Genomic DNA, 72,089 nt, shown 5'->3' with positions numbered 1-72,089 from the left:
ACACTGTTTTCATTTCAATGATGTCATTTTTAATTTCCACGTTATTTTGCTGATTAGTTTGAATAAATAACTTCCCACATCTCTCTGGGCAGAGTAACTAGATTCATTCAGACATTCTGCACTTTTTGCTTTTTTAGCCCTATTTCTTGGTTCTATAAGTGCTTAACATCTTACTACAAACTACCCTGGGTGTGGCAAAAATAGCCCACAGAATTTCTGTGTGTTAACATCTTCCCCCAAATGTTTACATCTTATATAACCATAGTACAATTATATATTGAAACCAAAAAATTAACATTCATACAATACTAGACAGTTTTCTCCTAATAGGATATTTATGCCTAACATATTTTTGTGCTTATTAAACTTATTGCTCCCTTCATATCCAAGGATCTTTTTGTTTTGTTTTTTTTTCTTTCCTCCCTTTTGTTCTTATTTTTTCCCATCTAATGGAATAAATCCCTTTGTCCTATATTATGTTTTTCAATGCTTTCTGTCTGATATTAATATTTCTACACTTGAATTTTTTTCTGTTAACATTTTCCTACCATATATATATTTTTAAATCCCTGTATTTTCAAACTGTATGGGTCTGTTGTAGTTGTATCTTGTAAACAGCACGTAACTGAAAAAAAATTTTCCAATCCTAGTCTTTGTCTTTCCATCCAATAATTCAACACATTCTTCTTTTGAATCAATAATAATAGTAAAAAAAAAAGCTGACTTTTCGAATGATTTTTTTTTTCTGGTGGCTGGTTGGTAAGGGGATCCTAAACCTGATCTTGGTGTTGCCAGCACCACACTCTCCCAAGTGAGCTAACCGGCCAGCCCTTTTTGAACAATTATTATGTGCCAGTCATTATGTGCAGTATTTTACCTTGATTCTAACAATGAATTATATCATTTCATCTTACAAAAGATATAAGTACAATTATTCACATTTTTTAAATGTACAAACTAAGACCAGAATAGGCACTATAAGTTTTTCCTCAATGTAGCACAGCAAGCAGAGAGCAAGCATTATTCCTATGAAGGCTGGCTTCAGAGTCCACATGCTGAGTCACTATGATGTATAAAGACACTTCAAAAAGTTTGTGGATGCTGGCTGGTTAGCTTGGCTGGTTAGACTGTGGTGCTGATAACACCAAGGTCCAGGTTTCGATCTGGGTATTGGCCTGCCACCCAACCCCATGCCCCCCAAAAAGACAAAATGTTCATGGAAAGATTTGCGGGGTTTTTTGTTTTGTTTTTGTGGCTGGCTGGTATGGGTATCTGAGTCCTTGACCTTGGTGTTATCAGCACAATGGTCTCCCAGACCAGATAAGCTAACCTGCTATCCCTTGTATTATCTTTGAATTCCATTTTTCCATGAACTTTCTGAAGTACCTTTGTATTGCTACTTTTGGACTAACTTGTTTTTTAAATTGTACTTTCTTATCCCCTTTCCTTACAGGTATCAGTTTTCTTTGTTCCATCTATTTAATTGTATATGGTTGCCTTGAAGTTTTCAGCTTGAATTAAAATTACATATATATTTTTTCATGTCTTTATTAATATTTTTAAATACTAAAATAATACATGTTCACAGTAGTCAAAATGAAATATTACAAAGAAATATAAAGAAGTCAGTATTACCCTTCCAGTTCCACTCCCTGAAATAACCAGTGTTAACAAGGTGATAAATATCTTCCCATGATGTTCTCCAGGACCCATATAAGTACTTGCAAACATACAAAAGTATATATTAGGTTTCTGTTTTCCTATTTTATTGTAAAGAATTTTACTTTATTCATATAGCTATTTACCATGGATATCACTTCAGGTATAAAGATATCAGTAGATAAAGTAGATATAGTAAAGACCAAATTCATTCTTTGTAAGAGTTAAAGTATCTTCTACTATATGAGCATTTGAGATGTTAAAGTACTTTTGCCACCAAAACTAATGCTTCAATAAATATTATTTTGCTTCTATGTTTATGACTTTTTATTTCTGCTGGGACAGATTGTATTAGTAAAAAATATGTGTATATAATGTAATATATGTATATATATTTAATATGTGTACATACAATTCAATATAACAAATATGCTTATACACTGCACACTAAATTACTTTCCAAAGTGTTATTCATATAGCACTTTATGCTCCCATCTGCAATATATGGTACTACTCATTTCCTACATATTCAATATCACTTGTGTGCAGTCAGGATTAATTTAGCAGGCCTGGATAGTTTAAACTCTGCACGCTACAAAGAAAGGTTTAACTCTAGCCCAGTTCCTGGGAGATAACCTCTAAGCCCTTGAAACATCCTGCCTGATAAGAATGTCTGTGTTTACCTAATGAATCGGCCCAAACCACATAGTCTACACTAACAATTTGAAAGTCTGGAGACTGAGAAACTAAGGACAGACAAATGGGTGCACTTGTCTATTTATATACCCTACTCCTAATAAAAATCCTGGACACCAAGGCTCAGGTAAGCTTCTCAGTTGGCAATACTTTTTGTGTGTTGTCACACATCATGACTGGGAGAATTAAGCACTGTCCATATGATCACTGGGAGAAGACGACTAGAAGCTTTGTGACTGGTATCTCCTGGACTCTGTCCTTTGCACCTTTTTCTGTTGCAAATTTTAATCTTTATCCTTTTGTTGTTATAAACTGTAACCATGAGTATAACAGTTTGGCTCAGTTTTGTGAGTCCTTCTGTGAATCATGGAACCTTTGGGACCCCAGAACACAACTTGGTTTCCCCTTTAATTAAATTTTACATTTTATACCAGAAATCTTTGCACATGATTGAAAAATCACACACCAAGAAAGTACTTTTAATGAGAACTACTCCCTATCCCTATTCCTTCAATGCTCCCAGTCCTGCTCCCTAATAAATCCAGTGTTTAAATCTTCTAAGCTGCTTCTACTTTATATAGTTCTGTGTGATTATCTCCATATAGTATATAACAGGCAAATCCTGCTGTTTCTCAATATGTCAACTTGAGATATTATCTGATGACTTCCTGTCCTGAGAGGGGATAATGTAGCTCACACCACACCCCTTCCCCCAGTGCCTGTACCACTTTCCAAATATAGTGCTTTCGCTGTTTTCAATGGCTCTGTTGGCCCTTACAGCTTTCAACAATAGACTTTTACTTCACGTATTCTTACATGAACCATGGATGATTTCTTTATGACTTGCTGCCCTAGAAGATAAACTATAAATGTTACCACTGTTTTTCTTCCTTACCTTCTTCTTCTCAACCTTTATCATATCTGCATGTTCTTGTCTGCATTTTAGAGTTCAGTTGAATTGCATTTTTTAAAAAAAATATTAAGTCTTTTATTCTTTGTCTATAAGTTCATTATAAAAGAAGAAAGTCAATCATTGCTACAAAAAATCTCCATTTGTATATACACTGGTACTTTATAAGATAGATTCCCCCAGAGTAAGGCCGCTATGGCATTTATGTATCTTTTATTTTAACAGATACTGGCAGACTAATCTATAGAAAGAATAAATATGAAATAAAAGCAAAGGGTAGGGACTGCTGTCAGCAGAACGGCAGAGTAGGGAAATTCAAAAGTCTGTCCCTCCACAAAAAAGCAATCAATAAACTGCAAAAGCTGTCAGAACCAACTTCTTTTTTTGAACTCTGAAAACTAGTCAAAAGCTTACAGCAAGCAGGGGAATGCTTAAGAAAGAACGGGTGGATCTTGATAAGAGAGCTTTGCGGTGTGTTTAACTTTCTCTGGTCTCATTCCCTACTCCATAGCTTGGCAGTAGCCTTGAAGACAACAGTTGCATTCTTTTTTTTTTTTTTTTTTTTTTTTTTCGTGACCGGCGCTCAGCCAGGGAGTGCACCGGTCATTCCTATGTAGGATCCGAACCAGCGGCGGGAGCGTCACCGCGCTGCTAGCGCAGCACGCTACTGAGTGCGCCACGGGCTCAGCCCCAACAGTTGCATTCTTGGTAAAGATATTTAGCACCAGAGGAAGCAGAATGACCTTACTCTCAAAGAATTTTAGTTGTTTGTTTTTACCTGTATGGTGGCTCCCTGAAGTACCAGCTCAAAGGGCTTGTCTTTATTTGGCCTAACTTGGAACACTTGCAGGACTGAGGCACTTGCCTGGAGGGCATTTGTTGAAAACATTTACAGGCAAATGTATTAGTCACTGTGAACTGGGACAAGGGATAACAGTTAAGACAAACAATATGTTAACCCAAAAGTTTGGGAGAAAAGGGTGGGAAATGAGAGAATTTGGGGAGTAAGGGTATTGAACCCCACAACACACCCATATTCTTGGGAATCTAGAATGCCACAGGCTTTCCCAGGGATGGGCACACGCTCAGAAAAGACCAGAGAAGGCCCTAAATTTTCACCTGTGACTTCAGGCTTTGTGCAAGCAGGAAGTGAGGGCTAAGACATGTTTGTAAAATGCTTGGCTGAGTGTCGAAGGTGTGTCACACACACAGGCCACCTGCAAAGATTGGGGAATATTTTTTTGGTTCCAGGCAAAGGAAATCTCTGTTGAATCACTAGCTCACCACTAAGCCAAGAGACATCCACGGCCGCACATAACAAAGGATATAAACTTTCCAAAATTAGTTCAGAGAATTTACTAATCAAACAAATATTAATAACTATTGAAAGGATGAGTTGACACCAGCTGCCGATCCACCAGAGAGAGCTCTGTTTATTAGGCAGCACACACACATATATATAGGGCTTTAAGGGAAGGCTGATTGGCTTAAAATACAATCCCTATTTAGCATACCGCATGGGGCTTGGGGTGGGTGTGGCTGAGAAGGATCAGGGTGTGATCCCTTGGGGCATTTGGGTTCTTACAACTATAACAAGCAACAAAATAAACCTTGGGAAGAGGGACAAATATGGTTTCTGGAGTTGCTACATGATAATTCAAAATGCTCAGTTTCAATAAAAATTACAAGGCATGCAAAAAAACAAGAAAGTATGATCCATACACAGCGGGGAGAAAAGGAATTAATAGGAACTGTCCTGAGGAAGCTCAGAATTGGACTTACTAGCTAAATACTGGGTTTTGTTTGTTTTTTAGCAGCTGCCCATATAGCTAAATACTTTAAATCAACTATTTTATATATGCTCAAAGAGCTAAAGAAAACCATGAGAACAACGTCTCACCAATAGAAAATATCAACGAAGAGATAGAACCTACAAAAACAAACCAAAGAGAAATTTGGAGCAGAAAAGTACAGTAACGGAAGTGAAAAATTCACTAGAGAATTCAACAGCAGATGTGAACAGGCAGAAGAAACAACACAAACACACACAAAATGATAGTTCCAGATAGGGAGCAGAGAGAGGGAGGAAGAAGAACGAAAAATATTTCAAGAAATACCGGCCAAAAACTTTATGAATCTGATGAAAAACATGGATCTACACATATAGAAACCATGAGAAACTCCAAATGAGAAAGAAAAGGAAATGAAAGGCATCCAAATGGAAAGGAAGAAGTAAAACTATCTCTATTCAAAGACGACATGATCTTACTGGCCAGACACTCCCAAACAAACAAAAAAGTAAAATAAAGATAACACATAATCTTGTATATTGAAAACCCTAAAGAATCCGCTAAAAACTATTAGTACTAATAAATGAGTTCAGTAACACTATAGGATAAAAGATCAATGTACAAAAATTAGTCATAGTTCCATACACTAGCAATGGACAAATCAAAAATTAAATTAAGAAAACAATTCTGTTTACAATAGCATCAACAAGAATAAAAAACTTAAAAATACTTTTTTTTTTGGCAACTGGCCAGTATGGAACTTAAGAATAAGTTTTAACTAATGAGGAGCAAGACTTGTAAACTGAATACCACAATACATTGTTAAAATAAATTAAAGAAGACCCAAAGGCTGGCCCGTGGCTCACTTGGGAGAGTGTGATTCTGGTAACACCAAGTCAAGGGTTAAGATCCCCTTACCGGTCATCTTTTTAAAAAAATAAATAAGAAAGAAAGAAAGAGAGAGAGAGAGAAAGAAAGAAAAGAAAGAAGACCTAAATAAGTAGAAAGACATCCTGAGTACATGGATTGGAAGAGTTAATATTGTTAAGATGGCAATACTCTCCAAAGTTATCTACAGATTCAATGCAATCCCTATCAAAATTCCAATGGTCTTTTTTTTGGAGAAATGGACAAGCTGATCCTAAAATTCATATTATATTACAAAGACACCAAATGGACAAAACTATCTCGAAAAAAAAGGAGAAAAATGGGAGGACTCACTTTTTGTTTTCAAAACTTACTATAATGCTACAGTAATCAAAACAGTATGGTACTGGCATAAGGACAGACATGTAGGACAATGGAATTGAATCAAGAGTCCAGAAATAAACCCATACATGCCATAGTCAATTGATTTTCAACAGTGGTACAAAACCACTCAATGGAGAAAGAACAGTTTTTTCAATAGTTCTGGGACAACTTGATATCAACATGCAAAAAGATGAATTTAGACCCCTACCTCACACCATATAAAAAAATTAATTCAAAATGTATCAAAGACCTAAATGTAAAAGCGGTAACAACTGTAAAATAATTAGAATGAAATATAGTTATAAATTTTCATGACCACATTAGGTAATCATTTCTTAAATATGATATCAAAACCACAAGCATCTAGTCCCAGTTGGGAGGTACAATGAGTAGAGTCTGCCATGGTGCACAGGCAGAGGGCCTGGGAGTGAGGCCCTGTACTGGCTCTGGCCTTGCCGCTGCTGCTGCCCACGCTCACAGCTGCAAGACCTGCCACCATCCTCTGGCCAAGTCCAAGGTCAGGCGTGTGGGGATCCCAGGCTGCAGTGGACCTGGCAGACTTCTTCATGCTGATGGAGCATTACCAGCAGTACCTCCAGACCGTGCACAACCCCAGGCTGGAGTTCATGTCCAAAGTGTGTAACAAGGTGCACAAGTCCTGAGCCGGGGTCCTGGCAGAGCGCAGGGCCCTGGAGGACGCCACAGAGCACCAGGAGCTGATGGCGTGGAACCAGCTGGAGAACTGGCGGCTGCACAAACTGTGAAGGAGGCGAAAAACTTCATCACCCGACAGAACCTGGAGGTGAAGGTGGAAGAAGCGTTGGGCTCTCTAAAAAGCTAAAGCTGGGCCATCGCCAGAGAGGAGTTGGTAGTCAGGCCACAGCATGGGGGTTCCCTGGGGCCCAGTAAGGACAGTGTCTGCCCAGGGACCATGTGTGTAAGGGGATAGCAGGGTTAAGCCTGATCTGGAATAAAGCAGTTGGTGCTGCTTAAAAAATACAAACACCCACAAGTATCAAGAGAAAAAACAGGCAAATTGGACTTCATAAATATTAAAAACTTTTGTGCATCAAAGGACACCATCAAGAAAGTGAAAATACAACCCACAGAATGGGAGAGAAGTATTTGCAAATCATATATTCTGATAAAGGTCTATAATTATATAAGTAACTCATAACAACAAAAAGACTAACAACCCAATTTAACAATGGACAAAGGATTAAATAGATATTTTTTCTAAAGATGATATATAAATGACAATAAAGACATGAAGAGAAGCTCAACATCATTAATAATTAGGGAAATGCAAATCAAAGCCGCAATGAGATATCACTTGACAGCCACAAGCATGGCTATAATAAACAATAACAACAAATAGAAAATGACAAGAGTTAGTGAGAATGTGGAGAAATTAGAACCCTCATACATTGCTGATGGGAAGGCAAAATGGCGCAGCTGCTGGGGAAAACAATTTGGTGGCTCCTCAAAGATGTAAACATAAAAAAAAGTTAAACATAGAATTATCATATGACCCACCAATTCCACTCCTAGGTATATACCCAAGAGAAAAACATATGCTCAAAGAAAAGCTTGTACATGAATGTTCACGATAGCATTATTCATAATAACCAAAAAGTAGATACAACCCAAATGTCTATCAACTGAAGAATGGATTTAAAAAAAAGTGGTATGTCCATATGGTGAATTACTGTTCAGCCACAAAAAGAAATGATGTACTAGTACATGATACAACACAGATGAACCTAAAAACATTATGCTAACTGAAAGAAGTCTGACACAAAAGAATACTGTACGATTCCATTTATATAAAATGTCTAGAATAGGCAAATCTACAGACAGGAAGTAGATTTGTGGCTGCCAGAGGCTGGGGGAGGAAACGGGGTGGGGGGAGTGACTACTTAAAGTTAATGGGGTTTCTATTTGGTGTAAAGAAAATGCTCTGGAATTAGATAATTGTGATGGTTGTACAACATTGTGAATCTATTAAGAACTACTGAATTGTACACTTTAAAATGGTTAAAACAGTGAATTTCATGAATTTTATTTATCTAAATAAAAATTATTTTTTATTCTTTGAAAAAAAATTTTAAATAAATCTTTATCTTTTGAAGATATGTACTAAAGTATTTCAAGATAAAACACTATCCTAGTTTAGGATTTGTTTTAAATATCTTGGGTTGTGTGTGTAAGGGAGGAGAGTGGAACAGAAAAACCAAAAACACAGCACAACTTTATTATAGATGGCGCTAGTTGATGGGGATATGAGAGTTTGTTACACAATTTTATTTTCCATGAAAAAATGTACATGAAAAAATCCAGTGTACAAGATTATACTGTTAGATGGCATAATTATTTTTTGTGTGGTGATACATAGTGAAAATTAGTGATGTATTTTAGGACTTTAATAAGTCCAGTTTTTAAAATGTTTTATTATATTCATCAATTCTACTCCTAGGTAAATACCTAAGAGAAATGAAAGCATATATCCACACAAAAAATATGTATCTAAATGTTCATAGCAGCTTTATTCATAATGACCCAAAACTGGAAACAAGCCAAATGTAAAGGTTCATCAACAGGTGAGTGGACAAACTGTGGTTCATCAAAACAGCATCACAATGCTCAGTAATAAAATGAACAACCTTCTATTACATGCAACAAAATGGATGATCTTACAGACATTGAGTAAATAAACTCCTCCTACATGAAAGAATACATACAATATAATTCTACTTTTATGATATTCTAGAACATGCAAAACGCTAACCTGTGGTTTTAGATGTCAGCATGGTGATTCCCTGTGTGGGTAGTGAGTGGAAGGGAGCATGCGGAGGGTTTTCGGGTGGGCTGGAAATGTTCTGTTTCTCCATCCGAATGCTGGTTACATGGGTGTGTTCACTTTGTGAAAATCTACCGACCTGAACACTGATGATCTATGCTCTTTTCTGTATAAACACGAACAAATGCCATATACCATTAGGTCTGATCCATGCTGTGCACCTCAGAGCCCTCACCCTGACATTCCCCCTGGCTCTGGGAGGCACCTGCATGTGAGCAGCCCAACTCCAAGAGCCTCTCCCTACCATGCACCCTCTGGTGCATCTGTAGGTGGACTCTAACTGAAGCCCTTCCCGCACACACCACAAGGATAGGGCTTCTCCCCTGTGTGCACCCTCTGGTGCCTCTTGAAGGCTGAGCGATGCCTGAAGTCCCTCCCGCAAGCCCCACACCTGTAGGGCTTCTCCCCTGTGTGGACCCTCTGGTGGATGCCCAGGTCCTTGCTCCAGCTGAAGCACTTCCCACAGGCCTCACATCGGAAGGGGCTTTCCCCAGTGTGGACACGCTGGTGCAGGTAGAGGTTGGCTCTCTGGCTGGAGCCCCGGCCACATGTGTCACACGTATAGGCCTTGTCCCCTGCATGGTCTTGCTGGTGTTGTACCAGTGAAGAACGTGAGGTGAAGCCCCAGTCACATGCTTCACAGGCATGGGGCTTCCTTCCCGTATGGACACTCTGATGGATCTGCAGGGCTGCCCTGCGGCGGAAGTCCTTGCCACAGTCACAGCTCCTGAAGGGCTTCTCTCCATGTGGATGTGCTGGTGGATGGAGAGATTAGAGCTGTAGCTGCAGCTCTTCCCGCATATGCCACATCTGTAGGGCTTCTCACCTGCGTGCACTCGCTGGTGGATAGACAGGTTGGAGCTTCGGCTAAAGTCCTTCCCACATTCCTCCCATGTGTGAGGTTTCTTTCTCATGTGATCCTTGTGCTTTCTCAGAGCAGACCCTGAGTTGAAGATTCTGGAACACGCCGTACACTGGTTGGGCTTTTCTCCTGGGAGGAGCACTGGAAGGTTAAGGTCTGTTGTCCTTTCACGGAGAGCTTTTCCACATCCCTCATATACAGAGGGCTTCTCTCCCATGTGGATTTGCTGATGAATTGGAAAGTTTCTGAGCTGTCTGAGTCTTGGCTTTTTCTCTTGGAGATACTTGCCAAGAGAAAATCCTATCATTCTCATCCCTGATTCCCGGGGTAAAGAAAATTAGATGACAGAAGTGAGCAGGGATATTGTCAGAGGCTGCAAGGTACACCTGAACACACACTTGGGCAATATTTATAAGGCAAAGAAACAACTGAACGGAGAAGATTTGGACTTCTGATCTCTGTCTTCCTGTCTTCAAATTTTTCATTTGTGCTTCAAGGATAAGGGGAAGACACTAGGGACCTTTTCCTTAGTCAAGGAAACTAAATGTTACTAGAAACACTGAGCCAAACTCTGTGAGCTACAAATAGGTTAATGTCAAAGTATAATTATCAAAAAGTTAAAACATAACTTTCATCCTGGGGTTTCTGATGGCATTTACTTCTGGCTGACCGGTTCTCACCTGAATAGGAGTTTCTTGGCATTTCTTCCTCCATCCACATATCGTCTTGTTCATAATGGAAAATCGTTTCTGGTTTGGACAGCAGACATCCTTTTTGAGGGGAAACACAAATGAATTAGGGACAAGATGCAGACAAGAACCCTCCCACACATCAAAACTTGGTATTAGTGAAGACTAGGAAAGGTGAATAAATCTGTTCATATAACATTTTACAAAAAAAATGTGTATTTTCCAAAACAAAAAAGGTTCCAAGAAACTGCAGTGAAGAGGCCCATTTGTAATATAAAACTATAATGATTCTCAATGGGTGGAACAGGCAGTAACAATTCTCCGCCTGCCAGACAAGCACTGCCCAAAGTGTGGTCTGAAGAGACTTGTCAAAAATGTAGACTCCAGGGCCGAGCCCGTGGCGCACTTGGGAGAGTGCGGCACTGGGAGCACAGCGACGCTCCCGCTGCGGGTTCGGATCCTATATAGGACTGGCCGGTGCACTCACTGGCTGAGTGCCAGTCATGAAAAAGACAAAATAAATAAATAAATAAATAAAAGATACTTTATTAAAAAAAAAAAAAAATGTAGACTCCATCTCAAATCTACTGAATCAGTAAACCTGGTGATAGACCCCAGGAACTTGGGCTTTTGGAAAACCTTTTATTTTATGGGAAAGTAGCAAGAGTAATTCAAAAAAACCCATAGAGCCCTAACCTATACTCACCAATTGATAACATTTATTATTAAATGTTTATTATTCTCTCTCTGTACACATACATCATTTTTTTCTACACCATTTGAGAGAGGTGCAAGCCTCATGGCTCTCTGTGACTAAATTCTTCATATATTTCCTAATAACAAGGACATCCTCTTTCATAACTACAATACAGTCATCAAAATCAGGAAACTTAACATCGACCCAATATTATTATCTAATCCACAGTTAATTTTCAAATGATGTCAAGTGTCCCAATTATGCCCCCTTCAGCTGTTTCTTTCAGGATATTTTTTATCCAGAATAAAACGTTGCATATAGTAGTCATGTCTCTTTAGTATCCTTTAATGTGGACATGAACTGGCCTTTCTAACCAATATCTCAGGCAGTTTTATGTACTCTTAAATCTGATACCCACTGCCATGAGGGATCTGGAATATCTGGATCCCCAATCCCAAACTAAGTTAAGACCTCAGGATTTAATACATACAATTGAACTAATAAGAGAGCATATGCTGTCCTCACCTAAGGAGATGAGATTCCCATAGTTCTCCAACATCACTTCTCTGTATAGGTGCCTTTGAGAGGGGTCCAAATGCTCCCACTCCTCCTGGGTAAAGTCCACAGCCACATCCATGAATGTCACCATGAATGTCACCTGAAACACCAAAAACAATTACCCTCAGCTATACCCATTTCCACAGAGGAATGCTGCTGACAAGCACCAGTGAATTCTGACATGTATAAGTGGTCCTGGCAGTTTCCAGGGTCCTGGGTAAGGCTTATTTAGGTATACATGCATGCACCCATTTATGTATTTCATGTAGAAGATGGAAAAGATCTATGAGGCATATTTTTTACTCTCTGGCACTTAACGTTTCTTTGGATACACACTGAAACGTCAACCAGAGTACACCAAACGCTATGCAATTGCAGAGGTCCCTCCACACCACACTCTGTGAGTCAGGAGAATAAGCTTGAGATTCACTCAGGGAAGGGGCCAGAAAAAGAGGTGTCCAGGGTGGGCTGGGACCATAAGGGCAGGTGCCATGGAGAAAGCCAGGTACCAGTCAGTGGGATGGTTAAAACGTGAATGGCGGGGGGGAGATAAGTCATTCCAGTTGGCAAGAAAAGTATGTGGACAGTTTGCATGGGGAAGGAGCAAGACATTCATCAATAGTAAGGACACTTGGATTAATGAGAAATGCAATCTAGGAAACCTCTCTCTGATAATTATGTATTAACAGTGTTTATTATAAACCCCAAATCCCCACTCACACATCCACCATAGAAAGAACATATGAATTGTGGTAGAGGTACATAAGGGACTAGTATTCAGTAGCAGTTCTCAAAGTATGGTCTAGGGACCCCTGAGGTTTCCCCAAGACCCTGCCAGTCAGAGGGTCTGTGAAGTGAACAATTATTTTCATAATAATTCTAAAGTATCGTTAAGCTTTTTCATCTTCATTCTTTTGCAAGTGTACGGAGGAGATTTCCAGAAGCTACCAGAGGTATGATCTTGTAACACAGCAAATATACGAGATGTCTTCTATTAAGTCAGATAATATAGAGATCAGCAAAAATGTGAAACATCACCATTCTCTTTAATTTTTTTGTTTTAGAAAAGTATTCTCCATAAAATGCAATATTTGATATTAACATATAATGGATTTATTTTCTAATGAATTAATAAATATTTTAAATTTTTATTAGTTTTAATTTCTAATATGCTGCAACCATACAGAAATGAAAATAAACATACTTACAGCTGTATGCAACAACATGGGTCAATTTTATAAAAATAATATTGAAACACACCAGACACACAAGAGTGTCTACTGTATGATCCCACTAAAGCTCAAAATCAGACAAAAGTAACATACAGTACTAGGAGTCAGAAGAGTGGCTACTATTGTGGGGAAGGTGGGGTTCCCTCCTGGGAGAGGGTTGTTGGAGCATGAAGAAAGAGGGGAAGGCTTAGAATAGCTATGAGAAGGAATCTGGGATGGATGCAAGGGTCAGAGAACAGACGGATGGTCAGACTCCTGAATCTTGATTTCTCGTTGTTTTTGGCATAAATGTTAAGCCTGTCAAATATAGAATGTGGACAGGAAAATTTATATTGGGCTGGTAATTCACAATGTGGGGATAACAGCAGCCATGGAGGCAAGCAGAATGTTAAGCCAACCAACATGATGCTTTTGTGTAAAGTGGAATAGGCAGCCTCTCTGGGTTGACAAATTAGAAAAAGACTCCCCCTCTATGTAAAGGAATTAGGAAAAGGCAAGTCCCCCTGGCTTGACAGACAGACATCAGCATTGTGAGAAGAAAAACCAGCTTCTCTTCAGGGGAGACCGGTAATGTACAAGCACTAGGATGTCCAGTTTGGCAAATGGAGAGATGGTGAGGGCCTTGCCAAAATACCAACTGTGAGGGTTCTATACAACCTGGAAGCTAAGGTCAAGGGTTCAGATCCCCATACTGTCCAGCAGGAAGAAAACAAAACAAAACAAAACAAAACAAAAAAAACTGGAAGCTGTGAGTGCATCAGACACTTGCATCTTGATGTGAGTGATGAACAGCTTTGCTAAGAGTAAATAGGCACAAAAAAGGAACGATACCAGTTTTAAGTGAAAGAGGAATTTTCAAGCTCATAGTATAGGAGGTAGAATATTTTTCAGTGCTGTGAAGGCTTAAGGTAGTAGCTGAATTGGTGTCCTTTTAAAGATCATTAAAATGCACTGAAGTGGAATAACATTAAGTCAAATTAGACTAGAACAACCACTAAAAAAAATACACAGAGACATAATTCACCAAAATAGTCAATTCACTAAAAAGAAGGAAGGAAAGGAAAAATGAAGAAAACTGGAAAACAAATAGCAAAATGGTAGACTTAGACTAAGCCATTAAAATAATTCCATTAAATATAAACACTACAATTAACAGGCAGAGATTGTCAGAGAATAAAAAAATAGATCAAAGTATATGCTAAGAAATGCACTTTAAAGATGGTAGCACATGTTAAAATTAAAGGATAGAAAAGATAAATTAAAAGAAAGCTAGTATGACTATATTGCCATTAGACAAAGTAGATTTCAGGCCAAGGAAAATTATCAGGGATAAATAGGACCATTTCCTAATGATAAAGGGAAACTAAATGGGCATGCACCTAAAAACAGAGCTTCATAAATACGTGAAGCAAAAACTGACAGAACTAAAGAGAGAAATAAACGAATCCGCAATACAGTTGGGAATATTAAAGATCATTGCAATTGAAGAACTCTAAAAATGTGGAAATTAAGAATGATCCCTAATATATGTGTAGTTCGAACAGAATGATATTGGGTGAACGGGTGAGCAGTCCGTCACTCCTACCATTTTTACATATACCCATAAGGTGAAATAGAATAAGGCCTGCTCTCTCCACTGGGATCATATTATTATATTCTCTTCCTGTATCTCCACAAAGCCAAAAAGCATAATCAAGTTAGATTTCCCATACATCAACAGTGTTTTCTATGTGGTGAAATTACAGGTTACCTTTATTTTTCCCCTTAAAAAAGGGGTTTTGTTTTTTTGTTTGTCTTGCCATACTACTAGTGAACACATACTACTAATAAAATAATCAAATATATGACTTTAGGAAACTGCACTGCATTTCCAGGAACAAAATTAAGTAGGCTTAATAGACATTAAGCCTCTGCATCAGACACCACGATGAACTTGGTAATGACAAATGCTGTGGTTTATATAGCAACCTCTTTTGGTTACCAATATTCATTCCCTCCTCCTTCTTTCCTGATTGTGTTTGGAACTGCAATATGTCGAGCTCCAAGGGATTTCTCAGCCTCCCCTTTGGCCTGGAGTGATCATATGATCCAGTTCTAGCCAGTGAGACGAAGGGACAAGTCTGCTGAGAAAGGCTTCCTGAAAAATGGCAAGTCACAGGAAGAGAAAGGCTTTCGTTCATTCCCTCTTCTTCCCACCCAGATGTGCATGCAACATCTGGTGGGGCTGCAACCATCCTGCAACCGTGAGGAAGGAAGCACAATCTTGATGAGTCTGTGGACCCACTATACCCACGCTATCCTACCTATCTCCCAACATTTGATTTAAGAAGAGAATAATAATACCTCCGTGGAGGCAAGAATAGCTATGACTGTTTTCTGCAGAAAGCCTTCCTAACTGATAGAACACCTCCACCACTGAAGTGCCATAGACCAAGGGCAAATTATTCAGTCCAAGTTATATTTTTCTCATCTTTAGAAGTCTAACATCAGTACCTAGCTCACAAAACTGTTGTTTTGTGATTAAATAATGGATTAAATAAATAATGAATGTGAAATAGTAACTAGCAAGGTCATATTAAGGATTTAATTATGCTAGGTGGAACCATATAAAGCTGCTGACATTCAACCATTTTTTACCCATTAAAAACAGCAATTTCATATAATTCAACCTAATAGTTATTATGAATACTAAACTAAGTACACAAATACAATTAAAATCCAGCCAAGATGCACATACATGCATTAGTCCCTAAATGGAAATTCCTACATTGGAGGCATAGGAATGAAAGGCTGAGAATATTAACAGAGTTCTGTCAAGGTCATTGCTGGATGAAAACGAACAGGCCGGTTTTGACTGCATGGACCTTTCTAATGCCTTCGGTCCATACAGAACATCCTCTACAGGCTCCCTTTTCTCCTCTCTCCTCCCCATCTCTTTATACTCGCTTCCTTACCATGGATCTGCCATGATTGCTACATGTTGATGCAACATTGCAGTGCAGAGTGAACACGGACATGTAATGTACGGCGCTAAGAGAATGTGAACAGAGTAAAGAACAGCCAGTCACCTGGAGACCACGGCTAAGAGTTATGTGTGGAGAAGAGGGCAAAAGGATGAACGCTGATGAAGAATAAAACTGAAACCCTGGGGCACGTCTCCCTTTCATGTGTCAGAAAGGAAAGACCACCCAGGGTCTCTCCCCAGGACGTTGTCACGGGAAGCCACCAGCAACACTCCTTCTCCCCACTCCAGAGGAAATATCCAAGTGGTGTATGTGGGGTGACATTCAAAAGAATCCTTTAAGCAAATCCCCCTCTTTCTGATTGGCACTAATCAGCTTCATTCAGTAATGTGGGTGCAGTTCCCCCAAAGATAACTTTCACCTGCTCAGCTAGACAATAAAACAAAAATGAAGGGCCTACCATTATGAAGCTGCAATGACAGTTCTAGAGCACAGAGGAATAAGGAAATCAAGTCATTTCTTTTCATATGATGACAGATTACTAAAATTGATAAGGAACAGATGATAACTCTTCCCTCTCCCTCATCCTATTGACGCGCCTCTCATCTTCCCGGCTCGCACCACTTCCTAGAGCTTCTCTGGAATAAACTCCAGACCTCTTAGGCTGACTGGCATAAATGTTCTGCAGCACACATCACCCAATCATTGATTACTTCTCTGCACTGTTCTGTTGTCTTCTCCACATGAAAAGACCTTGCCTGTCTTCTCCCGGGACTCAAATTCAACCCATGGTGAATTTTGGAAAGGTGGAAATCTCAGTGGAAACATAGATGAGTTTTGACAAAAATATATCCCTGTGTAACTCACACACCCATCATGATATAAAGATCATTTACATCCCCCCAGAAAGTTTCTTTGTGCTGCTCCCAGTTGATCCCTGCCCTCTCCCCCTGCTCTCAACAACCACCGATCTGCTGTCACTGTAGATAATTTAACCTGTTCTAGAATTTCATATAAATGGAATCATATAGCATTTACTCTTGTGTCTGGCTTATTTTACTCAGCATAATGCTTTTGGATTTATCCACGTTGTCATTATGTATCAGCAGTGTATTCCTTTTTTTAGTTGCTGAGAAGTTCTTCATTATATGGATGTATCACATTTTGTTTACCCATTTACCAGCTGATGAATATTTGGGGCTATTAGTAATAAAGCTGCTCCGAACAGTCACATACAGATTTTTGTGTGGACCTATGTTTCATTTCTTCTGGGTTGGGTACCTCTATGAAGTGTGTACGTGCCTTAAGGTGCTTAACAGATGTTTATCACAGTAAGTGTGCTCAGTGGGTGGGATTCTTGCTTAGGGACAGAGAGGTCTAGGCCCAGCCTGAGGCCTGAGCTGCTGGTACCTCTCTTCTCCTGCCTACAGAACAAAGCAGCTACGAGAGCTGGGTAGATACCTAGCAGCACGGTTTCTGGGTAAATAAGAAGTATGTTTAACTTTATAAAGAACTGTAAAACTTTTCCAAAGCAATGACACCATTTTACACTCCTACCAGCAATGTTCAGACAGCTATTTTGAGGATTAAAAAGAGAAACTGCAGTAACACGTTTAGCCCGGAGCCAGTGTGCCGTATATGTTAAGTTGCTCTCCTTCCTCAACCCCCAAAATGAGGGACGTGGAGTGATATTTCTAGAGGAAGAAGGTAGACTCCAACTCACCTGTAATTTAGGCATTTCCTTCTGTTCCTGAGGAAGGGCAGAGCCCTCGGAAAGCAGTGCTGGGGAGGAAGAAAGCAGCAGTGAGAAGTGGCCTGTCTCACCAAGGGAGACCAGTGTCCTAGTTATCAAGACGGGGAAGACGGCACATTGTATTCGGCTGGTGACACTTGTTCTGGTTTCCCAGTACCTGACATGTCCTCCCCTGGGATATCTTTTCCTCTCTTTCTAAGTTGACAGGTGGCCCTCAAACCCAAGCTCTTTCTCCTTCCAAAATTTTCTCAGTACCTACTATGTGCCTGGTAATGATTGAACTCTTACCTTTCTCCTCAGATTTTGGGGTTACTCCAGCTTCTACATGTTCCCCCATCTTGCCCTCCCCATTAAGAGGGGAATCCTCTGAGCCCCCGTGGCTCTACTGAGAGGTGTCTCTTCAAATTCTCCAAACTCCACCTGGAACATCTGGAGGGAGTTCCCAGAGATGTCCTCTCTGCCCAAGATGGAGTTCTTGTGTGTGGGGTGCCTCCTGCAGCCTTCATGCTCTTGTAGCTGCTTTGTTCCTGTAGGCAGGAGAGGAGATTACCAGCAGCTCAGACTTCAGGCTGGGCTGGACCTCTTTATCCCTAAGCAAGAATCCCACCCACTAAGGCACGCTTAACTGTGGTAAACATTTGTTAAGTACCTTAAGGCATGTACCCACTTCAGAGAGGTACCCGGCCCTGACCTCCCAGGACTATAGCTTCACAGGTTGATCAAGTCACAGCCTCCAGAACTGTGAGAAAATTGATTTTTGTTGTTTAAGCCACCCATCTATGGTATTTTGCCATGACACCCCAAGCAGACCAATACTCTCCCCATCTCGACATACAGCCACACTGGAGGTTAGGGATTCGACATATGAACTGGGGAGAGGCGCAGGAGCACACAAACATTCAGGCCATAACATTCAGCTCCTGGCCCCCAAACTCTTGTCCTTCTCACATGCAAAAGACATCCATTCAATCCCAACAGCCCCCAAAATCTTAACTCATTCCAACATCACCTCTGAAGTCTAAAATCCAGTCTCATCTAAATATCACCTTAATTAGACTCAGAGTACAATTCATCCTGAGGCAAAATTCCTCTCTAGCTGTAAACCTGCGAAAGCAGACAAGTTATGTGCTTCCAAAATACAATGGTGGGACAGGCATAAGATAAACATTCCCATTCCAAAACAGAGAAATCAGATGGAAGAAAGGGGCAATGGGTCCCAAGTTCAAAACCTAGCAAGGCAAATTCCATTAGATCTTAAGGCTTGAGAATAATCCTCTGTGATGAGGTGCTCTGCCCTCCGGGCCCACAGGGTGGCAGCATCACCTTCACCGCTTGGCAGGGTGGTCCCGCCCCTTCAGCTCTGCTCAGAACAGGTCTATCATCCTGTCTGGTAGAATCTAAGTCCAGCAGCCTTCCTTCATTTTGTCCCTCTCAACCCCTTCCGGAAAAAGTCCTTATCAGTTAGGGACACTTAACTGTATTTTTTATAGGAGAAACAATAGGATATGAGATTTGCATTAAAATATGGCAGCAAAAAAACACACTGAATGGGGTGATGAATGAAATAAACTTTAGCAAATGTTGGTAACTTAAAACTGAGTGGTGGGTATGTGGGAGTTTATTACACTATTCTACTTTTGTGTATGTTTGAAAACTTCCATTGTATAAAAGGAAGTGTTACATTGGTTTTGAATTATTCCTAACAAATGTATACAAATTTTGGTTTTATACTTCTGCAAGAATTATAAGCATACTGAGTTTGTACCTATTTGTACATAATTATAGAAAAAAAATAATAATAATTGTAACTGACACTATGGATCCACTGCTTCAACTATGAAATTCCTTCTTCCCCTTGGAAGTGGAAAATTCAAGGATCATACATTAGCACTGGTCTGCTTCTTGGTAAATTCTTTTTGAAGGATCTCAGGGTATTGTTATATTATCAAAGTTTTAATAAGTACCTGAGGGTCTTAAGAGAGTTGGTAGATTTCACATTGCCAAGTGAGACAACGACAGCTTAAATCTATATATCTTTTTATTTTTTTCGTTTCAGTGACTTAACTGAGCACAACCTCAGTGAAGTCTGGGGTTGTATTTCCAGCTATAGGCTGAGTTTTGCATTTCTACAAATATTCAGAAACTTATACTAAACCCATGATCAGGCATGGTGCCAGGTGCTAAGGGGTATTGTTGGTACAGAGTGACTCACAGTGCAGCGTGACAGAAAGTCACAAAGCAGTATACGTAGCCAAACTCCAAGGGTCCAGAACAGAGCTTGTTGTTTCCACTGCTGGAATTGCTCTGCTTCTTCAGAGGCAATGGCGCTCCTGCAGTCTCCGGACCAAGCCCCCCAGGACTCCCTCCCTGTCTTTCCCATCTTACCAGTTACTGCGTCCTAATTCCCTTCCACCACCTGTTGCCATGCTTCCTGTCACTCCACTAGACAGGGCTGTGCTAGGTCTTTGCTGCCTGACACTGGGATTATTCCAGAACCTCCTCTGCCTAATAGTCTCCATTTGCTTCTATCCCTCCCTGGCAACCCACCCTCTACCCTTTTCCTCCCAGCTGATCCCCATGGACTATATCGCCTGAATTCCCATGCCATTGGCTTCCAGCTGGGTTTGTCCAAAAGGAGACACTGGCAAGAGACAGGAGAATGGGAAGAGAGAGTCTGGGGTATTTATTTCCCCCAGCAACTTCCGCCGAGTTGCCATGTGTTGGCTATGGCTGTGCTTCTTTACCCAAGACCACAGCTCTTGTCACATAACTGCTTTCCTATAGCTACTACTCCTGTGAGGGTCCGAGATTTGCTCTCTCTCCTGACTCTTTCAGGCCTGTGGAAGTAAGGGATCCTTCCTGTTGTTGATCCAGGGATGCTAAAACCATCCCACAATGATCTCTAAAACCCTAGTAAATAGTTCCTTAATGAAAGTCTCATCAATCCCTCTTGAGAATGTTATCTGCTCCCTGCTGGGACCTTAATGGGTGCTCCTCCTCCTAATTGACTTCCCATCTTCACACCCACCATCGTCACGTCTGGTGCCCCTCAGCATTTCTTATCTCAGATAGTCACACCACCATCCATCTAATAACAAAAACCAAAAACTAGTCAAGACACCTCCCTCAATTACTCACCTAGTCCCGTTGATTTTACTTCCTAAATTGCTCGTGAATATTTTTACTTCATTCTATCTCCATTGTCATCACCCTGAAAGGTCATCATCAGCTCTTGCCAGGACCACTGTGGCAGCCTCCTGTGTGAGATTCTGCTCCCTCTCTGGCCCCACTCTGACATGCCTTCCACACACAGCCAGCTTAGGGGATTTGCTCCCTTCCTCCCCACACCCAAATGGCAACTTGGCAGTGGAGAAACCTGCCAGGTCCTATGTAAATTAAATGATTAAAGTCAGCATGACCAGTAATGAAACAAATCAAAATTATGTGTCTCCTGATATGACACACTGAGGACACATCACTTCTGTGACATTCCTGCCAAAAGTATATAAACTGAACCTAATCATGAGGCGCCATCAGACAGATCCAAATTGAGGAACATTCTACAAAATAACTAGCCTCTATTCTTCAAAAGTATCAAGATCAACAAAGTCAATAAAACACTAAGGAAGTGTTCTGTATTAAGAAAGGAAAAAACTGCCATAAAGAAACTTATTAGGACAATTAGCAAATTTTGATTATGGGTTGGGGATTAGATGTTGTATCAATGTTAAATTTCTTGAATTGTACGGTGGTTATTTAAGAGGCTGCCTTTGTTTGTGGGAGATGCTTGCTGAAGTATTAAGGGGTAAAAGACATAATATTTGCAATTTGCTCTCAAATGATTCAGAAAATAATAAATATTCATATAGACGGAATGATAAAGTAACTGACAAAAAGCTGACAACTGTTGAATGTGAGTGAAGGGCATACAGGTGTTCTTTGTACCAGTCTTGCAATTCTTGTGTAAGTTTGATACTGTTTATAAATAAAAAGTTTAAAGCCCATTGCAACAAGGAAAAAAAAAAAATCTTGACTCCAATAAGCCCCTCAGGAAGAAACAGCTCTCCCCAATGTACACGGCTTAGATGGGGGATATTGAGGAAAGGCTGAACCATTTGTAGACTAAATTAATGAAAAGTAGGAGCAAAGGTTAAGGTGTGCATAGGGCTCTGACATTGGGGATGGTAGGGAATAAAGGTGAGGAAGGAGGGTGGGTTTTCTCTGGAGTTTCCCAAAATTATGCCATGCTTCATGTTTATCCCAGAGCCTTGCTGCATTCTGCTAGGTGGAGAGCAAACACAACATTTCATCTCACTGGGGACAGAGACTTAATGAAAGAGGTTAAATCCCACTCCCTAAGGGTCTTGCTGCCAGGAACCCAGGGGCCATTTTCTCTTTTTTCACAGATCTCTCAGGGACAGCAGATTCCAAAGAGGGCAGAACAGGAAGCTGGGAGCAAGGAGGACTGAGTCACATGCCAGAAATCTCCATACCCAGTCTCTGAAGATCCACCCCTACCTAAACGGAAAATAAAAAAGGAGTCAGGAGCCAAATTTGACCTGCAGCAACTGTGGAGAAGGTAGAGCCGACATACCCCACAACCTCTGCACTCAGGGGGGCTTTGAAGAGATTTAGCCAGGACTGTGACTCAGGAGTCACAGGTGATAACAAATTCACAACTGGGACATCTCCACTTTTAAAGGTAATTTCCACTGGGATATGCAAAGGAAAAACAACACCCCTAAGGCCTTTCTGGCCCACAAAGTAGGGGAACTCTCTTTTGTAGACCTTTATATTGGTCACTATAGGTGGTATGTTCCTGGCTTTGCTACCCCAAAGGCAAGTCCCTTGAGGAAAGCCATTCAACTCCACAGTGCTTGGGAGCTTTGGGGTTTCTCAGGTACAAAATGGGGATGATCCTTTGATAATCCATTTGAGGGGCTAGCTAGGGACCTTACCCACCCTGGTGTCCAGGACAATCTGCCCATCCCTCTGATAACACACCCCTTGGCTTATTTATGAAAAAGCTTTCCAGGTCAGAAGTAAAAAGTGGTTACACCAGGAGAATTGATCTCAACAAAAGTGGGGGTATAGGACTGTGACTCCCTCCTCGAAGTCCAAGCCACACCTTCAAACCAAAGAATACCAGAACCCATCATCATATCATAAAGACCAAGACGCATGACCCCCACTACATCCTAGACCCAGGAACACCCAGTTCCTAGCTCATCTCCCAAACTCGAGAATGCACAAATCTAGCCTACCCCACAAAAACTTAAGGATATACAGCCCCGGACTCTCCTCCCCCAACCCCCTGGGCCCCACCTCACTGTCCTTTTCCCACCAATCTGGGGTTGCTGATTGCCCCCCAAATCAAGATGCTCAGTGTGGGCTGACCCCTAAATCCAAGGACCCTAAGCCCTTGCCCCACAATGCAAGACTGCCTGGGGTCCCACCAACCTAGGCAGCTATCCGACCCCACCTCAATAAAGCCAAGACGTTCCCTGAGTCGCTCCCTACACCCTGCATCTCCCCTTCGCACGACCCGACCCGGGGATCCCTGGCTATTTTCGCCGCTCCCAGCCTGGAAGATTAGGGGACTCACATCTCTAGGCGTCTGCCTGAAGGTCTTGGACACGGAGACCGCCACGGGGCCTTCACTGACCGCCCTCCATCAGGACCGGTCGGGCACACCAGCAGCGACGGGGGCCTGGAAGGCCCAGCTGGTCGTGCGGGTCCCGGGGGCTGGACTACGTCTCCCAGAAGCCCCTGCGAGGGCCAAGGGAGCGATCGAAGCCCCGCCCCGAGGGGCCGTGGGAGAGGCGGGGCCCGCACAGGTGACCTCAGGGTCTTTCCTGGGAACCTCCTGCTTGCGAGAGCCTGACACACGAACACGCAGAAAGACACATGCCTCCTCCCGCCGTCTGCAGTCAGGAATAAGAATCACCCGGGATTCCTTCATTCAGACATATAAGCTGTAGTTAAGCTTATATCCTTTCATGTAAATATTTGCCTTCTTAACCTGCTTTTTAAATTAAATGCACAGTGAACATTAAGTATTCTTCCACGTATTTTGTAAATTCTGCATGCCGCTTAGGTAATTAGTCTTATCGTTAGGTTGTTCAAATTACTGGTACTGTGATAAAATTCAGCTGTGAGGATGCGATATAATAAGCATTTGCAGGCAGTCAGTGTTTTTTTGTTGGGCTAAGTTCGAAGTGGGGCTCAGCTCAGTTGGTTAGAGCCTGGTGCGGATAACACCTAGGCCCAGGGTTTGATCCCGGTATTGGCCAGCCGCCACAAAAAATAAAATAAATCCCAAGAAATGAAATTACTGATTCAAAGTGATTGTAATTTTTAAGTAAAGCATAATTTTGTTGTCTAATACTAAATCAGTACATGTTTATTGTAAATAATTTTAAATTGTTTCATTATAGAATTTTAAAAATACACAAAAATAGAATAATGAACACTCATGTACTCATCGCCTGGCTTTATCAGTTATCAGCTTTTGCCATTCTTGTTTCATCTTTTCCCCCTATACATTTTTTTCTTGAATTCTTTAGCAAATTCCAGTTGTCATATCATTTTACCTGTAAATAATTCAGAATGTTTTTCTACCAGATAGAACCTTGTAAAACACAACCACAATGCAATTATACATATAACAAAATTAATAGTAATTTCTTAATCATATTGGATACCTATTCCATATTTTCTTGATTGTCACAAAAATCTTTTTATAGTTCATTGTTTTTGAATTAGGATCCTCACGTTGCATTTGACTATGTCTCCGAAATAATTAAAAAACTTTTGTACTTGGAAATAATTTCAAACTTATAGAAAAGTTTCAAGAATAAAACAAAAAACTATCTGTGGATAATTTTTGACATACGGATAAGAAATAAAGAACATGAACATTCTGCCATGCAGAAATACGATGGTTAAAACCTTGGCGTGGAACATTCCACTTTTTCTGTTTATGTATTTACTTAAATATTGTTTTGTAAATTACATTATTAGCAGTTTATCATAAACATCCCTTTGTGACATTAAATATTTCTCTACTCTGCACTGTCATTTTCACTGAAGCATAAACATGTATGCAGAAATCTGTACAAGTCTTAAATGGACAGCTTGATGAATTTCACAAACAGAACATACCTGCGTTACCAGCACCCAATTAAAAAAATATATTTCTAGCACCCACAATACGCCTATGCCCACTTCCCAGTTATTCCTTTCCCAAGGTAAGCACTATGGTGACCTTTACCACCACCATATATTAGTTGCACCTCTTCTAGAACTTCATATAAATGGAAGCAGGTGGCATGTGTTTTCTGGTTTCTGGCTTCTCTCACTCAGCATTATGCTGATTAAATGGCTGGATTTCAGTATCCCTGGCACTTGCCTCATGTTTCTTATCTTTCTTCCATCCAGCCTACTGCTTCAGAAGTCCCAAGAGAGTCACCCTTGCCCTGGTGAAACCAGATTTCTGTACATCTTTAAAATGTTCCTGAAACATTTGCCTGAAAGGGATTCAGCCAAGACAGGAATCTCCTAGACAGTGAGTCTCAAATTTTTGGCTTCAGGACCCCTTTATATTCTTTAAAAGTATTGATGACCTTAAGCAGCTTTTATATGTGGATTATATCTATCAATATTTACCATATTAGAGAATAAAACTAAAAAGTCTTTTATTTTATTTTATTTTATTTTTGGTGGCTGGCCGGTATGGGGACCCAAAAGGCTGCACTCTAACTGAGCTAACCAACCAGACTGAGAAAAATTTTAAATATATATATTTTTGGCCTCTGGCTGGTATGGGGATCCAAACCCTTGACCTTGGTGTTATAAGGCTGTGTGCTCTAACTAACTGAACTAACTGGCCAGCTCCCAGTATTTGTATTAATTCATTTAAAATAACAATCAAAACCCCATTGCATGTTAACATAAATAATACATATATATGAAGACTATATTTTCCAAAACAAGAAAATTAGTGAGAAGAGTGGCACTGTTTTACATTTCAGAAATCTCTTTAATGTCTGATTTTAATAAAAGACAGCTAGATTGTATCTGCTTCTGCATTACACCTGTTACAATATAGCCCCCGGAACACTCTATTGTACACTTGTGAATGAGAGTGAAAAAACAAGATATAATATTTAGTAGTATTACAAAAATAATTTTCACCTCATAGACCCTCTGGAAGGGTCTCAAAGCTCCCCAGTGGTCCCTGGACCACACTTTGAGAATCACTGCCCTAGAGTAATCCAAGAGCTGCATTCTTAAATCAATAGCTCCTAAAATTGCTTATATATTTTTACTAGCCAAGGGACCAAGTTAGCACTTGGGGCTGAGAGGAGGGGTGACAACATTAGAGGCTGACCAGATGCAAAAGGAATTGTTCAACTGATGTCCAAAATTCAAATGCTAACAAACTGATTAAATGCAGTAAATGGAGCTTGTTCAATGGAATGCTACATAGCCATAAAAACTATGTTGTAGAAGCATAGTTCATGACAAGGAAAAATGATCAAGATGTACTGAAAATTAAAAAAAGCATGTGATAAAAATGTATGCACAGTATGATTCCATTTAATTTTTGGTAAAAATATGTGTGTATTAAAATATGTGTATTTAAATGTCACAGGAAGTTAAAGGGAAGCTTCAGCTAAGGCCCTGGAATAATTGATACTACATTCCAAAGAGAGATACAGTGCAGAATTCTTAAAGGATGTATCAAAAAATTATATGACTCAAACTCCTGACCACCATCAGTTGTGTAAAGAGTTGGGGGTTAGAGATGAGAGAGAGAGGTTTTGGGAGATAACTATTAGGAATAGGGTGGTGGAGCATATCCCATTGTACCTCACTTAAGACAAAAAATATCTGAGAAGCCCACCCAGAGGCTTTTATATTGATCCTTGGAGGGTGGGGACTAAATGAACCAGAGAATTTTAAAGGGCCAGGAAATGAGGCTGAAAAACTGCTCTGTCCTCAGGGCAAAGAAGAAACCACTGTCCTGGTGGCAAACCATGTTCACAGAACTTATCAGGACAAAAAATGAGGGAGCTTTGCCCAGATGTTCTGTGTGTGGGCCTTGTACATAGATTTCTTTCTGTGTTCTCTATTCTGTTTTATTGGTCCATATACCTGCTTTTATGCCAGTACCATGCTGTTTTGGTTACAATAGCTTTGTAGTATATTTTGAACTCAGGTAGTGTGATGCCTCCAGCTTTTTTCTTTTTGCTCAGGGTTGCTTTGGCTATTCAGGTCTTTTGTGGTTCTGTATGAATTTTGGGATTGTTTTTTCTATTTCTGTGAAGAATGTCATTGGTATTTTGATAGGGATTGCATTGAATCTGTAGATTTTTGGGGGTGGTATGATCATTCTGACAATATTAATTGCCAATCCATGAACATGGGATGTCTTTTCATTTTTTTGTGTCCTCTTTAATTTCTTTCACCAGTGTTTTGTAGTTTTCATCATAGAGATATTTGACCTTTATCATTTGGAATGGGCAAAAGCTGAACGCTTTTGCTCTAAGAAAAGGAACAAAGCAAGGATGCTCACTTTCACCACTATTATTTAACATAGCACTGAAAGTCCTAGCCAGAGCAATTAGTCAAGAGAAACAAAATAAAGGGCATCCTAATTGGAAAAGAGGGAGTCAATTTGTCTCTGTTTGCAGATGACATGATCTTATATGTAGAAAAACTGAAAGACTACACAAAAAAACTCTTAGAACTGATAAACAAATTCAATAAAGTTGCAGGATACAAAATCAACATACAGAGATCAGTAGCATTTCTATACACCAACAATAAACTAGCTGAAAAAGAAATCAAGAAATCAATTTAATTTACAGTAGCTACAAAATATAAAATAAATTTATTTTAGGAAAAAAGTGAGCTAAAGAGGCAAATGATCACTATAATGAAAATTATTTTTTAAACTTTAAATTTCAAAATTGTTATACACTCACAGAAAGTTTCAAAAATAGATATTCAGTCTCTTGACTCTTTCACTCAGCTTAGTGATATATATACTGTAGAACCATATCAAAGCAGCGTTATTTACATTTAAAGAGAAGGAAAGAGATCAAAGCAATCATTAGTGCTATATTGAATCATTATTGAGAGATCAAAACTTCTTTCGATAAACCTTGGCTTGTAGAATTTACTTTGGAACCACAAATATAATTCACACATTTGCAAGGTAAAAATAAATTTCAAGAATCAATCACTGAAATCAAAGCAAAATCAAACAGATGAATGTAATTGTATACTGAGTTGCTAGAATAACCACATGGGGAGGATCAATTTGAAGTGAAAATAATTTGACCAGTGGGATATATAAAGACAAGAACAGGTTAAAAATCTTAAATTGCTTTCAGAAGTCATGTTGTTAGTGATCATGTTAGTATATTTATTCTTCTGTGTGTGTATTATGGGCTGTGAATATGAATAATTGGTGTTTTTGAAAAGCAGAATTTTCAGAGTAGAGTAGGAGAAAAGAAATTCAAGTGGAATATCAGCGAGCTTAAGAAACAGCCCCATAGAACTGAATTTGACTTGATTGCATTTTATCTTTTTAAAAAATACATATTTCCTACCTCTTTCAACTGAAATGCTTAGAAACAATGATCAACCCAGTAGCACTGAACACTCCCCATTTTGTGGCCTGTAAATATCATTCCTCACTAAAATAAACTGGCTCTTTTATAATGTGGCTGATACTATATCTGGAGCAAGAAAGATGTAAGATGGGCTTAGCGCGTCTTGTAATATCAGAAATCAAATGATCTATGAAAACTTATTGGTATCAGTCAAAAGACTCAGGAACCAATGTAAAGATGCTGTTGCATGCCAAAGGTGAGGTAGCAATAAGAATAATAAGTGTAACAGATTCGAAAATAGAACATATATTTAAATTCATTAGTATGCAATGATACTTAAAAACAACCTCATTGGTTACTTTTGGAAGATGCTTAGGAAACAATGCATTATGTTGAAAACTGGTGAGTAAGGGAATAAATCAAACATTTATTCTGCTTCTTCTATATGAACTGTATCTCTGAATATCAAATGCTGAATGAGAAGAAGTTTCAGTTTACAGAAACATTTCAGCTGAATAATAAAGAAAAAGTAATTGAATGAGAATATCACCATTGTACAAACCTGATTAAATAATAAATGCATGCAATGATCACCAATGGCTGTTAACATCACTAAAAGAGATACAACTAGATAGTGTGCCTCCTGATAGAAAAATGTGCCTTGTGATGTAAACATGTGACTCACCTAGAAATAGCCTTATCAAAAACATTACACCTAAATCTTATTAAAGCTTTGGCTTTATCAATTTTCAAGAGATACCAGGGAGAAATGAGCATGAGATTGAAACCAAGGAAATTTAATCAGCAAAATCCATACTTTGGGAAACTCCAGGACAAACTACCTGGTTTTCATGAACAAAGAATTGTAAGAAAAAAATAGAGGAGGAGGAAATCTGTTTTTAAAAAGATTAGAAATAAATCAGTCCAATGCATGCATAGGGCTTCTCTGAATCTTGATTTGATAGTGTTAAAAAAAAAATTGTGAACTAATCAGAAAAATCTGGACCCTGACTAGATATGTTATTTTATAAAGAAATTACTGTTAATATTTAAGTATGATAATGGTATTGAGATTGTGTTGCTTGAAAAAAATAATTTTTAAAAAATAGTGTTATAATGAAAATGATATCTATCTGAAATTTGCTTCAAATAATTGAGGCACAAGTTAAGTTGGTAGGGGCATAGACAAAAACGATTGGCAGTGGGTTAATAATGGTTGAAAACAAACAGAAAAGGATGTAAAGATGGAAAAATAAGCATATAAAAAGATGTTTAACATCATTAGCTGTTAGGAAAATGCAAATTAAAACCATAATGAGAATTACATTCTATCAATATGGCTAAAATAAAAAATAGTAATGACAGCAAATGTGGTTGAGGATGCAGAGAACTGGATTACCCATACAGTGCTGATGGGAAAGTAATATAGTCCATTTATTATTGAAAATAGTTGGCAGTTTCTTGTAAAACTCAAAATGCACTTACCGTATGACTGAACAATTGCACTTTTGTGCATTTATATCAGAGAAATGAAAACTTATGGTCACACAAAATCTGTACATGGTTTATATTAGCTTTATTCATAATGGGCAAAAATTAGAAATAATTCAAATGTTCTTCAATACAAGAATGGCTTGAAAAATTGGAGTACAAAAAAAATTGGAGTACATTTATATCATGGGATATAACAATAAAAAGGAACAAACTTTTTAACAATAAAAAGGAACAAACTATTAGTGCATGCAGCAACTTGGATGGACCTCAAGGCAATTATGCTGAGCAAAAAAAAAAAAAAAAAAAAGCCAATCACAAAAGGTATGTACTGTGTAATTTCATTTATAAAACATTATTAAATTTTTAAAAATTAGTGAAATGGTAAACAGATTAATGATTTTCAGGGCTTAAGGATGTGGGAAGAAGTGAGTGGCTACAGCATGGTAGCACGGGGGGCTCTGTGGTGATTAAACAGTTTTGTATTTTGATTTTTGCCTATATAAATCTTACACATGTGATAAAATTACATAGACTTACATACACACAGACAAATGAGTGCATGTAGAACTAGTGAAATCCGAGTAAGCTCCATGGATTGTGCCAATGTCAATTCCATGATCTTGGTACTGTTCTACTTTTATGAAAATATTACCATTGAATGAAATTGAGTGAAGAGTACATGGGACCTCTTGTACATTTGCAGCTTATTGTGAATCTGTAATAATAGTAATTTTTTTAATGTAACAAAGTTTACTGAGCAAGAAAAAGATTCTAAACCAGGCAGCACTCCAGATGAAGATGGTTTATAGTGCCCCTGCCTGCAACATGGCTGAGCTATTTTTACAACAAGAAAACACTAAATGACATACAGTGATTATCTGATTGGTACAGTTTAGTGTTTGCCTTATTTTGTCATAATTTGACAGCTTTCAGCCTGGGATTGGCTAAAGGTTTGGCTGTATGATTGGCTAAGACTCAGTTGCTTGGTTACAAGGTGCACTTCTAAGTTAGGTTACAACTTGTTTACACATCAAGCTAGGGTACAGTTCATTACAGTATGGAGGCTGCTTTGAGCCAATATACCTTAATTTAGCAATTCCTCCCTTTGGTCATTCTCTCACCTGAGAGAGATTGACCAAAATCATGGGTGTAGGTTCTGACGCTATCTTCTGCAACCATGTGACTCTATAATTATTCCAAATAAAGATTTTTTTTAAAAAGAAAATACAGATCAAAGAAAAATATTACCATTGAATTTATAAAATTATTTAAACAAAATGATAATGAAATAAAACATAAGCAACTAATGGAATTAGGGAAATAAGGAAAATGGAATTAATAATCATAAATACACATATTAGGGAAGTGAGTGCAAGACTTTGAAGGGATCACAGTGCTGGCTACCATGGTGAAATCCAGTGTTGGGCAGAACCCCACAGCCACCAACCCAAAGCCAGGCCCACAGACAGAGCATCTAGTCTTGCTCTGGCACTGGGGGAGACCCATGGCCCCAGTGGGATGAACTGGTATCCCCACCCACATCACTGCCAGCTGACTGCAGCAGCCTCAAACCAGAAATAAACCTCACTGATAGGCAGGCAATAGCATCATGGACTTTGGGCATCCCTTGTGCTATGCTCGTTTCAGTGGCTGCGAACCCAACAAATTGAGGAGTTTAGTGTAACCACAGATCACTCATCCACCCTTCTCCCAAGCCCAAGCAGCACAGGCAGGAGAGAGAAAGAAGAGGAACATAAGACAGTAGAGATTGTTTGCTCAAAGAAAGAAGAGGAAAATAAGACAGTAGAGATTGCCTTGGGGCCAAGGGCCAGGCCCACCAGGGTGAGGCCCAGAGCCAGGCAGAGCCCAGTAGCACCTGATCCCAGGTTGTTGACTATGTATGGAACATCTGGAAGTGCCTCCAGATGTTTTCCACAGGTGGAAACTCATGGACCCAGCAGGAGGGTAACTACCCTCTTTAAGCCGCCATCAGAATCTAAACAGCAACATGTGGCAAACCTGAACTTAGGATGCTACCTAGTGTTGAAGAAGCAGCAACACACCAATTGTAGACTAGCAGCAAATTCAGAAAGTCAATAGTGAACACCAAGGTCAAGGGTTCAGATCCCAATACTGGCCACCCCCCAAAAAGAAGAAAAGAAAAGAACAAAAAAGTCATCTAGTGCTGAAACAGAGCCAATGATCATAGGCTCAAGGTACATAACCAAAGTACAAAACTCTGGAAAGATGGGTACAAACAAAGCCAAACAGTGAAGACTTGCATAAATACCTAATCCAATGCACAGACATCATCATATACCCACTAGCATGAAGAACACTCAGGAAACCATTACCTCACCAAATGGACAAAACAAGGCACCAGAGATTGACCCCTAAAGAGATGGAGATGTGTGACCTTTCAGAGAATTCAAAATAGCTGTTCTAAGGAAACTCAGTGAGCTTCAAGAGAATACAGAGAAGCAATTTAGTAATTTATCAGAGAGACTTAACAAGGAGATAAAAGTAATTTTTAAAAAATCAAACAAATTTTGGAGCTGAAAAATTCACTTACCAAAATTAGAAATGCAATAGAGGGCATAAACAGCCGAACTGACCAAACAGAAGAAAGAATTAGTGCGTTTGAAGCCAGGCTATTTGAAAATACACAGGTGGAGAAAAAACCCAAAAAGACTAAAAAGGTATGAAGAATGTCTACAGGAATTATTGGACAGCATCAAAAAAGCAAATATTCAAGTCATGGGGTTAAATAGAGTTGCCAGTTAGCTCAGAGTGTAACCATATAAAACCAGGGTCAAGGGTTTTGATCCCTGTACCAGCCAGCCACCAAAAACAACAAACAAAAACCAAAACGAACAAACAAACAAACGAAAAACCCCAAAGAAACAAACAAAAAGAGAAAATGGAAACCAAAAGAGAGCAGGAATAACTATATTTATATCAGATAAAATAAACTTTAAATCAAAAGTTGTAAAAAGAGACAAGGCAGTTCATCAGATAATGGTAAAGGAGGTCAATCCACCAAGAGGATATAACAATTGTAAATTTATATGCACCCAACATTGGCACACGTAAATATATAAAGCAATATTAATAGACTTAAAGGAAATGATAGACTTTAATACAATAATAGTAGGGGACTTAACACCCCACTCTCAGCAATGGACAGACCTTCCTGACAAAAAACTAACAAAGAAACAGTGAAGTTAAATGGCATCCTAAACTACTACTACTACTACTACTACTACTACTACTTTTTTTTTTTTGCAGCTGTTTGGTACAGGGATTGAACCCTGGACCTTGGTGTTATCAACACCACACTCTAACCAACTGAGCTATAAAAAAAAATAAAAAGAAAAGACATCCTAACCCAAACATACCTAACAGACATCTTCAGAACATTCCACCCAACAGCAGAGAATACACATTCTTCTCAACAGCATGTGGAACACTCTTCAGAATATATCATATGAGAGGCCACAAAGCAAGTCTCAAAATTTTTTTTTAAAAACCAAAATCATATCAAGTATCTTTTCTGGCCACAATGAAATAAAGTAGAAATCAATAGGAAAAGAACTTAGAAAAGTATACAAATACATGGAAATTAAACAATATGCTCCTGTACAACTATTGGGTCAGGAAGAAAGTAAGAATGAATTTTAAAATATCTAGAGAAAAATGATACTGGAAACATAACATACCAAAACTTATGGGATATACCAAAAGCAGTACTAAGAGGGGGTTTGTGGCAATCAATGCCTACATCAAACAAATGAAAATACCTCTAATAAACAACCTGATGTTACAAGTCAAAGAACTAGAAAAAGAACAAGTACAAACTCAAAATAAGTGGAAGGAAAGAAATAATGAAGATCAGAGCATAAATAAATAAAATCGAGACTGAAAAGACAATACAAAAGATCAATAAAATGAAGAGGTGGGTTTTTCTTGAAAAGAGAAACAAAATTGACAAATTGTTAGCTAGTCTAAGAGAAAAAGAGAAAAGACTCAAATTAATAGAATCAGAGACAAAAAGGAGGCATTACAACTGACACCATAGAAATACCAAAGATCATTAGAGACTCTTACGAACAACAATATGCCAGCAAATAGGAAAACCTGGAAGAAATGGGTAAATTCCTGGACACTTACAACTTAATAAAATGAATCTTGAAGAAATAGAAATCTGAATAGACCAATAATGAGTAACAAGATTAAATCAATTATAAAAAGTCTCATAAAAAATAAAAAAGCCCAGGACCATACTGCTTCACTGCTGAATTCTACCAAACTTTTAAAGAAGGAATAATACCTATTCTTCTCAAAATAGTCTTCTCAAAATAGAAGGGGAGGGAAGTCTTCCAAACTCATTCTATGAGGCCAGCATTAATTACCCTGATACCAAAATCAGATAAGGACACAAATAGTTAAAAAAAAAAAGAAAGAAAGAAAGAAAGAAAACTGCAGGCCAAGATTCCTGATGAACTTACATGCAAAAATTCTCAACAAAAAACTAGCAAACCAACCTCAACAGCACATCTAAAATATTATCCACCACGACCAAGGGGGATTCATCCCAGGGATGCAAGAATGAGTCAACATATGTAAATCAACAAATGTGATGCATCACATTAACTGAATCTCAGTAGATGCAGAACAAGCCTTTGATAAAATTCAACATCCCTTCGTGATAAAAATTCTCCACAAATTAGGCATAGAAGGGCTGTACATCAACATATTAAAGGCCATTCATAATAAACTTATGGCCAACGTCATACTTGTAGGTCAGGGTTCTCCAGAGAGAAAGAATCAATAGGATGTGTTATAATTATATGAGAGGGATTATTAGGGGAATTAGCTCACACAATTGTGAAGAGAAGTTCCATGACAGGCCATCTGTAAACTGGATGCTGGCAGCGTGGCTCAGTCCAAGTCTGAAGGCCTCAAAACCAGGGAAGCTGACGGTGTGCTTAGTGTAAGTCCTGGTACCCAAAAGCTGATGAGTCTCGAGCTCTGATGTCCATGGACAGGAGAGAAGAGTGTATCCCAGCTCCAGTGGATAGAGAGATTCACCTTTTTCTCTGCCTTTTGTTCTCTCCGGACCTGCAGCAGATTGGATGGTTCTCACCCACATTGAGGGTGGGTCTTCCCCACCCAGTCCACTCAGCCTCTTATACTAATCTCTGCTGGAAACATCCTCATGGACACACCTAAAAAGAGCTTTACCAGGTTTCTCAGCATTCCTTCATCTAATTAAGTTTACACCTAGAATTAACCTTCACAAGACCGAATGGGGAAAACCTGAAGGCTTTCTAGAATCTGGAACAAGACAAGGACGCTCACTCTCATGATTTTTTCAACATAGTATTGGAGGTCCTAGGCAGAGCAATCAAGAAAGAGAAAAATAGAAGGCATTCAAATTGGAAAGGAGGAAGTGAAATTGTCCCTGTTTGCAGACGACGTGATTGTATATGTAGAAAACCCTAAAGACTACACTAAAAAACTATTAGAACTAATAAATAAATTCAGTAAAGTTGCAAGATACAAAATCAACATAAAAAATCAGTAGATTTTTTTATACACCATACCAAATTATTCGGAAAAAAAATAAAGAAATCAATCCCTTAAATAAATGGTGCTGGGAAAATTGGATGGCCACATGCGGAAGAATGAAACTAGACCCCTATCTCTCTCACGACTTACAACAACTCAAAATGGGCCAAACACTTAAATGTAAAACCCAAAACTATGAAACTACTGGAAGAAAACATAGGGAAAATGCTTCACGACATTGGGCTGCGTAAGGATTTTTTTGAATAAGAACTTAAAAGCACAAGCAACAAAAGCAAAAATAAACAAATGGGATTATGTTAAACTAAAAAGCTTCTGCACAGCAAAGGAAACAACAGAGTGAAAAGACAACCTACAGAGTGGTAGAAAATATTTGCAAACTACACTTCTGATAAAGGATTAATATCCAGGATATATAAGGAAGTCAAGTAACTCAATAGCAAAAAAAAAAAAAAAAAGTAACTCAATAGCAAATAATAATAATAATAATAATAATAATAGTAATAATAATTTAATTTAATTTAAAAATGGGCAAAGATCTGAATCGACATTTTCCAAAGATGACATACAAAAGACCAACAGGTATATGAAAAAAAGTTCAACATCACTGACCATGAGGGAAATGAAAATTAAAACCATGATGAGATATTATCTTACATAGTTAGAATGGTAATTATCAAAAAGACAAAAAATAACAAATGTTGGGGAGGATGTGGAGAAAGGGGAACTCTTATACACGGTTGGTGGGAATGTAAATTAGTACAGCCACTATGGAAAACAGTATGGAATTTCCTCAAAACATTAGTAATAGAAATTGGTATCTTTACTCTACTGAGTCTTCTAATCCATGAACATGATGTGTCTCTGCATTATTTAGCTCTTTTAGAATTTCTTTCATTAGCATTTTGTAATATTCAGCATAGAGAGGCTGTACTTGTTTTGCTAGATCTATACCTAAGTATTTTGTTCTTGTAGGTGATTGTAAATGTTTCATCTTTTTAATTTGATTCCATTTATATATTGCCAGTGCAAATAAATATGATTGAATTTTGTGTGTATCTTGTATCTTGTGAACTTGCTAAATGCACTTGTTAGTTCTAAGAATGTTTAAATAGAATCATTGGGATTTATTACATAGGTCTCCATGTCATCTGTGAATGGAACAGTTTTATTTCTTCTTTTGCAATCTGTATGATTTTTATTTCTTTTCTCTGTCTTATTTCACTGGCTAAGATATCCAGTATAATGTTGAATATGGGGCACATCCTTGCCTTTGCCCTGATCTTAGGGAGGTACCATTCAGTCTTTCATCATTGTAATGTGAGCTGTAGGTCATATATATATATATTTTTTTCAAGTTAAGGTTTTCTTAAATAAGTTAGAACAGTTCCTTATAACTCAATACTATGCAATATTAAGGATGGAATATATATATATATTCTTTATCAGGTTAAAACTTTCTATTTCTAGTTTACTGAGAGTTTTTATTGTCATTGGTATTGTATTCTGCCAAATGCCTTTTCAGCATCAAGTAATATGCATTCACTTCATTAGACTGCTAATATGGTGAATTACATTGACTAATTTGGGGATATTTTTAATTAGCATTGCATTCCTAGGATAAATCTTATTTGTTTGTGGTGTATTATTCTGTTTATATATGACTGCATTCAGTTTGCTACAGATTTTTATATCTATTTTCAAGACGAATATTACCCTGGACTTTTTTTCCTTATATTTCTCTGGTTTGGGTATTAGGGTAGTACTGGTCTTAGAAAATAAGTTGCAAAGTGTTTTTGCCCCTTCTATTTTCTGGAAAAGATGATATAGAATTGGTGGGGGGTTTTGTTTGTATGTTTGTTTTTTAATATTTGGTAGTATTTGCCAGTGAAGCCATCTGAGCCTGGAGATTTCTTTTGTGTAAGATTTTAAAGTATGATTTCAATTTCTTTAATAGTTATTGAACTATTTGGGTTATCTATTGCATCTTGAGTGAATTTTCATAGTTTGTGGGTTTTGAAGAATTTGTTCATTTGATGTAATTTTTAAAATTTATGTGTGTAGAGTTGTTCAGAGAAGTCCCTTATTTTTCTTCTAATGACTGTAGGGTCTGTAGTGATATTTTGTATTCATTCATGATATTGATAATGTCTCTTTTTTCCCTTTGCTGACTCTGCTAGAGGCTTATCAATTTTATTCACCTTTTAAAGGAACTAGCTTGTAGTTTCCTTTATTTTTGCTGTTTTTCTGTTTTCAATTTCATGGATTTCTCCTTTTATTATTATACTCTTCATCTTGATTGTTTTGAATTCATTTTGCTTTTGCTCCCATTCATGATATTTTTTCCATCTGGATTAGTGGTTACATGGTATTGGTTCTACAATTATTTTTAAAATACATATGCTTTATGCAATCTTGGGTCATATTACACAGTTTAAAGTATTTTTAAAAATTAATGACCAGACTAAAAAAAAAGAAAAGAAATTTTTATAGGAACCTAATTGAAAATTCTAATTGGAAGGTGCTTGTATTAGTCTGTTTCTTATCACAGAAATACCCAAAACTGGGTAATTTATAAAGAAACAATATTTATGGCTTACAGTTTCAGAAGCTGTAAGCCCAAAGTCCAGGGAACACATCTGGTGAAGGCTTTGTTGGTGGTAACAGTGATGCTGGGGTCTCACACAGGAGAATGGCAGAGCAGAGAGACACTAATCTCCTCATTCACTCTTTCTCTCTCTCTCTTTTTTTTTTGGCCACTGGCCAGTACAGGGATCCAAACCCATGACCTTGGTGTTACAGAACCGTGCTCTTACCGACTGAGCTAACTGGCCAGCCCCACTCGCCTTTTAAAGCCACCAGAACTGCTCCCATTATTCCAAGAGTACAGTCCTCACAATCCAGTCACCTCTTTGAGACCCCACCTTTCAACGACCACAGTAGGATTTCCCATCCTCTTAACACTATCACAGTGGAAACGAAACCTCCAACACACTAAACTTTGGGGGGACACAATTTGATCCGTAATAGTGCTCAACATTTTTAAAATAAAAGTGTTCATCACTATATTGTTAATACAGCTGGAAATATCAGAAACAACCTAAATATTCAAGTTAGTTTTCTTAAATAAATTAGAACAGTTCCTTATAACTTAATACTATGCAATATTAAGGATGGTTATGTAACGAAGTATTTATTGACAGGTGCATTTAGTTTTTGCTAAAAATAAAACAATTTTTTTGAAAAGACAAAATGATACAGCATTTACCCATCATTTTGGCAATTTGTGCAAAGAATGACAATATTCATGTGCAAGAATGTCAATAAGTAAATGAGCACACATACATAATTGATGAGAATATGACATCACAATTCTGGAAAGTTAAACTGGGATTTGCTATTAAAATTAAAAATGCAAATACTTTGATTTATTAATTCCAGTTTGGAAAACCCATTTTAAAGAATAAAAATTCAATACATGAACTGGTATGTGCAGGGATGTTCTTTTTTTTTTTTCTTTTAATAACATCAAAGAAGCAGAAATAGTCTAAATGGCCATCATTGAGGAAATCATAGTACAACTATACAGCACAATAATATGCAGTTTGGAATGAGTGAGCTATATTTATACCTATTGATCTGAAAAGATGTACAAGTAAGACTGTTGCTTGAGCAAAACAAGTTAGAAAACAATGCATAGCTTGGTATTATTTGAAAATTCGAACAAAGGTAAATTAGATGTGTGTGTAATGTTAATTTGAGCAAAGAAAGGTGTGAAAAGGTAAATAAGTTTTACTGAGATTGTAGAATTGAAAGAATGAGGGTGGGGACATAATATTATTTATGTATATTTTCATTGTTTACTGGTTGTGGTGAAAATATATAACTGTTATAATTTTGGTAGAGGGATATAATGAAAGATACTTAAAATGTATAAATACAAAGAAAAGTCCCATATCTGACAGTTCCTATTCAAACATTAAACTAGAAGTAGAAACAAAGCCAGTGCTGAAATTACATTTACTTTTTCTGTCTTTCAAAAATCTTCCATTCGTGGAGGGTTTTTTCCCTTAGAAAATAACTGCTGATTTTTTCAAATTTTTTAAAGATGAAATTTAGTGTATTTACTTTTTCTGTAAAAATTATCATGATTAAATGTTAAAATAAAATCTCTCTCACAGGATCTGACTGATTCCATGTTATGGAGGAAAAGGAAAGATTTATGAGATCTCTGGTGAGAGGCACTTCCATCCGCAGACCAGAACCAGTCTCCTATAGACAAAGTAGAGACTTTCTAAAGGACCTAATATTAGCGACATGAAAAAGTGCTTATTCCCAAATACTTAGCTAACTACCTATAATAATCTTTTAAACTTTATCTATCTCTTTATTGATGTATTTTAGTCAAGTAAACACTTCCCAGATGTGTTTATTTCTCACAAACGTTAATAACAATTAGGAAAATGGGTTTCATGGTCAAATTACTTTGCAACATGCTGAAATGCACAAGTTGAACTGTGGGGGTTGTTATTTCTACACTGTTCTACTCCATTGACATATTTGTCTATCCTTAGACCAACACTGTAGTCTTTATTACTTTATTATAGCTTTCCAGCATGTCTTACAATAAGCCCTCCAAATTTGTTCTTTTTCAATACTGATTTTGACTCTTCAAGTCCTTTGGATTTCTATACAAATTTTAGAATAATCTTATGAATTAAAAAAAATACTGGCATTTTAACTGGAATGGCTTTGAATATGTAGATAAATTTGGGGGGAATTTACATATTAATGATACTGAGTTTTCTAATTAATGGCCATGGTATACCTCTCCATTTCTTTAAATTTTTTAAAATTTATTTTTATTTGCCCCATCTTCTCCACCCGTACACCTGCTGGAGCCCCCCTCTGGGGTAAGTCTTTAACTTCTCTCAGTAATGTTTTGTAGTTTTTCCATATAATAAAGGTCTTTCATATGTTTTGTTAAACTTATTCTTAAATATTTTGATTTTTGATACTATTATAAACTATATTTGTTTCATTTTCCAATGGTCTGTTGCTAATATATAGTATACATTTATGGCGAATGGATTTTTGACAAAAGTGCTAAAGCAACTCAATGGAGAAATGAAAGTGTTTTTAACAAATAGTGCTGGAACTATTGAATATCTATGTGAGGGGAAAATGAACCTCAACCTGTGCCTCACACCATACACAAAATTTAATTCTAGGTAAGTCATATACTCTATATACATAGAAAAGGTAAAAGCTAAGACTCTCAATTATCTGGAAGAAAACCGAATTTTCTATGCATGTTCAATCACTGAGCTCTATTTAGTTCTGTGTCGAAGAACTTAGTCTGTATGATGTTAGCCCTTTGAAAATTATTGAATATTATTTTATGGCCCAACATGTGGCCTACCTTAGTGGGTGTTTCATGTATTATTGAAAAGCGAGTATATTCTCTGGTTATTGAGAGTACCATTATATAAACGTTAATTAAGTTAGTTGATAGCACTGCTTAAATCTTTTGCACTTTGGTCTCTCCCAGATTCTAATCTCTCCTGAAAGTCCTGAGCATTTTACTTATTTATTTATTTATTATTTTACGTTCTAAGATGTTGTGGAGTGGTTGGGGGGAGGGGGAGATGGGTGAGGGGAGGGGAATGATGTGGGAGGAGGAGGAAGGGGCAGAATGGTTGAGGCCCATGGCAACTCCCTCATTCCTGCAGGGGAGCCCAGGGTGCTTTCAGTGGTGGCTTCGTGAGTATTGCTGGGCTGGATGCAGACTTCAGGGGAACATGGCTGAAGCCCTCAGCCCCCCACCCCAGGAGCCTTGGGTGCTTCTAGTGGTGTCTCAGTGTTTTCACTGGGCCGGGTGCAGACATCAGGGGGTGTGGCTGAGGCCCTCAGTCCCCACGGCCCCAGCTCAGAAGCATGGGGGTGCTTCCAGCAGTGGCTCTGTGGTCATTGCTTGGCTGGATGCTGAGTTGGGGGAGCATGGCTGAAGGCCTTGGACCCCCACTGCCCTGGCTTGGGAGCCCAGGGCACATCCAGCGACAGCCTGGTGGTCATTGCTGGGCTAGATGCAGACATCAGGGGTGTGTGGCTGAGTCCCTTGGCCTCCCACTACCTCAGCTTGGGAGCTCAGGGTGCTTCTGGTGGTGGCTCAGTGGTCATCACTGGGCTGGATATGGACATCAGGGGGTGTGGCTGAGGCTTTTAGCTCCCCCCACCCCAGTTAGGGGTCCCAGGGCGCTTCCAGTGGTGGCCGTTGATGGGCTGGATGTGGATGCCAGGGGTGTGTGGCTGAGACCCTTGGTCCTCCCCCTACCCAGGCTTGAGAGCCTGGGAGACTTCTGGTCCTTCTAGGTTTTATAGGTGTTCTTTGGTGGTGTTAGACCTTTATTGGTTAATATCAGAACTTTGTCTCTGATCTGTGACTCTTTTTTTCTTTCAGTTCGGTGTTGGATTATTCCCTATTCCCACCGCTTGAACCCTGCACTGAACTAATTTATTGTCCTTCAGTTACTTCTAAAATGGGGGAACTTCCTGTGGGGACTAGCACTTGAGCCCTGTAGTTGAGCTAAATTGCTGCTTTGCTGATTCTCTGGGGAAGGCTTTTTGGGCAGCTTAGGTTTTAATTGTTGACCTTGTAAGCACTTCTGGGTCTTGTGAGGTCTGGTACACCTGGTTTGTGTGGAAACTGGTCTGGGCAGTCTGGTCTGGGTTTGAGTCTTTTCTGCAAACTGCACCCCCTGCAGTTCTGTATTCCTGACCAGTCTCCACTGAGTGGACCAGTGCTGGTTGGAGGGCAGATCAGCTGTCCATGCTGTGTCCCAGTGTTCCCCCAGTGGGCCCATATCCCACACTCCCAACACTTCCCATTGGATGGGCCATGCGCCGGTCCCTTGCAATGACTCACTGGCCTCTGAGTGGCTCCTTTTTTCAGTTGTCTGTGGCCCCTCACTCCTATGTGGGTCCACGGGAACTCCGTTATTGGTCTTGCTGGGGGCCACCATAGCCCTCTTCTCCCCTGCAGCCTCCAAGAAACTTTATAGGAAGGGCAGAGCAGCAGCTTTTGTCAGCTCTTGTTCTGTGTACTCACCAGGGCCAGCCTTGAAGTGGTCAGGGCTTGAAATGGTCAGAGTGGTCCCTTCTCTCATCGTGGCTTCTCCTGCCATCACAAACTCCATCGTTCTCTCCTCCTCTTCCCTTTAGCTCTAGCAGCCTGAGCTTGGCAGTCGTTGCTTTTTAATAGTTGTAAATTGGTTGATTGTGGGAGAGGGCGATGCTGAGTACTGTCTATTCCACTGTATTCCTAAGCACCATTTTAGACTACTAATTTCTTTTCTCTCCATTATCTCTTCATCCACAGTAGCCTACTCCTTTCTCCACCTGTCCACACCATGCATCTACATCCAGATATGGAAAGTTATGTGATTCTCTGTTCACCTATAAAAGCTTTTTTCTTTTCTTTCTTTTTTTTGCTTGTAGCTAGCTGATATGGGGAAGGACTTATTTCTATGAGGGATTCAGCTCATCAAGGCTTCCTTGCCTCTACCACTCTTAGATTATCCCATAAGAAAGTATGATTTTTATCTCATCAAGGTTTTACTTGTTACCATGGGAGTGAAGGCTTTCATATTCCTCTACATTCTAATTGCAGTGAAAATTGAAGTTCTAAACTTGTTTTCAACAACCACCTCCCCGCACCTCACTCCACCCTCATACCAAAATATGCAGCAATGATTGGACTCATTGGCTATGTTTTAAACATTCTTCAAGTGGGAAGTAGACAGAGTATAAAGGAATAAACAGAGTGATATAGTAGAAGGTAGGATAATAGCTCTTAATTTTATTTATAAAATATTTCCCATTCTGTCAAATACTGCTAAGAAAAAACAAGAAGGGTGCATCTAGAACATGCTGGAGTTTGATAATACATTTTCATTTATAGTGCTTTATAGTTATTTGAACTCTAGAAATTCCATGTCAATTATCTTGTGTTATATTCCAAGAATTTCTCACTATCAAAATCTATTAGGTTCCCAAGTTCAGATACTACTTTATCTAAATCACTTTGATTTCCAAGTTTTAGAAAGTGAGTAGCAAGTTTGGATAAGGATTTATCAGAAAAAACTTTATTGAATATATACTATATGATAGGAATAGTTCTAAGTACGTTACATTTATTAATTCATCAACTCCTTGCAGCAAACCAATACATACAGCATGATTATATATACTAATACATAACACATAAAACGTCACTAACATATATAAGAAAAAATTTCTTAAAATATCTGAAAGGATAAACAACACTTTCATAACAGTTATTACCTTTCTATTAGTATGGCATTAGGATTAGGGTTAATGAAAAGGAATAAAACAGTTTACAAGAAGAAAATGTGAATAATTTCAGCAATTAAAATACATGTTTTAAAAGAAAAAAGCAAGCATCCAAAGGTAAACTTTGGGTCCTATTAATAAAGGCAGTTTTATAGCTAAAAATTTAGAGGCCCCAATAACATAAATAACTCATTTAAAAAAGTCCTTAAAATAATAAAAATCTATATTTACTGAAATAGCAATCATGATTTTTTTTTGCATGATAAAAACAGATGTACAGCATGCATACCATGAATACATTTCTTAAAAAACCAAGTCTAGCAAGATTTGCTCTACCAAACTGAGAGCAGTCACCTATAGTTAGTAAGATTACAATTAATTTTGGCTTTTTAGTTTCTGATTTTGTTTTACAATAAAAAAAGTAAATTTGAGAAATCAAACAAAAAAATTAACACTGACATCAAAAACAAAGTTATAATTCCACAACTGATATTAAAATATTAAATATCACACAATTTAAACAGTGTGATATTAGTGCAAGCACAAATACATAAATCAGCAAAGATAGCCCTAAAAACACAAGGAAATATAAACAAGAAAATAATATAATACCAAGAAGTTAGAACTAAACAATGGGGAAGGAAAGAATTCTTGAACAACTGGCACTGGTACAAGAAAGAATTCTTGAACAACTGGCACTGGTACAAGATTTGGTGGGGAGGGCAGGGAAGGGCAATGTCAATTTAGACTCTGAACTCGTAACTTAAAGTGAAATACATTTGGATTAAAAACAAATATAAAATAAACAAAAAGTAGTGAAAGAGAATAAGAATCCAACATGAATTTTGTTTAAAATATCAGGAAAGTGAGTTTTAATTTTATCATTCATTAGTATGAACTGCCTGATGACGAATGAGGTCTGAGCCACTACTAAAGGCCTTCCCACATTTCTTACAGTTATAGGGCTTTTCGCCAGTATGAATTCTTAGATGTCGAGTAAGGTTTGAGCATTTATTAAAAGCCTTTCCACATTCATTACATTCATATGGTTTTTCATCTGTATGAATTCTTTGATGTTGAAAAAGTTGTGAGTTTTGAGTAAAAGCCTTCCCACATTCAACACATTCAAAGGGTTTCTCACCAGCATGAATTCTCTGATGTTGACGAAGTTGTGAGCTCTGAGTAAAGGCCTTCCCACATTCCTTACAGTCATAGGGTTTCTCACCAGTGTGAATTCTCTGATGATTAGTAAGTGCTGAGCCACTACTAAAGGCTTTGCTACATTCCTTGCACTCATAGGGTTTCTCACCAGTATGAATTCTCCGATGTTGAACAAGCTTTGAGCTCTGAGTAAAGGCTTTCCCACATTCTTTACATTCATAGGGTTTCTCACCTGTATGAATTCGCACATGTTGAAAAAGTTGTGAGCTCTTAGTAAAGGCCTTCCCACATACTTTACACTCATAAGGCTTTTCACCAGTGTGAATTCGCTGATGGTCAATAAGATTTGAGCAATAACTAAAGGCCTTCCCACATTCCTTACATTCATAGGGTTTCTTACCAGTATGAATTCTTTGATGTTGAGAAAGGTATGAGTTACAGCTGAAGGCCTTTCCACATTCCTTACATTCAAAGGGTTTTTCACCAGTATGAATTTTCAGGTGTCGAGTAACATGTGAACCACAACTAAAGAATTTCCCACACTCTTTACATTCATAAGATTTTTCACCAATATGAATTCTCTGATGCTGAATAAATTGTGAATTCTGACTAAAGGCCTTTCCACACTTCTTACATTCGTAGGGTTTCTCTTCATTATTAATTATTTGATGTAGGGTAAGGAATGTCTGTTGAATAAATGTGGGCATATATTCATGAGTGAATATGTCTTGGCTGAAATGGCCATTTTGATATCCCAGTTGCCTTGAAAAATGGTTTCTATACTCCAAAACATCTCTAAAACTGGAGTACTCAAGGCCATGCTTTGTAAGTCCCATTATCTCCCTCTGGCACGATTCTATTTCATAAACTTCCTTCTTTAGAGATAATAACTTGGTTTCACACATTGATTCCAGATCTGAAAGAAAATACAATGGTAAATATTCTTTCTCCTTCCTAATCGTGAAAAGTTAAACTTTTAAAATAGAAATAGAAAAATAAAAGTGAAAATAATATCCATCCAGTAGGTAAATGATGTACATACAGTCCTCAGGGATATGTGTTTAATCTGACAAATGGACAAGAAATGCACAGAAATTAAGAACATATAATACAGGAAACAGGGGGAGGGCACTATGGAAATAAGTTACCTTACAATTATTCTCAAATATTGATGTGGATCTGAATCACCTAAAAAGGTTGGTAAATATACAATGCTTGGGTCATCTTTCATATTAAAACATGACTAGTTATATATATGTATGCATGCATGTATAAGAGAGAGTGTATCATCATACTACATGTATAACAAAGAATAGATACTTTTCTGTTAAGTCTCCGGAGAGAAATAAACACAGGCTTTATGGTATAATAAAGAATAGATTTGGCCTTTGCCCCTGGTTCTTGGCACAGAGCTTCAAAAACCCTTGGAATTTTCTGAGTCATATGAGTGTCCTTGTTATGCTAATGAGGTGACTCAACTGGTCCTTAGAAAGCTTTAGGATGGAGGCTGATCACCAGAAAGACCCAGGCTTATTAGAAGGTTGATTGGAGGGTTGAGACTTTCAGCTGCTTAACCTCTGGGAAGGGGAGAGAGACCTACTGAGCAGCCAACGATTTAACCAATTACACCTACACAATGAAACCCCAATAAAAACTATGGACACCAAAGCTCAGTGGAGCTATACTACTGATAAACACATTGATGTGATGGGAGGGTGACATACCCTGATTCCACAGGGAGAGGACATGGAATCTCTGTCCAGAAGACTTCTAGATCTTGCCCTAATTTGATTCTTTACAATAAAACTTTAATCTTAAGTATAGAGTTTTCCTGAGTTCTATGAGTCACTTTAGCAAATTATTAAACCTGAATGGGCCTTAGAAACCCCTGAATTTATAGCCAGACTGCAGGTGGCCTTGGGACTGTCAACACTTGCAGCTGGTGTCTAAAGTGAGGGCAATATTGTAGAGGACTGTGGGGTCTGCACAAACTTGGGATAGTTAGTGTCACAATTGAATTTCAGCACACCCGGTGGTATGGAAACAGAATAAGCTCCATAATAAAGGATTTAGTGGATGAAATTTGAAAGCAGTAATGGAGGGTTATCCATCTGGGGGAATAGCCAGAGGTATATCTAAGTTATTGAACAAATTTGATGTAAGTGGGAGATAGGGAAACTCAAAATATTTTATGTGTTGAAGATTCAATGAAAATACTGTTTGCCTTGGAATTTTGTGATGCTGCTCTTGGGAGAAGAGAGGAGACTTGCTCATGTACCACCCCAGTGACTGAAAGGGGTGACAGCTAGAGTTTAAGGCAGACAGAAAGAAATTAAGACACTACAACATACTGCCATGGAAAGATGACAGGAACCAGAAGCAGTTTGATGACAGCTAAGTCCCAGGAAATTATTTAACTAATCCTGCTGAGCCCCCATTCATATGTAAAAGGGAAGTAATCCTTGTGATTATTTGGGAGGATAAGGGAAAATGTATGTAAATGTCTTGAAGTAAAGTAGTCAGTATTTGATAGCTATTATTTCTTATTAAAAATGGCACAATTTAGGCAAATTAAATAGTTTGAAGATATGAAAGTGGAGCCTATTGGAACATCTCAAGCCAGAAACAAGTAATTTATTCCAACGCAATCTTTTTTCTTCTACTTCTAGATGATCTTTAGCAACTTTCATCTAGTTAAGCTCCAAAGCAACCTTTAAAACTGTCCTCTTCTATCTCCACTGATAATGTCATTTTCCAAACCAAAATCATTTCTTACCTAGGCTACTGAAGTAGCCTCCTAAACTAGTCTCCCCAGCAAGTTTTCACACCCTTTATCCTATCTGGGGACCAAATGACATTTGGTCTGGCCTTTCACTGCTGAAAATCCAAACTCCTCATAATCTCCAGCAAAGGCTGAATGCTACAGTTCCAGCCTGTCTGTCCAACCTCAACTCACACTCCACTCCCACTTGCTCATGGGGCCCAGTAACAAGTGGCTTTCTTTCAGTTCTTCAGACACACCATGCTCTTCCCTCCCATCAGGGCCTTCACAGGGGTTCTTCCCTTTGCCTGGAGCTTTCTTTAACACATTAAATAACAAGACCTGGCAGTGAGCCTCGTACTATAGTAATTCTAGAGTAATGATGAGCATAAATATTTCAAAATGTCTACAATAACAGAAAATGATATGAAAATATCTGTGATTTCTATTCATGTCGAAGTCACAGGAACTACTAACACTACTATGGCTTGTTGTATATGCCACAATAGGAAGAAATGATAAATTTCAATATAAAATGTATTTTTTTCTTCTCATCCAAGTTCATGGACTCCCTAAATTCTATCCAAAGGAATCCAAACTTACAAACCTCTGAGCAAGAGTGATCCTTTAAAAGCATGACCATGTTACTCTGTTCAAATCATGGAAATAATTCACGTCTCATTCAGAATACAATTCAAGGCCCATAAGACCCAAGTGCATTTGCAGGTACACACCCCAACCCACATCCTCACCTGCATCCAGCACGCAAACATACATACACCCTGCTACTTTCCTGATCTCCTCTTAGACAATTTCCTTTTTGCTCCTTCTACTCCAGCCACAATGATAGGAACCAAAAAGCTCCCTAAATCAGGTAACTTGTTCTTCCTATTCCCTCTGCCTGAATTTCTTCCACCAGATATTTACATTACTTGTTCCCTTACTTCTTTCAGGTCTCTCTATATTTTTTTTGGTGGCTGGCCAGTAAGGGGATCTGAACTCTTGACATTAGTATTATAACACCATGCTCTAATCAACTGAGCCAACTGGCCAGCCAGCCCTTCAGGTCTCTATTTATCACCATCTGACATTATATATAAAATATGTAGATATATAAAATGTTTTAATGTATAATATATAAATATTTATTTGTATTATATAAACAAATATAATTATATAATATATAAATACATTAACATACAAAATAGTCATATATTGTATAATTATATGTAATTATAAAATATATATATTATATTAATGTCACATTAACATATGATGTAAAATAAATATTAATTTATAATATTAACATTAATATTATATATATTTGACACGCTTATTTTCTGCTATAGTTTGAATGTGTCCTCTTCAAAGTTCAGGTGTGGCCAATATTACAGTACTAAGAGGTAGGGCCTTTAAGATCATCTCTTGTGAATGGAATTAGGTGCCTTTTTAAAGGCGTTTGACAAAGGGAGTTGGCTCTTTCTTGCCCTTCTGCCTTCTGCCATGTGAAGACACAGCAAGAAGGCTCTGACCAAATGCTGGTGCCTTGATCTTGGACTTCCCAGCCTCCAGAACTATGAGAAAATAAATTTTTGTTCTTTATAAATTACTCAGTCTGAGGTATACTGTTTTAAAACGTACTAAGACATTTTCTCTCTCACCCTCTACAATATAGGCTCTAGAAGTGCAGAGCTTTGAATGTTTTGATAAATACTACAATCCCAGACCTGGACCAATACTTTGTACATGTGAGGGTACTTCAAAAAGTTTGCGGAAAAGTAGAATTAAAAGATAATATGAATCTTTCCGTGAACTTTCTGAAGTACCCAAATAGTAGTGCTCAATAAGTACTCTTCTGGTTCTACTACTTCATTCCAATCTCTCCTCTGTCATCTCTCCCTTTTCAATATAGGCATAGACCTTTCTTTTGTCTCCAACAGTATCTCTATACATTGTAACTGCAATCACTTCCAAGGCTCCAACCAGTATTTCACTCTGGATTAATAACACTTCTACATATTTAGCCCCTGAATTTCTGCTAAGCTCCTTGTCTGCTTCTCTTATACTTTATTTTACTTTGTGAAAATTATTTATGGATATATTTTAGCACCACTTTTAGACTTTGAGTTCTTAAAGCTGACATAATTGGTAAACTGCAGCACCTGGCAGACTCCTTTATACAAATGAGGAAAGCAAAAATGGTGGATAAAGAAAAAATCCAAGACAGACTGATAAGTGACTGACAGGCACCTATAACGAAGACCAGTACTTGGGTAGGGGATGGGGGTGTGGATTCATATGTGTGTGTACACATACAATTACATTATTTTGGGAGTGATAACAGAAAATACCTATACAAGTCCAGATGAAAAAAAGGAAGAAAAGCTAACTAGCAAGGTGCTGAATTTAAAATATGGGTAAAGAGCTTTCTTTGTAGGGGAAGTGAAAGGCAACTTCTGCTTGAAATTAAGAGGGGTCTTGAAGAGGAGTAGTATAAAGAGTGGCAAGTGAAGGAAGGGAAGAAACAGTTTATTTATAAACTCATGCTAAAAGGATTTAGTTTTCTCCACAGGTCTAGGATCTCGATGGGAGCTTCCAAGATAATATTGCAAAGGTGCTGTTTCCTCTCTGGCCAGCTGAATTATTATCTGTAATGCTCTGCTTCTGTTCAGTCATTTCTCACTTACCTGAACACAGGCCTCTTGTAAGCTCTTTGCCAACCATCCAGGGCTCTTTCCCTTGTTCTAGTAAGGAGATCACTTGAGGCTTAGGAATGTAAAGTCCTGCTCACGAGAAAAGACATGGAATATGGTTACGCTGTGGGTAAATCAGATCCAGTCCCTTGATGATCAAGGAAACGATGCCACTACAGGAACAGCCAAAGAAAGATGAGGATAAAGAAGAAGCTTCAGCCACAGCCCACTGGAGCTGCCCATTTCCCACTCTTCCTTTTCATGTCAGCTCAAACCTTTTATTTGGGAACAAGGAGCAGAAATTCAGCCGGTAACTTGAAAAGCAGCTGAGAAATTCACTGGAAGAAGCAGACATTCCAGAGGACAACTCTGAATCACTGCTATAGATGGCCTTACCCACTGAAACCAGATTGCTGTAGTTCTCTAACATCACATCTCTGTACAAGTCCCTCTGAGTAGGGTCCAGGCATTCCCACTCCTCCTGAGAAAAGTCTATGGACACATCACTGAACACCACTGATCCCTGAAACAATAAACATATGCATTACTTTGTAATAAAAGAAATACTTCAGAGACTATTGTGCTTATATAGTGGGGTAATGCAAATGAGTAATTATATTGTTATCACCGAGAACCAGTATCTTTGGATCTCAGAAACAGATGCAAGAGTAATGAGTTTAGTTTATATTAAACAAACAGACACATTCCTGACTTTGTCCATTGAAAGGCCTAGACACAATGACTAACCCTGTAGCAAAGAGTGCCCCTAGTGCCTATCTTGTAGTTCCTAAAGTACTATTTTCAAATGAAAGGAACCAAGTTTCTTTGGGGGGAAAGCTGATTTCAGGATTAAGTCAGAAATGCATTAGATGAGTCTGAACAACTTGTTATAGCAAAAGTAAGAAAGCTACCAATAACTACTAGGATCATGTTGAAAAGACTCAGAAGCCAACTTGAAGCAGCTCCCATTGGCCAAAAATGGTATAACTTTGTGCATCAAATTATAGAGATAATAAATGCAATTGACTGGTCACATTTAAAATGTTTAATCCATGAGCTCATAATGATACTGAAAAAAAAATTTGTCACTTTTGGAGGATTCTAAGCAGGTAATTCATTATCTTGAAAACTGGCGAATAAATGGAAATACTCGAACATTCTTTCCTATACAAACTGTCCCTCAGGGCAACCAAACAGATGATGAAGAAAAGTTTTACTTTATAGATAGAAGTATTCAACCTAATCTACAAAGGAGGAATGCCAGAATTAAAATATCATTTTGCAACCCCTAATGAATTAATGAATCTAACAATAATCATCAACAGGTGCTAATATTACAAAAAGAAAGAGAACTAGATATAATGTGCTTTATAAAATATTCTTCACAAAAAAAATCTAAGCTGAATCTGATGAAGCTTTTCTACCTAATTACCAATTTTCAGGAAATACTTAAATGATATCACAGAGATGCATTCAGCAAAATCCAGACAGTGGACAAATGAACCAGTTTATGGTATTTTTCCAACAAAAAAACTGCAAAGAAAGGAGAGATAGAAGGGGTACCTACAAAGTAAGAGACTTGAGAGACATATCAATCAATTGCAATGCACCATTTTATCTGAATTCTAATTCAAATAAATACTTAAAAAATGAGACAATAATGGAAATTTGAATACAACTGGATATTGATGATATTAACAAATTAATTTTAGCTTTTTTAGATTCAATAATGGCATAATGGTTGTATTTTTAAAAAATAATCCTTATCTATTAGAGATACATACCAATTTCTGTTTTTTTGTTTTTGACATTATAAATAAATCACATTTTAATCACCTGGCTTTGTTCAATCCACAAATTCAAGTTCACAGTTTCTTCTAATCAGTGACTAATGCAATAACCTCAAAAAACACTGATGGGGGAAAAGGTCACTAAGCAACACAGCTTCCAGTTTCCCTGGAATGCTACTTTCTGAATGCTCCAAACACTGAGATGTCTCCTCCCAGTGGTGGCTTGGCCTGGCCCCTGGAGTATTCCATTCCTTCTGCCATCTGTTTCAGGTTCTGCAGAGCTTATAAGGTGGTGCCTGGAGGGGGTGTGAACCTTGTTTCTGCTAGTGACCTAACCTGTGTTTCTGCCAAGCCATGTGAATAGGACAGAACCCAGACTAGGCAAAACCAGTTCTTGGCCCATGTGCCAACACTATCTGCAGTGCTCTGGGCCAGTTTAGAGCCATGGCAGTAACCACCACAGTCAAAGTTAATGACATGCATTACAAAAGTGTCTATCTAAAAAAACAGAAACAAGGATTTTCATTTGCTGTACTTTCCCCTCTCCCTTTGGAAACTTTCCTTTTGATGATTAGTTCCTCTGGGGCTGACTGACTCAAACATGACAAAGGATAAAGAACAAAGGAGATTCCCTCAGGGCTACAGTCCTGGAAGGGTATAGAGGAAACTATCAACTGGGAAGTAAAACAAGGTGTTCAGGACATTTCACATCCTCACCCACCCCTTGGTGTTGCTATTTTGGCAGTGATATCTCCTTGGCTTTAAAAGAGAAAGAGGAGGAAGCTTGCCTTGTTTTGAGGGTATAAAGTATGACAACACAGCTCTGGCATCTCAAGTAGCAGGGGAGAACTCTAAGGCAGAAGAGCTTCATCACGAAAATGCTAGAATAAAAATCTCAGTATATGATTAACACTGTTTCCATGCTCTACATAGGGATTTCCTAAGTCTCTCTCCTCCTCCTCCCTCTCACCCACACACCACAACACCTTGGGAGAAGGGTTTGTTTAATCCCCATCATTTGCCTCATTTATTATAGTCTAAAAATTCACGCTAGTTTTTCAGTTCTTTCTAGCGTGACTTCAGATGCGATACTTCAAGAGAAATGCCCAGAAGCATTTTTTTAGTTAGAGACTAACCTCTGGGCCACTGACTTTGGCCCCATCTATGCTACAGCACAAACCAAATTTACAGCTGCCTCCTTTTTTTTTTTTGCAAAAAAAGCATCACAGCTCAAAGCCACAAGCTCTCTGAATAGAGAAAATCCAAAACACCCACGAAAGGTGGCACAAGCTTCTGATCTGCAGTAATCAAGTGTAAATGCAGTGAATGCTACTTAAAAGGTTGACTAAGAATGGCGTGATGGTTTTCTTCTTCTTTAACTTGAGTAAATCACACAGACCTCTGAGACGCATTCTACCCCCCACTCCAAGAACAAGAAAGTGTATTTGAGAAATTCTCATTATTGCCACCGTATTCCTCATTGCCTCACAATATACTGAGGGAGAAAAGATTTCTCCTTAACACTCTACTAAAAACTAAAATTAAGGGGACCCTATAAACAAGTTAGGTGGCCAACACGATCATGAGATTTCAGCAAAATATAACTGGATTGAATAGGGAACTATCTCAGGTAGACAGAGCTAGCATGTTTGTTAGTCAAACACTAGGATAAATAATTTACTGTTCTTCATCAGGTGAAAGGCCTTCAATTTCATCTCTGTCTCCCTCAATTGCCATCTAGAATGCTTTGGCCACCTTTTCTACATGCAACTTTCTTTGCTCATGAGGAAGCATGGTAGCCTTATCTTTCATTTTCTTTAACTTTGAAAATAGTCTTTCAATATTCTCCGGATCTCCTACCCTAGTAGTTAAGACTGGCTAATTCTTGAATATCCAGATTTAACAGGGGATCTACAATGCTATCAATCTGGGCATCTGCTGTGTTAGATGCACCACCCTGTGATCTGAGACAGATTCAGTCCTATCTGCTGCTGGTAAACGGGCTGCTCTAAGTGACAGGTCTCTGCTAATCCAATGCTATGGCTTTTCTAGCCAATGAGTTGAGAAGGCTAACGCCTTGGTTTCTATCATCCTCTTCAGGCAACTCCTCTGGACTAAGTTCTACCAATTCAGAGGCACGTTTGATGCATCATTCTTGAGCTTTTTGCCAGTTTACACTGTTCTCAGACATTCTATCACAGACCAAGATGATCACCTTAGGTAACCATGCCTCTGCCAGCAGAAGCCATGAGAAGACACTATCAAGACCCGACTCTGGTGTTTTGTCAAAGTAAACCACAAACGCTTGGACAGACTTTACAGAGATTGAAGAGAAATTTGTTTGGCACCACACACAGATTGATATCCGCTGAGTAGTTATTTGTTATCCATGGTCCAGGGACAAAATCTCACGACATCATTAGAAGTGACTTCCACAATAAGATCTTCTCTTCCAAGGGTACGGTTCCGGTGCCGGCTGGTCTCTGGTGAAGGTCGGACAGCAGCTGGTGACCAGCGCACAGGGAACGCCCACAGCCAGAGGCGCTCACCAGCGGTCGGTCAGGGAACCGCCTTCCTCTTGGGCTGCGCCACAGCCACAGGCGCGTTCTCAGAATCTGCAGCCTACCCTGACCCCACCCTCAGCCCCCGCCCCCCAACTTCCCGCACAGAACAGGCTGGCCTCGGTGTTGCTATGGCAACGAGCACCCCTGCAGGTTTCTGCGCCCAGAGACCGTGTTTCCGCAGCAAGGTAACCCGCCCGGCCCCAGCCACGTCACAGGAGGCTGAAAACTAAGATCCCGTCGGATCCTTCTCCTGTTTCTATTAGTTTCAGAATAATCCGGTGCGTGGGAGTAAAGGCAGCGGAGTACACATGGAGAGGTACAGATGAAACATGATTAACACCGAATTGATAATTATCAAAGCTGGTGGTGAGTGTGTAGTAGTTCATAAAACTACTTTTCGTATGTGTGAAATTTTCCATTATAAAGTTTTGTGGGTTTTGGGGGGTGGGGGGGTGGGGGAGATGGTAGAGAATAGTTGCAATAGACTATCTGCAAGATCTTAACCATGTGTATGTGTAGTATTGACTTAAAATTGTGACATAACTCTGTTGTGGGGAAAGGAAGTAGAGAGGGACGTAGCAAATGTAAATCCACACATACCTTGCAAAGAAATAACTAGAAAATGTCTAAAATTGATAGGGATATTAATCAGAAATATGGAATAAATTCCACTGGAATCATCTAAAAGAGATAAAGGTGTCCGTCCTTAGGAAGTAAGATTAAGTGGTGGGGTAGGGCCCTACTCGTTTTACACTTCTTAAATTTTTAACATGTAAAATTTGATGAATATATTTTAAAATAGCAATATCTCCAAAACAGCAAATGATGTTTTCTCATAAACTCTACTTCACTCATGTGACTTACTGTTACAAGAATTGTTTCTTTTTAATACAAATTCTTTAATATTTTTCTGGTGGCAGAATTTTCTGCAATATAGATATTAATAAACAAGACATAAGATTCTTCAGAGTTCTGACAGTATGATCTTAACAACTTATGCACTCTAATAATCCATCAACCTTATCCTTATTTCTGAGATAAAGAAAACTGATGATTTGCATAGAAATTCCTCACAACCCACACTTCTTGTTTTACCTAAAATCGGATTTCTCTCATGGATGCCCCAACAGAATCTCAGAGATCTATATAAGCTACCACCCTATGATTCTCGAAGCCTCATAAACCAGGAGATCTCACAACATTCTAACATTTGGAGCTATCAGCACCATTTTCCATCCTATCTTACTGGAAAATGCTGTTCTGTGGAGATAATCTTGGCTTTTCCACATTTGTTCCCAGCTAAGCAATTCATACCTCCACCTCATCAAATCACAGTCCAGACAGGACAAATTCATCCTACAAATCTACTCTTGTTTCCTTAAGAGAATACATTTCCTCTCCACATAGTGCCTAGGATAGGCTAAGAAGAAAGACGTTGAGTTATTTGCTGAGTAAAAATATTAATGCTGGTTGAAAAAAAGAGTGGCACGTAGGGATGACGTAGGATTATCTAGCTAAAATAAGAGGAAATGGGGATCAAGATCCTATTAGTCAGAAATGTCAGGATGAGGAAAGCAAATGATTATGTCTTTTTTTTAAAAAAGAACTAAATGTCAGGAAGGCAAGAAAAGGCATCAACTCACCTCAGCCATGGCTTTCAGAATTGCAGGAGATGATCAGTCTTCCTCAGGGCTGTTCTCCTGAAAAAGGATAGTGTTCTGAGAAGGCAGGACTAAGGAAGCAAAGAAATCCTCTAGAAACCACTGGCCACACAGCTCTCCAGATAAAACTAATTTCACCTCCTGTGGTCTGATGATATAACTGTATTTATCGGGAGTATAGAACAAATCCCACTCCTTCTTCAGCCGTAGAAACTCCAGGCTTTAGCTGCAGCAAGATACATCCCGAGTAGCTGGATCCAAGGGAAGACGAAGAGCCAGATTCATTCTCTTGCACCCATCAATCCAGATTCCTGCATCAGCCAAGAGATTCAAGCAAGACTTTACCCCACCTGAGTGATGATGTTGCTGTGAACCGAAGACTGAGCTGCTATGACCACCTGCCTCGAGCAGATCCCTCTTCTGTAGCCCTCAGGTCCCCAAGCCAGACTCACCCAAATGGTGCCCTTTGGCCAGGAACACAGTACGCTCAGACCAGAAGGACCAAAGACTTCCCTAATCAAGTCTCACTTCAAGCCCAAGAAAGCCAGTCAGTACCCCTGCTGCTCCCCCAGCCCGCACAGAGGCACTCCTGTCTTACCCTCTAGCTCAGTTTTGCTTATGTGTTTTTGCCACAGAAAACAAACTACCAGCTTTTCTTTCACAGATTTTGGTAAAGAATTTTTTTCAACCTATCCGTATTTATACAAATTTCTCCTCCTTCTACAATTTTAATGCTTTCATTTGTAACACAAATCTTTTAATCAATTGTTATTTTATTTTGGTATAAGATTTGGTAAGATTATGGTATCAGATTATCAATCATAATTTTATTTTAGTATAATATATGAGTTAGAAATCCTACTTAATTTTTCCCCAGAGAGGGGTTACCCAGGTGTACCAAAGCTACATATGAATCATATCATATGTCACGGGACTTAAAGTACATCATTATTTTATATACTTCTAAGGAAGAAATAAACTATATAAGATATAATCTGACAAGATATGTTGAAATGAGAAGGAAAAAAAAAGTGAGCCTTAGAAAAAATGACTATGAAATATATTTTCCCTACTGATTTAAATGCTACGATTTTCATGGATCTATTTGTGGTTCTATTTTGGTTCAGTGATCCATCGGTTTATTCTTTTGCCAGTATCACACTCTGTATTTACTATAATTTTTAAATGTTTTGAAATCTTAATAAAAGACCTCTCATTACTCATCTTTTTCAGAAGTTTCCTGGTATTCTAACTTACTTTTCTATATGAACTAAGATCAGTTTAAAAATCATACTGGTGTTTTTCTTAGGACTGCATAAAAAGAGCAGATTAACTTAAAGAGTTCTGGCATTTTTATGGGGTTGAGTCTTGCTTTCCTAGAACACAGATGCCTTTCTACTTATTAAAGTCAATATCTGTGTCCTTCAAGAACATTATAAAGTTTTCTTCACATACATCATGCACATTACTTATTCACATTATTCCTATGGATGTTATACTATTTGTGTGTGTGTGTGGCTATTATTAAATGGAGTCTTTTCCAGTGTGTCTTCCATGTATTATTTTTTTAAATATACAAAGTTCTATTGATTTCTGGATATTGACTTTGTACCTTCTTTAATTCTCTTATTATTTGCACTAGTTTTCAGTTTAGAACAAAATGTTAAAATATATCTCCCTCACTCTCAGTTTAGGAGAAGTCCAAGAGAAGGAGAACAAGGCAATAGGGACCACAATACCCTGCATTTCACAATGAGAACCTTGGCCATCTTACGTAGGACTTGAAAAGGAGCAGGCTAGAAAGTGATTTTGTGCCCTTGGTTCAATTCCGTAACTATTCCAAAGCTATTTCAGAGATTGGACAGTCTACAGGAGAAAACTATTTCTGAGAGAAAGGCTTATTTTTGGAAAGCACTGGTATACTTCATATTCCCACTTCGTAAGTAAAAGAGAGGATCCCAGTGCCACCAGGGTTCCAAGTGAAATGTGGTGAGAATTCTTAGGAAAACTTTTCTTCTGTCCCTAGAATTTAGAAGATTAGGGCCTAATTCCCTCCTGGGACTAGATATGTATCCCACAGTAGGCACTGTCTTTGGCCTGGATTTGTTCCAAGCCTATGAAGAGGATTTCTAGTAGGGGACTATGAACTCTAGAGAAGGGGTAGAGGACTGATGTCCAAATGCTGAATGCAGGAATTGTAGGCAACCAGCTTGAGTAGAGCCCCACCTCACAAAGAGTCAAAATGTGAATATGACCCATACAAGAGAGAACCAGCTTCAATACAATTAAGATTTTTTCTGATTTACTCTCTCTTCCCTTCCATGTTCCCTTGTGTCAAGAATACCTAGAGGGGGTCAAGAATACCTAGGGGGAAGGAGAAGTTCAAGGAAGGGAAATAGAAAAGCAATCATCACAGCTTCCTACTGCAAGCTTCAAGCTCAAGGAGACAGAATTTTAAACTTTAAAAAAAGTTTATGGTATTGATTAGTGGAGTGAAATGGACACTGTAATTACTAAAATAAAATTGATTTTGTAACTGAAAGAAACTAGAAGACTTTTTATTATCCAACACTGACTGAAAACTCATTCAAGGGCAGGAAATCGGCTGGCCTTCAAAAGAAGCTTAATAGAACTTATTGGAAAGAATAAAGCAATTTTTTTCTAATTTCCTATGGAGCACTGCTTTTTTGATAGATTTAGGGAAAAAAAATGTTAAATAATAGTGCTGAGAGTGCCTTCTCCCTGATTTTACTGGGGATGCTTCTAGTATTTTACCATTAGACATTATTTATTTTCGGTTTTTCAAAACTTTTTTAATACAGAAATTTCCAAACATACACGAAAGTAGAGTTTAAATAGTATAAAGAACCTCCATGTACCCATTAACCAGCTTCAACAATTATCAAGTCATAGCCAATAATGTTTTATCTAGACTCCCACTCACTAATTTTAGGTTAGCTTTATTTTTTTCATAGCTTTATTGAGATATAACATATGCCACCCATTTAAAGTGTACAATTCAATGTTTTTTAGTATATTCACCATAATCTAATTTTAGAACATCTTCATCTCCTCTAAAAGAAAACTCAGTAGCAGTCAGTCCCCATTTTCCCTTCTTCTCCTGGCCCTAAGCAAATACTAATCTACTTTCTGCCTCCATGGACATGCCTGTGCTAGACATTTCATAAATGAAATCATATATTATGTGGACTTTTGTGACTGGATTATTTCACTTAGCATGTTTTCATGGTACATCCATGTTGTAGCATGTATCAGAACTTCATTCCTTTTACTGACTAATAATATTACATTGTATGGATATATCAAATTTTGTTTATCCATTCATCGGTTTATGGGCCTTTGTATTATTCCCACTTTTTGGTGATTGTGAATAATGCTGCTATGAACATTCATGTACAAGGTTTTATGTAGACATACATTTTTAATTCTCTTGGATATATGCCTAGGAGTGGAATTGCTGGGTTCTATGGTAAATCTGTTTAATTTCTTTTTGAAGAAATACCAAAATGTTTTCTAAAGTATAACAATTTTAGATCCCACCAGCAATTTCTCCAAATTCTCACCAACATTTATTATTGTCTTTTTTATTATTGCCACCCTGGTGAGGCAGAATACAACAGGGACTTGCTCCTGGGAGGCTGCACATGGAATATAACAGGGACTTGCTCCTGGGAGGCTGCACATGGATATTCAGGCTGAGCAGACAAGCAGCAGTAGCATCTTAGCTACCCTATCAATCATCTTGCACTTTGGAGCTCTGTGGTTTTCTGAGCAGGAAGCAAAATGACAAAATACAAAAACCCTCTTTTCTTTGATTCTCAGAAAAGAGCTTGCTCAAGCAAAAAGGCCCCGAGAACCCATTTTTCTCCCCCTTTTTCTTGAATATCCCTCCCTTTAGTTAAGATAGAGAAACACCCCCATCCTGGAACAACATATAAACCCTTCTCTAAGAATTCATGCCCTGCGCTTCACTTGAGAGGAATCGCCCATGCACCCTTCTGTGTGTACTTTCACTTTGCAATAAACTTTGACTGTGAGTATGACTCTGCTGTGTGAGCTTGAAGTTACTGTGGGTTCATGACAGGATTCTTCCCTTGGGAAATCCAAGAACTTGCGTCTCTAACATCACTAGTGGGTGTAAAGAGATATCTCACTGTGGTTTTGATTTGCATTTTCCTCATGAGTAATGATGTTGGGCTAGGTTAGCTTTTAAAAACCCAATTCTTTAGAATCCTTTTCTAATGTAATTTCTATTATAATCCATTGCTTTCCCAAAGGCATTCCCACTCATGTTGGAATAGGCAAGAACTCTACTTCCTATTAAGGAAAGTAAATTGAGTGAGATAAACACTTTGAGTGGCTAATGAGAGAGGGGAACCAATGCATCTTTGCATGGGTTTGGCCAGGAGAATGGATTGGGGAGAAAATTTAGAAAGGCCTCAGGCCCAGCAAAACTGGGGAGGCTGATGTACATCCTAATTTTCACTTATAGGAAACTCCATGCTTTCAGTTAACTTTTTCATCTGTACCATACAAATTACTTCAATTCAGAGTAAGTCTGCTCAAAACACCAAGTTCTTATTTTTGATAAGATAAGAACTTGGTGTTTTGAGCAGACTCACAAAATCCTAAATTCTTTACTCTGTGCCTGCTAATCTTTAGGTAAGAGAGTCATAAGGAAAGTTAATAGCCTCATGAAGTCATGGAGCCACCACTGAAGTGTGTGATTACTGTATAATAAACTTAATATTTAGTAGCTGCAGGTACCTGTCATGCCCACAGCCTCTCTCCTTGGGAAGGAGGCACCCACCTGAATGTAAAATTTCTTTTAAGTCCTATTTTCTCATTTTAAAAAGCAAATTTGCTTTTTATTCCACAATATGATTATTGTAGAAATGTCTCAGATTTAATTATTTCCTCAATTAATTGCTAATCCCTTGCCCCCAATAACCTGTCAAAGAATGAGAAATTTTCGAAGGTTGAGAAAATCACTCACTTTTACTTATGAACACTAGAGAAGAATCAATATGAACACAAGCCTTAAAAAGAAAGTTTTTATTCCTTTTTTTTTTTTGGCAGCTGGCCAGTATGGGGAAAAAAGAAAGTTTTCAACTTTGGCACCACTTAAAGTAGCCCAACAAGAGCAACACTTTTGCCCAACATAAACTCTCAGGTTATGTCACAAGTCTCCCATTTTTGGTTTTTTATTCAATTCCAAGAAGAAAAGAAGTGAAGTGAAGACAAGAGAAAGAAAAAGAAAAGAGGGATTCTGGATAGTAGTTGATTCTATGTCTTGGGGGAAAAACTGATTAGATATGAAACTGAAACTAACAGTCAAACAGATCAGATTTGATTTTACAACTTAAAGTTCAGATGTGTAATTAGGCATAGGTCCAAAGTTTTTTGTTGCTGAATTGCTTGTCATGTAGCCTGCAGTTAATGATTAAGTGCCATTGAGTCAGGAATCACAGGATTCCCTTACTGCCTTAATGCCCTAAAGATAACATCACTGAGGTATAGGTCACAAGCTGTTTGTCTTAAGATACTTTGCAGAACCCTGGAGTCAGCTCCATTCAGCGCAAACCAGTCCAGAACTGGCCAAGCCCCACAAACCCCTTCCCTGAGTCAGTGCAAGTGTCTGATGAGTGGCCTATTGATGTCAGAAGGTCTGAAACTCCACCTCCACATCATGCCAACATTGCCATTTTTTTAACATGCAACCCATGAAGATGCCTGAGGAAACAATTGCACATGCCCTAGGGACTTTCCAAATTTCTCTTTGTTCTCTCTTGCTACTAATCACTGCTGCCCAGGCCTCCCCTTTTTTCCCAGCACACTCTCCTTAAATATTCCTCACTCCCCCCCACCAGGTAGGTGGATTTGAGGTCACCTCCCATCTCCAGGTTTGGCCACCCTGAGAATAAACTTTTTCTGTGCTACAAAGACCTTAGTCTCCGCATTTGACTGTCTTGTGTGTGCAGGCAAACAAACTCCATTCCATTCTGTAGCAGAACCTCCTGCTATTGCCCAAAATCTCACACACTGTGCTGAAAGGACTCCTTTTAGGAGTCTCCTAAAAGGGGCTCCCACTGGCCAAGTAATGAAAATATATGGAACAACATACCATGAATACTTCCACCACACCTCCTTACATTATGATGGAGTCTACAACAACTATTAGTCAAATGAAATAGTCTGTGAAATGCTGTAGGTCCATAATAGCATGTAAGAGAAAAATTATTAAGTGCACAAAATAGAAGGGTGAATAAAATAGGGTTTTTTTTAATATGCAATAATTTGGGAGTGAATACACATGTTTTTTTCTCTTCCTATTATTTATAGTTATGGTATTAGGTGCTTATTTCCATCTGCACAAGATGAGAAGAATAAACTCAGGGAACTTTTAAAAAGCCAGTTTGCTCCAGAAAAAGGAAAAACTGTACCAAAAGCAGGTAGGACCCATCACACTACTGGCCTCACACAATAACCTGATAGAAAGGGGATTTATTGCAGTTAGTCAACACCAGTAGACACATACAAAACCAAGCAGAAATAGGATACAATAAAATAATAAATTAGCTGAATGTCCCAAATAAGAGCTCATTGCATACTCAATCCATTATCACCTAGGAAGTGAATATTCTGTTAATAATATTAAGCCCCTAATAATTACATAGTGATACTAATAAGGGAGATTTAAGTTTTTCAAAAAGTCCACTAGCCCAGGTCTATATATCTTCATTACAGGACAATGAATTACAATGACACTGCAGACAATGCAAGTCTTAAAGCACACATCTTGTCCAACAGATAAACTGAATTACAAAAATAAGAATCTATATTAAAAATAATCTTACAGTCCAATGAAGTATAAAAAAGGACTTGGCATAATGATCAGTGGCTCAAGAAACTTGAATACTAAGGGAAAGAAGCCAATCTGAAAAGGGTACACACACTGTATGATTCCACCTGTATAACACTTTGGAAAAGGCAAAACTATGAAGACAGTAAAAAGATTAGTGGTTTCCAGGGATAGGTGTTGGGGCTGTGGTTGGTGGGGAGAGAGGGATGAACAGGTAGAGCACAGAGGCTTTTTAGCACAATGAAACTACTCTATATGACACTATAACAGTGGATACATGTCACTATATATTTGTCCCAAACCCTGGAATGTACAACACAAAGAGTGAACCATAATGCAAACTATGGACTCTGGGTTCATCAGTTGCAACAAATGTACCACTCTGGTGAAAGATGTTGATAACAGGGGAGACTATACATGTGTGGGGCATGGGGTATATGGGAAATTTCTGTACCTTCTGCTCAGTTTTGCTGTGAATCTAAAACTGCTGTAAAAAATAAAGTCTATTAAAAACAAAAAAACAAAAAGAAAGGAAATTCTGTCACATACTACAACATGTTTGAACCTTGAGGACATTATGCTAAGTGAAATAACCCGTCAAAAAAGACCAATATTGTATGATTCTACCTACAAAGGTATCTAAAGTAGTTAAACTTACAGAAACAGAAATTCGAATGGTGGCTGCCAAGGGCTAGGGGGGCAGGGAAATGGGACATTGTTGTTTAATGGTTATAGTCTTTTTGCAAGATGAAAAAGTTCTGGAGATCCGTTGTACATTTTGAATAGACTTAACATTTACTGAACTGTACATTAAGAAATATTTAAGATGGTAAATATTATGTTGTGATTTTTACCATGGTTAAAAGTAAAGCAAAATCACTGAAAAAAAAAGAAATGTACATGTCTGATGAAATATAAAAAGGGACTTAGCATAATAATCAGTGGCTCATGTTCCTGTGAGCTTATTTAGTGCAATGAAGTCCCAGGTAGAAGCATGAATTAATTAATTGAGAGCTTAGCCATAAAGCTAGTCTGTGGTTGGTGTTTTCTTTTTTCCCTTCATATCTGACATTGGTAATCTGTGTCTTATTTCTTTTATTTCTTTTTTTTAAAGTTTTGCTAGAAGTTTATCAATTCCAAAAAATAAACTTTTGGCTTTATTAATTTTCTCTACTGTACACTCATTTTATATTTCAATATATATTCACTATGTATATCAAAACGTGTACACCTTAAATATATACAATAAAAAATAAATTTAAAAAATTTATATTTGATTTCTTATTATTTCCTATCTTTTACTTTTCCGAGTTTAATCCACTACACTTTTCCTTAACTTCTTTAGATTCATATTACATATGAAATGTAATGCTGAAAAAAAGAAGACAAGCACAAAATAGTGGATATTGTGTGATTCTGTTTATATAAAATTCAAGTGCAAGTAAAATTAATCCATGGCTATAGAAGACAAAATAATAGTTATCTTGGGGAAAGGAGGGCAGCGAGTGGACGGGACAAGAATTGGACTTCTGGACTGCTGGTGATGTTCTATTTCCTTATCAGATTTGAGCTCTGGTTAAATAAATATGCTCATTTTGTTAAATTCATCATGCCATATACTTTGATTTCTGTACTTTTCAGAATGTGCGTTCTACTTTTAAAACCATTATATCAACACATTCATCAAAGATGAGAATACCAAACGACCAAGTGTTAGAATATAGGTTGGCTATGTTTATAAACTGCTGGTAGGAATTTAACTTGTAAAACCGTATTCTAAGTCAGTTCAGCATTATCTAGGAAATTTGAAGCTGCACACATATCCTATGGCCCAGCAATTCATTCACATGCTTACACCCTAAGAAAACATGTATACCAGGGTACTTATAAAAACATTTTTAGAGCAGCCCTTTCGTAAAAGCCAAAAACTGGAAACAATCAATGTCTGAATTACATCTATCTATAACAGCAAGGGTGAGCCTAACAAATTCAATGAAAAGCAAGACTCAAAACATTAAACAGCACAATTCCATTTATATAAAGTTAAAAGGGCAAAACTAAACTATATTGCTTAAGGATAAGTAGTTATGTAGTAAAACCTCTTAAAAAAGCCAACAAGAAAATAAGAATCACCAAAGTCAGGGTAAGGATTATCTAAAGAAGTGAGGAGGATAGGTTTATTTTAGGGGAAAGACTAACAGGGGCTTCTGGAGTGCTGATGTAAGTTTTTGTTATGAAGAGGTTCCCTTTATAATTGTTTCTTAAACTATACTCATATGTCTATATTTTAAGTATTTTTCTGTATTAGCATAAGATTCCAAACTTAATATAAATGTATAAGCATAGGAAACTTACTGGAATAAAAAAGATCAAAATATTGACAGTGGTTATGTCTGGGTGATAAGAATTTACTTTTGCTCTTTGTACCTTCCTATTTTCCAAACTCTTTAATCATGTTTTACATGTGTGTGTTTAAAAAGAAGAAAAGACTTAGTACACAGGAGAAACTGATCTGTTTTCTAAATTAATATGTTAACACTATTTAGAAGGAAGTCAGGAAGAATAGTGGATTTGTGTTTCCAGGGCTTCCCATCATTTTCTCCAATGGAAATTTGTAAGAACCAGGTCACTTGATGGGTCTACGTTAAGCACGACAGTCCAGGGGAAGAAAAACAAAAAAGAAACCCCAGCGCACCTTTTTATTTGGCTTGCCCAACAGACATTCCTCTTTCTTCCTCTGGGTACCTTTCTGAGGAGAGCAGAGCTGAGGAAGGAGAAAGGAATCATGAGATGCCAAACCCTTCTTGTGGCCCAGACTGACCAGATCAGAAGTCACTCTAGACCCACATCTACCACCCAAAGAGGGATGAAGGGATGGAGAGAGGTCAGAGGAGTCTGGAATGTCCTAAGCATTCCTGGTATCAGAGGAAGGGTGAAGTCTCTGCTGTCCAAGACCAGAATCTGTCCTGACCTCACAGCAGTCTCTTGGGACAGAAAGCTGGAATCACAAGGGCAGTTACAGAAACCCCACACCCAAAACTTCAGTCACACCCACCTTGGGGACCCATACACACCCTCAAAGTCACACCTTACCCAAATAATAGCACTATATATGGTCACACACAGTCCCACATCCCACCCTGAGGATACACGGTTACACCCACATGTTTACAGACCACTCAAACATAGCACCACAAAAATTATGCAGTGTTACAAATAGTCACCATAGGACACTCATTATAGAGGCATACACAGTTAACGGTTTCCCCTAACCCCCTACCGAGCACTACACATAACACACACTCAAAATAACACAACACCCACTAGGACATATATACTGTCACCCTGGCACAATTACAAGTTCCTTCCAACCGCACACACAATGCAACATAAAGATACGTGATCACACTCACATATCCTCACATAGTCACAGGCATCCAGTACACTTAATGTTGCTAACATTCATAGAAAAACAATCACACATACATGCATCCCTCAGGATAACACACAGTCACAGCGGCATAATCAGATTCCCTACCGCTCCACACACACAACGTAACGCAAAGTTATACGGTCACGCAATCACAGTCCCACCAGAGACACAGTCACACCTACACACACAGTCGCACACTGTTACAGTCACCCACCAACTACGAAGATACACAGTCACACCTGCACACCCAGCTCCGCGCATGGGCACAGTGACAATGACACACCCACCAGAGGGACATACAACCACACCCGCACACAGAAAGCCGCAGTCACATAAGGTCACAATCACGCACGGAAGCCCACACCTCGCGCCCGCTCCCCCAGCCTGACAAACTCACACTGTCCGACACCCCGGAACTGCCTAGTGAGTCCCCTCAGACCCCCAGGGACGCACCTGCGGTGCCTAGTCGTGCCCCCACGACCTAGGCCCCTAACCGCGTACTTCCCCTTCCCGCAGGCTGAGGGTCCCGCAGGCAAATGAAGGGACTGCCCTGTTCTCGCGGGGGACACTGGGAAATGTAGTCCGGAGTAGGACCGCGCAGGGAAGATGGCGCCCGGTTCTCTGTATTCCGGACAGCTCACAACCTGGGCCAAGCCGACAGCCCTGCTCCCCACTCCAGACCGTTGCCCGGAGTCTCCGAGGTCCAGACGCAGGCTCGGAGTGAACCTCCCGCACGACTCCGGCACCACATCCTGGATACAAGCTTCCTCCATAGTACCGGCCTGTTCCCTGAGAAAAAGGAGAAGGTCGCCAGGTTAGCGCCAGAAATTGATTCCGACCGCAAGAATTTCTGGGAAATGTAGTCTGGGGGCGGAAAGTGTGAGGCGCCGGGACAGTAGGGAGAAAGATGTCTAAAATGACTTGCTACCTTGAGCCCGCCGGCAGTGAGGAGCGCACCAGCGCCCTGAATTCTTCCGGGAGTTGTAACCCACTCTGGGAGTGCTCGGGGCTGACTGTGGATGAGCCACATACTGTGTAATTCCGATTATATGAAATATCCACAATGGGCAACTCTACAAACAAGGAGTAAATTAGACTTATTTAGGACTGGCAGGGTTAGGGGGAATCATGACTGATTGCTAATAGGTATAGGGTCCCTTTTTGGGGGTTATGAAAATGATATTGAATCAGATAACGGTGATGTTTGCACAATTCTGAATATACTATAAACAACTGAATTGTACACCTTAAGAGAGCCAGTTTTATGCTTTGTGACGTACGTTTGTTTGCGTGTTTTTTAAAAATCAGCTTTACTGAGGTATAATTTGGACACAATAAAATGTGCTTCTTTTAAGTGAACTGTCTGGCAAGTTTTAACAAACGTATACGTCCACATCACCAGCACCATAATCAGGAGATAGGCCCTTTTCAGCTGTTGACCTTGTTCAGCCAGTCCCCACCACCCCACACCCAGGTCAGGCGTCCACTGCTGCCTGCAGACCCTTATTGCTAGGCAACGACCATTCGAGACGAAGATGTTAGATGCTCGAATCACACGGTTGTTAGACACACAATCTTAAACACACACAATATCTATCCTTAACCTACTTTAACTTCAAACTATATGATCCCTTAAGGGCACACTGCACACAATTCCTATTTTATATTCTGTTAGGAACAGGTCAAGGATCTTGACGTCTCTGCACGCAGTTCTTTTCTGGCTCATGACCCCCAGGAACTGGATACCTCTGATGGAGTGCATTAATGATCCTTGGGAACGTAGCTTGAGAGCAGCGTGCACTCGGGTCCCTTCTCAGGCTACCAGCGGTGCTGTCCGGTAAACGTAGCTCCGTCCAGCAAGACAGGCTGACAGGCTGACGAATGCAGCAACTTGGGACTTCTGCTCTCCTTTCATACCTTACCAGAGGTCTGTGATGGTCCATAAGTGTTCTTAACCTGGAGTTACAGTTGAGTCTTCCCAAGTGCAGATGGTAATATCTCAATAGGGTGTGATCCCTTAAGGCCCAGGGCATTCATGTCACGTGGACATGCCCCACTTAGGCCGCCAAGTTCATGACTCAAATTCCCTTGACCAAAGTTCCTCCATCTTAAATTAGCACAAAGCACTTATTTGGCACTACCAACATCCACTGACTTACCTTCTGTCGCTATAGATTAGTCTTGCTTATCTAGATTTCGTTTAAATAGGATCACATAGCAGGTGCACTTTAAAAATCTGGCTTCCTTCAACATGATGTTTTTGAGATTCATCTGTGCTGTTTTCTATATCAATATTTCTTTTTATTGCTAAGTAGGTTGTATTTTGTGAATACATCTGAATTTGACATCCATTCATGTCTTTATGCATATTTGGGTTGTTTCCAGATTGGCTGATATAAGTAAATCTGATATAAGCATTTGTGTGCAAGTCTTTTTGTAAACATATGCTTTCATTTATATTGGAAAATTGTTGGGGGGTGCTTCCACAGAGGAATCCAAGAACAACGATGGTATTTCAGCTCTTTATTAGTTTACAGCTCTTTTTGGTATTACAGTGCTTATTGCTTGCAAGCAAGGAGAGCAGGAGCATTAGGCTAGTGTCTCCCTGAATGAAGAAAAGGGGCAGCCTTATAAAGCCAAAATTTCCTGCCCAAGTTCTCATTTAGGCCCTCTTATGCAAATGAGGGATGCAAGTCTGTTAATTCGGATTGGTTGGCTATGAGACATAGCTCATTGGCCAGTTCTGGAGCCAAATTTGCATTCGGCCCTTCCGGTGGTGCAAAACCGCTGTTACCTTTTGTTAGCACACAGGTGCAGGAAGCAAGCAAGCTAGGTTACAGAAGCCAAAGTTTGCAATTAAGACAGCCAAGCATAAAATTTCTAAAACAGTTTCTCCAGCAGAAGGGGGCAGGTTTAATAATCAGAAAATGCTCAGGGTTCCCTGCTTCAAAATATGTAGCAGTGGAATGGGTAGGTCATATAAGTGCATACTTAATTTTACAAGAAACTGCCAGACTCTTTTACAAAGTATTTGTACCTTTTACATTCTCACCAGCAGTGTATGAATCTTCCAGCTGTTTCACATCCCTTCAACACTTGCTATTGTCAGTCTTTTAATTTTAGCTATGCTAGAGAGGGTAAACAGTCGTATCAAATTGTGGTTTTAGTTTGCATTTCCTGATGACTATTTCAACATAATTTCATACACTTATTCACCATTCCTTTATCTTCTTTTGTGACATGTCTGTTAAAAAAGTTTCCTATTTTAAAATTGGTTGTCTTATTGAGTTTTAAGAGTTCCTTATATGTTCTGGATAAAAGTCCTTTGTCAGATATACATATTACAAATATTTTGTCCATTCCTGGGGCTTATTTTCTCAGTTTCTTAATGGTGTTTTTCAAAAGGCAGTTTTACTTTTGTGAAATCCAATTTATCATCTTTTCTATTTATTTCATGCTTTCTGTGTTCTTTCTAAGAAATCTTTGCCTACCCCTGTGTTGTGAAAAATGTCTCATATGTTTTATTCTAAAGGTTTTATAGTTTTAGTTTTTATGTTTAGGTCTATGATCCACTTGAAGTTTTTGTGTATGGTGTGAGAGAATGATCAAAGTTATTTTTTTCCATATGGAAATTCAGTCATTCTAGCACCATTGGTTGACAAAACTATCATTTTGCTCTAGAGTTACCTCAACATCTGTGGTAGGCAGTATAGTGGTCCCTGCCAAAATGCTCATGTCGTAATTCCTAAAGTTGTGAATATGTTATGTTACACAACAAGGGGAATTAAGTTAGCTGATGGAATTAAAGTTGCTTATTTTCATCACTCCCAAAAGAAACCCTGTACTTCCTAAGCTGACTTTAAAATTGGGAGATTTTACTGGATTATCCAGTTGAGCTCAATGTAAACACATGGCTTTTTAAATGAGGAAGAGGAAGATATAAGAGTCAATGTCAGAGAGGTATGATGTGAGAAATACATGACTAGCCATTATTGGTTTTGAAGATGAAAGGGGGGTATGAGCTGAGGAATGCAGGCAGCTTCTCAAACTTGAAAAGGGAAGGAAATAGATTCTCCAGAGGCTCAGGAAGGAATGCAGCCGTGCTAACTCTTGATTTCATAGCAGGAAAACTCATCCAGGCTTTTGACCCACAGATCTGTAAGATAATAACTCAGTTGTTTTGAGCCATTAAGTCTGTGGTAATTTTTATAGAAACAATAGAAAACTAATATAGCACCTTTATTAAAAAATCAGCTGGCCATATATGTGTAGGTTTAATTCTAAAATGATCTACATGTCTATCCTTAGCAAATACTAACCTAATATAAATAATTTTTATTGAGATATAATTCACATAGCATGAAATTCACCATTTAAACTATACAATTCGGTGAATTGTACTATATTCATGAGGTTGTTGAACCATCAGTGCTATCTAATTCCAGAATATTTTCATCACCCCCAAAAGAAACCCTGTATGTACTAGCAGTCACTGTTCATTATCTCCTTCCCCCATCCACTAGCTTCCAAAAATGTACTTTCCATTTGTATGGATTTGCCTATTCCAGACATTTTATACACATTGAATCATGTATTATGAGGTCATTGTGTCTGGCTTAACATACTGTTTCCAAGGTACATCCAAATCATATCAATATTTCATTCCTTTTTATTATTGAATAATATTCCATTATACCACATTTTGTTCATCCACTCATCAATTGATGGATATTTGGGTTGCATTGTTTATAGTTTTTGGTTTTGTTTCTAGTTTCTGATTTTTGGCAATTATGATAATGCTGCAATAAATATTTGTGTACACTTTTTTGTGTGAACGTATATTTTCAGTTCCCTTGGATATATACCAGGGAGTGGGATTGCTGGGTCATATGGTAATTCTATGTTTAACTTTTTGAGGAACTGCTAAACTGTTTTCTACAGTGGCTGCACCATTTTACAATTTCACCAGCAATGTTTGAGGTTTCCAATTTCTCCACATCCTTGAAAACACTTGTAATTTTCCATACGTTAAAATCATAGCCATACTAGTGGGTGGAAAGTGATATATTGTTTTTCTGATTTGCATTTCTTAATCACTAATGATGTTAAGCATCTTTTCATGTGCTTATTGGCCATTTGCATATCTTCCTTGGAGAAATGTTT

At 38.5% G+C, this 72,089-nt stretch overlaps 2 protein-coding genes and 2 pseudogenes across 6 annotated transcripts; 1 reads left to right on the top strand and 3 right to left on the bottom strand.

Moving 5' to 3' along the window:
* Positions 1-6,691: 6,691 nt before the first annotated feature.
* On the top strand, positions 6,692-7,255 carry LOC134387393 (small ribosomal subunit protein mS26-like; annotated as a pseudogene).
* A 1,320-nt stretch (positions 7,256-8,575) lies between these two features.
* On the bottom strand, positions 8,576-23,627 carry LOC134388662 (zinc finger protein 420-like). 3 transcript variants are annotated; one of them, XM_063111895.1, is made up of 6 exons: positions 23,526-23,627; positions 18,209-18,447; positions 17,891-17,949; positions 11,940-12,072; positions 10,709-10,798; positions 8,576-10,343 (listed from the first exon to the last, which is right to left on the bottom strand). In XM_063111895.1, exons 2-6 carry the CDS (start codon positions 18,255-18,257, stop codon positions 9,304-9,306), a joined length of 1,371 nt encoding a protein of 456 aa, XP_062967965.1. In that variant the 5' UTR covers positions 18,258-18,447; positions 23,526-23,627; the 3' UTR covers positions 8,576-9,303. The 3 variants fall into 3 exon arrangements, with proteins under 3 accessions (XP_062967965.1, XP_062967967.1, XP_062967966.1); XM_063111897.1 differs by having other exon boundaries at positions 8,576-10,157; XM_063111896.1 differs by lacking the exons at positions 17,891-17,949; positions 18,209-18,447.
* Positions 23,628-44,550: 20,923 nt separating this feature from the next.
* ZNF383 (zinc finger protein 383) lies at positions 44,551-67,454 on the bottom strand. Of its 3 annotated transcripts, none has more exons than XM_063111892.1 (6): positions 67,380-67,454; positions 66,189-66,257; positions 56,593-56,649; positions 50,992-51,118; positions 50,590-50,685; positions 44,551-46,057 (listed from the first exon to the last, which is right to left on the bottom strand). In XM_063111892.1, exons 3-6 carry the CDS (start codon positions 56,599-56,601, stop codon positions 44,862-44,864), a joined length of 1,428 nt encoding a protein of 475 aa, XP_062967962.1. In that variant the 5' UTR covers positions 56,602-56,649; positions 66,189-66,257; positions 67,380-67,454; the 3' UTR covers positions 44,551-44,861. The 3 variants fall into 3 exon arrangements, with proteins under 3 accessions (XP_062967962.1, XP_062967963.1, XP_062967964.1); XM_063111893.1 differs by having other exon boundaries at positions 67,324-67,412; XM_063111894.1 differs by lacking the exons at positions 56,593-56,649; positions 66,189-66,257; positions 67,380-67,454 and having other exon boundaries at positions 50,590-50,870; positions 50,992-51,051.
* On the bottom strand, positions 54,063-56,185 carry LOC134389536 (alpha- and gamma-adaptin-binding protein p34-like; annotated as a pseudogene).
* Positions 67,455-72,089: the final 4,635 nt, after the last annotated feature.

Source organism: Cynocephalus volans, chromosome 10, assembly GCF_027409185.1.
Source record: "Cynocephalus volans isolate mCynVol1 chromosome 10, mCynVol1.pri, whole genome shotgun sequence".
Classification (NCBI taxonomy): domain Eukaryota; kingdom Metazoa; phylum Chordata; class Mammalia; order Dermoptera; family Cynocephalidae; genus Cynocephalus; species Cynocephalus volans.
This window is presented reverse-complemented; position numbering and strand designations above follow the sequence as displayed.

Excerpts from the sequence above, each read along its gene's own strand:
- ZNF383 (XM_063111892.1), bottom strand. Across the intron at positions 50,686-50,991 it reads CAGCAATCTGGTTTCAGTGG|GACTTTACATTCCTAAGCCT; the intron begins GTAAGGCCATCT and ends TCTCGTGAGCAG. Across the intron at positions 46,058-50,589 it reads TACAAGAGGCCTGTGTTCAG|ATCTGGAATCAATGTGTGAA; the intron begins GTAAGTGAGAAA and ends ATTTTCTTTCAG.
- LOC134388662 (XM_063111895.1), bottom strand. The coding sequence starts at position 18,257 with ATGGGGGAACATGTAGAAGCTGGAGTAACCCCAAAATCTGAGGAGAAA. Across the intron at positions 12,073-17,890 it reads AGGAAATGCCTAAATTACAG|GTGACATTCATGGTGACATT; the intron begins GTGAGTTGGAGT and ends TTGGTGTTTCAG. Across the intron at positions 10,799-11,939 it reads TGGGAATCTCATCTCCTTAG|GATGTCTGCTGTCCAAACCA; the intron begins GTGAGGACAGCA and ends CCCCTCAAAAAG.